This window comes from Aplidium turbinatum, chromosome 5, assembly GCF_918807975.1.
Source record: "Aplidium turbinatum chromosome 5, kaAplTurb1.1, whole genome shotgun sequence".
Classification (NCBI taxonomy): domain Eukaryota; kingdom Metazoa; phylum Chordata; class Ascidiacea; order Aplousobranchia; family Polyclinidae; genus Aplidium; species Aplidium turbinatum.
Window position 1 is genome coordinate 17,363,616 of NC_137476.1, and position 72,089 is coordinate 17,435,704.

At 41.2% G+C, this 72,089-nt stretch overlaps 2 protein-coding genes across 2 annotated transcripts in view; both read right to left on the bottom strand.

Moving 5' to 3' along the window:
• Positions 1–3,324: 3,324 nt before the first annotated feature.
• LOC145770994 (uncharacterized) lies at positions 3,325–7,700 on the bottom strand. The gene is made up of 5 exons (XM_082582733.1): positions 7,180–7,700; positions 6,024–6,160; positions 4,270–4,457; positions 3,739–3,922; positions 3,325–3,353 (listed from the first exon to the last, which is right to left on the bottom strand). The coding sequence occupies exons 3-5, from the start codon at positions 4,444–4,446 to the stop codon at positions 3,325–3,327; spliced, it is 390 nt and encodes a 129-aa protein (XP_082438859.1). The 5' UTR covers positions 4,447–4,457; positions 6,024–6,160; positions 7,180–7,700.
• Positions 7,701–67,947: 60,247 nt separating this feature from the next.
• The window catches only part of LOC145770769 (TBC domain-containing protein kinase-like protein), a 4,481-nt gene continuing 339 nt past the window's right edge, over positions 67,948–72,089 (bottom strand). Inside the window, exon 1 of the mRNA XM_082582486.1 lies at positions 67,948–72,089. This exon is cut by the window's right edge and continues 339 nt beyond it. Within this exon, the coding sequence (XP_082438612.1) occupies positions 69,832–72,089 (2,258 nt within the window). The 3' untranslated portion in view covers positions 67,948–69,831.

Here is a 72,089-nt window from a genome sequence, read left to right on the forward strand (position 1 = left end):
AATGAATGTACATTTGGCTTATCGTCATCACCGAAACGATATTCATACAAAGGGGTATTGTCTTCAATTTTTTCACGTTTGAACATGTAAGCTATCCCACTGTAGCGCACTATTTTAAAGTAAGGTCAAACATGTACAGCTGCAGTAGTGCAACATCCCGAGCACGGTAGTGGCGGGGATGAACAGAGAACGGCGTCAATATTCTTTGTATTGGTTTATTGCGAGTTAACACCAGTGACGATCGGTGAGGGAATGCAAGGAAAGCAGTGCTTACCTGACCGAAAACTATGCAAAATATAATGACTGATTTCTAGGTTTAACTTATTATTATTTTTATCACGTCTATTTTAACTTGAAAATTACTGTATTCGTGACTAGAATTATTCGTATCGCTTGTGAGTAGTCTAAGTCCTCACCAAACCGCATGTCTTGCCTATAAATGCCAATTAACGCAAACGCTCCTGTCAGAAACAACCAGTGAGGCTCCAGGGAAGCAACTATCAAAGTTGCTTTCTCCAGGTTCAAAAATGTCAAAAAACGCCTTCGTTTTATCCAATCCTCACTCGTTTAGCAAAACGTCACCAGCTGCTTAGCCAATCAGATGTGTTATGGTTAGAGTTGCTTTCCCAGTGACGTCAATGCGTACATTCGCTAGACTAACTCGTCAGAATGGTCTCTCGTCACGGTACAGAGCACAGCATCATAATGGCGAAAAGATTGTTGCTGTTTTTTGATGTCTCCTCACCATGTACTTTAGCCTACTAGCTTTCATAGTCATGCCTTTGCCCTTTTTACAGCGTTGATATAACCCCAGCAAACATTGTACTTCGGCCCAACGTAGTGTGACAGTTGGTAAAATAATGCTCCTCCGTTGGCACTACGTTGTGGTCGAAGTTGATCCAACGTATCTTGCACCATTGGTCGCAGTTGGGACAACTTGTTTTAAAATCTTTGGGCCAACGTTATCCCAACTCTACACCCAACGTAGTTAATCGTTGGTACCCTACGATGGCCCAACGTATTTTGCACCATTTGTCGCAGTTGGGCCAACTTATTTTAAAATCTTTGGGCCAACGTTATCCCAACTCTACACCCAACGTAGTTAATCGTTGGTACCATACGATGGCCCAACGTACTTTGCACCATTCGTCGCAGTTGGGCCGACTTATTTTTAAATCTTTGGGCCAAAGTTATCCCAACTCTACACCCAACGTAGTTCATCGTTGGTAGCATACGATGGCCCAACGTATTTTGCACCTTTCGTCGCAGTTGAGCCGACTTATTTTAAAATCTTTGGGCCAACGTAATCCCAACTCTACACCCAACGTAGTTAATCATTGGTACCTACGCTGGCCAAACGCACTTTGCACCTTTCGTCGCAGTTGGCCATACATATTTTGCACTAATCGTTGTAGTTGAGCAACGTTGGTTAAACTTAACCTGCAATTTCAAGTTGACACTGTCCTGATGATCCATATGCCAATACGATGACCATCTTCTTATACTGAGCAAATTAAGTCAATGATGTAAACAAACGTAAAGTTGTTGAAAAATACATTTATTCGAATGGTAAAATGCACCACCCATGCACAATTCACAGCTACGACAAGACATGCATAAAAGTCTAAAAACACAGTGGACTGAGGTACTTCATGCCTCATCAGAAGACTGCGCCTGGATGTACCAACGTGATCTGTGGCGGCCTCAAGCGCAAGTACCTATAAAACAATATGCAACATATGTAAAGAAAATATATTGTACAGTGCAAATTAGATCGTGTTTACAGCACCGTGAAAGAACAGACTCTAATTGCTACATATCTCATGGATATGTGTATGCAACACCCGGTTATTTTACAATAACAAGCATGTATTTAATACATCCTAACATTACTCAGTATGTTATAATTCTGTAATTCGTATATGATGGGGTGGGGAATGGTTATACCGTTATGTTCTATTAACCTCTAACATTAATGCACATTCTTTAATCGTGTTAATGCCGTTTGCCTTCTCTAACCAGTGCAAATTATTATTGTTATCGTTTGATAGTCGAAGTCAAGTCTTAAAATGTGTGCATATTTCTTGAAGTTCTGCTTCAGTAATAAACTAATCGCTGGTTTAGTAAATAAAAATGCTTTTATTGCCCTTATTGAGAGAATAGTAACAGTTTGTCTTGTTTGAGCTTAACTGAAGCGAGTAGCGTAAATATGGAATGCTCCTGCATATTTATAGTGTTTCTGACGGCATAACTCTGAGAAGTATAATTTGCTTTGTCTTGTTACCAGAGCTTTCAGAATTGCGTTGTTGCAGTTCTGGAGTTGCTTGCTACTGTATCTGTATAACGCTTTTGTTCAGTAATAGTGTTGATAGGTGTATAGTGAGAAGCAAGGTTCAATTTCTAAGGGTGTGATCGCAGCCGCTTGCAAAGCTTTACAGCTTAATAATCGCAGTTATTAATTATGATCATAACTGACGTTGGAGTTGAAATAACAACGAGTTTATTAGATACTATAATTTATATATCAAGGCATTAAAACTAAACATTTTTATATGAACTCTTCTCCTTGGCCTAGCAAACCTTTGGGTACTATAAAGTACGTGTAACGTTGCTAATATGCAATAATACAAGTAATTGTTTATGAAGTAATATCATCAAAAATGAAGATCAGTGACGGAGAGAACAAATGAACATATCCGCAGTACTTTTTGTAGCAAAACGTTCAAGCCGGCCCCTATGGCGGTCTTCCCACGTCTTAAACCAGTCGCCCAGTTTGTGGTCAATTTTCTGTAGAGTGCATGATTTCGTATTGCTCTGGACAACATCTATATAAGTAAAGCAGTTTTGTAAACAATGTTGTTACATCGATTTTTATTTTTACACAATCATCTACAGGAATGGCCAGCGGCTCTTAACATGTGGGTAATTACTCAATCTGGGGAAGTTTGAGGTCTTCCAGAGGGCAATGAGCAGGACAGTGCAAATTGTTAGCCTACCAATTTGTAATCAAACTTAAATCATTGTTGGGTTTGGCTTTGGCTATTCCATTTAATTGATTGACAAAGACTAATAAAATTAGTACGAATGGAATTAATTTTATGCTGCTGTTTGAAAGTCTTCACGAGAAGATGCAGAACAACGTGTTCTTGTCGAAGGTTGCTTATTTGTGCGACTTTTTCTCTGACATAAACGCCTTGAACTGCTTGCAGGGCAAATGGACAAGGTTGTGGGATTTAATAAACAAATCATAGATTTAAGATGCCCAGCATGGTTAAGTGGGGTAACGGGTCAGAAAAGGTAAAGAACGTTGCTCTACAGTCTGTTTCACGAGCGTGGCACGATCATCAGGAGAGCTGTAATGAAAATAAAAGCGAGGACATCACCATAAGCATAGCTGTCGAACCCAGGAAGGTCGGCCTTCCCGGACCTTTTCGCAGGAAAGGCCACCCTTCCCTGCGAAATCGGCCAGATCAACTTTCTTATCTCATTTTTTTTATTGCACACGAGTAAACTGCAGGTGTTTTTCAACTGGATCTAGACTGAGGCATTAATCAGGGATAGTAAAGCAGCAAATTGACAAAAAAGATTACGAAAAAGGTAAACTTCAGATGCTGCAAAACTTATGTTATATCCAAGGTTGTTATTTCATTGAAAATTAATCATGAACAGTAAGTATTCTTTCTGGAGACGATATCATACCAACAAAAGGTGAATACAAAACTTAAACAAACTACTTACCTACGACCATGTTCTTTAAGTTTTGCATGGAATCAAAAGAAAACTTTTTCTCTCTACTTAATTTATTTTCCCCCTTCCCGGTCCGCAAGACGTAACTTGCGACTTCGTTTAACAGCACCTGAGGCATCAATCGATTAACCGTGTCGTATAGGCTTCTTCCTCCTATACGACACAGTTGTTTGAACTGCAATAGAACAGATGGATGTTGAAATGCATAAGCCGAGATCGTTAAAACAGCATAGAAAGCAGTCCCATCAAACAGTCGCGGTGCGTACCAGGCTACCAGCGTACAATAGCATGAATTTTTTTGTATATTGGTGTGTACCATGTGGTTATGTGCGTTGAATTGTGCAATTAGCCTGTTGAGGCAGATATTAAATGGTTTAGAATTCATTCATTCAAGTTTAAACTCATTTTAGGCTAAATAGAAAAACTAACTCCCACACATAAAACTCATGTATTACCAAAAGTGTGGGTGACTTTAGATAGGTAATGCGCAGTAAGAACTAAGAACATATCGTGTTCACTAACCACAATCTGATAGGTCTCCTCATTCTCCAGCATGCTGTTTACGGTTTTTAATTCCGCTATGGTTGTAGCAGGAAGAGGAACATCCTCAGGAATCGGAGCCAATTCTAGGAATTTATCTGGGATAATCCCTCCCTTCTCTCTCAGCATAATTTCGATTTCACAGAGCCGTTTGTTCATTTGACGTTGCTCTGTCAGAATTGTTTGAAGATAAGTGAACACTTTTACAATACCCCAGTATGTCAATGAAAAGGTGGCATGACCACAAAAATCTGTCCGCCCTATTTGCTCAGTGGTTAAGCACCCGACTAAGACCAAGCGGCGCTGATTCGACTCTCGGGATGTGTTCTTGAGCAACACATCGAAAGGACAACTCTCCATTCAGCAGAACCTAGTGGATGCTGCGGGGTGCAACATAATTCGTACCATGAACAATTCGTACCGTCAGTTACCTTGAAAAGATCAAGAGAAAAAATTGAAAAAGCTGTAGTCCCTAATCGTAGTTTCCGCAAACATTTTAAAAGGATTAGGGTATCGATTAGCTAGGCATCGGTATTCGCAAACAAACAAACTGAAAAAATCGAGAGAAAAAAATAGAACATTGCTGATCGCAGTTTCCGTTTTTCCGCAAACATTTTAAAATTTCCGGCAATGCAAACATTTTAAAGTTTTAACAAACTGAAAAAAACGAGTGAAAAAAATAGAACAAAGCCGAAGTTGCTGATCGCAGTTTCCATTTTTTCCGCAGTTTCCGCAAACATTTAAAAATTTCTGGTAATGATCCTAAGAGTTTGCCGAAGTCGCTGATCGCACTCGCAGTTTCCGCAAACATTTTAAAAGGGGTACCTCTAAATACCCATTGTCAGGCATTGTAGGCATTGTCGGGCATTAGACAAATCCTAGACAATGCCTTGAAATTACCGACAATGCCTGAAAGTAGCTACTCTACAATGCCTGACAAAGCCTGAAAATGCTATAATGCCTAACAAACCCGTCAACCACTGATAATGATCGACAATGCCTGGAAATCCTAGACGTTTCCTAGAAATGCCTAGAAATTTCCAACAATGCCTGAAAGTAGTTAGCCTACTCCACAATACCTGACAACCCTTGAAAATGCTCGACAACCCCTGAAAATTCTCCACAACCCCCCAAAAAGTCGACTATGCTTGACAATACCCGACAATGCCTGACAGTGGGTATTTAGAGGTACCGTTTTAAAAGGGTTAGGCTTGATTGGAGTTTCCGCAAACATTTTAAAAGGGTTTGGGGTTAGGGTTGATCAGAGTTTCCGCAAACTTTTAAAAATTTCTTTAAATGATCCAAAGAGTTTTTGTTTGTTTGCGGAAAAAAATTTGAAATGTTTGCAGAAACTGTGATCAGTGACTTCGGCTTTTTTAATTTTTTTTCTCGATCTTTTCAAGGTACGAACTGACAGTACGAACTGTTCATGGTACGAATTAGGTTGCATCCGATGCTGCGCAATCTACTTCATAAAACAATCTGCAAAAAACTCGTGGTATATACATAATGCGGTGATAGTAGCAACACTCGAATCCTGATAAAAGCACTTCTCGTTGACATAATAGTCATTTTTATGCCACTTGAAAGTGAAGATACCACTTTTTGAAAAAATCGAATAAGCTACTTCTAAAAATGTCACTTCAAAACCAATAAACAGGTCGCGTAATTGCCGTAAAAAGTATTAAATAGTTTACCCTGAAGAATACATCTGAGTCAACTGAAACAAACCTTACCTGAGTTTCATGATGATCATTCATTTGGGCAGTGCTCTCATAAATGAAAACCTGGAAGTCCTCAAAGCTACGTCTAAAAATTCCTAGATTACATCAAAATTCCCTAAATCATTATTACATTCGAACAGTTTCACGTTCTGAAACAAAAAGCAAGAGTTAGGCGGTTTAAACAACAACAATAGCAAAATCATTCTACATGACTTTGTTGTATTAGTGGGCTAAGTATACAGCAAAAAGCAGTACGGTATGTTAAATTACAGTGATGTTTAACATTACAGAGAAACATGTGAAGAGAGGGGCGTTCTTCCCGGCTATGAGCACAAGGCTGAGCACTCGCTAGTACAGCGAGCAGCTGCGATTCGCTAACCATAACGGTGTAGCTTCCACGCAAGCCATTCAGACTTTCCAATCAACGATATGTTTCTCGGCAGCCGATTTGTAGCAAGAATTGACAGCGATAGACACCGTGTTTCGCCCATGAGGCTGGGCTCGTCAGTATCGCACCACTAATGTGTTAAACTGTTTTATTTGCATCAACAGCGCACGGGTACAAATAATTGACACGGCGAGAGAGCACAAACAAACATAGCCACTAGCCAGGTCGAAGACTTTCAGAAACCGGCCTGCCACACCCCGCGGCGGCGGGGAGCGGCGTGATTTATGGGGTGACGATGCACCCGGAGGGTTAAGTCCACCAGCTTAGGTCGCGAGGGCCAGGCTGGGGAGTCGAGGTACCTGTGGAGGGAGAGTGTGGATCGAAAACTATATGGCCCGTCTGCAAATTTAGAATGGCGGAGCGGGCCAGGGAGACAGGCTCTTTCTGCATAGCCCAGAAAGAAGCCCTGCGACGAACCGGGCGACCCGTCGTGTGTGGACGCTGGAACCGGCAGTAATTGACCGCCGGGCAGCGCCCACGTCTCCTTCACGCGTCCTCGCGCAGGTACTTTGACTCTTATACCCGGTCTGCCAGTAGGCAGAGCGGATAAAATTGGGGTCTCCCACGAGGAAGAGAGTCGAACCATTTAAGGATAATTTGGCTCTCGTGGCAGACGAATATTCAATAAAAATGTGGAGCAGAGGCTCGATGAATCAATATACTGTAATCAAAAAAAAAAAAATATATATATATATAGGTGGGGGTGTAATTAATACTCACTGGAGAAGAGTAAGCTTTCATTCGGCGAGCACGGATGTGCACTGGCCAGACGTTGAGGCAGGTTCGCCCAGCTGGGTCGGGGAGGCTAGCGATCGAAACCAGAGGCACTGATAGGCTGCATTACCGGTAAAAATAGAAAATTGGGGTAGAAGTTTTGAGGCTGCATCGAGTTGATCAGGGGATCGTGTTGATCAATGCATTGAAAGCGGAGCGATGTTGATCCGAGCGGGCAAGAACAGCGTTACAAGGCGAAAGCAGCGTATGACAGTTCGAAACAATTGATTGATTAGTACATAGAGAATCTAGTGAGGATTGAAATTGCTTAATTGCTATTAAACCAGTCTCAAGTCACAATGTACATGAGGTATTTTATTTCCTTCCTTTTTACTTTAGAATGGTTGTTTTTGAAGAGACTGGAGTATCATATAAAAGAAATGGCGCAGGTTTATAGAAATAAGGTGATGACATAAGGTGATCAATTTTAAGCCAATATTGTTATAAGGTTATAACGTCTAAACGGTTTGCTGTCTTGCGCGCCCGGATACTTACAGCAACGTTATTGGGGAATAAGTTTCTGATCGCTGATGTCGTCTTTTCTATGACGTAGCCCCTCCACAAGTGAGCCTGGCGTTCCAAGCTTTCCAGACGCGGAAGGATCCTTTGATTGAGAGGGAAGCCACTTTTCTAGCCACCTCTGCTACCCCACGAGTAGGAACGCCCAAGGCCGTCAGAGCTCGAGAGCTCATCGGGGCATAGCTCCCGAGGGAGCCTACGACGAACGGAAGTGACAGGACGTCCCTGCAAGGGCGCTTCCTGTCTTCCTTTATGTTGACACATAACTCGCCGTACTTGTCGTGTTTCCTGTCGGCGGCTTTTCGAAGAGAATCCGCGCCGTTGTCGAACGGACATGTGACGTCACATACGACCGTGACACCGTCAGGGCGTTGCAGGACGATGTCAGGACGCAGATCGGCACCGCCCGCTTCCACGTGCTGTGGAACCGTACTATCTATGGAAAGCCCGGGTTGCCATTCGGCAGGCACGTGCCCCACGATCTCCCTTAATACCGAATTGTGTCGTTCCGTGATGACAGTCATCACGGTAGGGCAGTGATTCAATATGTGGGGGAGAGTCTCTTCCGCTTTCCCACACGCACGACACATGGAAGGTAGGTAACGGCGGCCATGGCTTGGTTTTGATTCAAGTGGCATTAGATTCAATCTAGCTTTGTACGCAAATACTCGGTCCGCGTGATCCAGGAGCTCCGGGCACCGGGTCCAGGAATTTGAAAATCCGGACAGGCAGTGGGCACTGACCGTCTTGCCTTGGTCAGGTTTGGATTCCCACTGTCTCCTCCACCACAAGTCATTGTGTTGATGGAGGGTCGGCACCACTTTTTTCCTTATAGGAGGGGTGATTGTGGAGCTCCCCGCGGCCAACTCAAGGCCGCCATCCGGGCGGGCGGACCAACGTACGTTCAGGCGACGGGTGGCCGCCGGGACACGGCCCCACAGGCTCTCGCCTGTAGGGCACGGTCTAGGACGGGCGCCGTCAGGAGGGGGGTCACTATTCAGATAACTGGCCAGGTGGTCAGTCGTGGGATCTGGAGTGCCGAACCTCAGACAGGCATGACGCCTAAGCTGCCCGAGAGCGACGGCAGAGACAATGCTGTCAGGTGACGTCAGCATCTTGAAAGCATGAGCTAGCGAAAGCGTGTCACTTTCGCGACACAAGTTCGTGATGCCCAAACCTCCCAATGCAGGCTTATAGTAAAAGAACGCGCTGCAGGCCCACTTGGGAAGACGCCACGCCACCTTCAAACACCGCAAAACCAGTCGGTCAAGCTTCAGAAGCTCATACTGTCTAAAGCGCCGCACTCGCAGATGGTATGACGCGGACGGGAGAATGATGGAAGTGAGTGCCAGAAGTTTCTGGCTTGGGGTAAGAAAGGATTTCATCAATAAGGAAATGTGCTTCTCCAGAGTGGAGATGAAGGGTTGGGTTAGGGATGCGTCCGAGGCGTAACCGGTTCGAGCGCCGAGGTATTTATACGTCTCGCCTTTGGGGATGACTCGAATTTTCTCCCCGGCAAGGGAGAAAGGTTTCGGGTCAACCCGCAGACGGGACGCCGACACTTTCCCATAGGAAAGGGTGCCACACTTGCGTGGGTTGAACCGTAGCCCGGACCAGGAAGAGAAGGGTTCAGTAGCAAATAGAAGAGAGATTATCTGCTCGCGATCGGAAGAAACGAGACAGATGTCGTCCGCATAAGCCATACAACGCACTTTGATGTCGTCTTCTTTGGCAGGAAGGTTGTAGCCGCAATCCGTTTTGTCACGGACGCCCCTGAGGAGCACCTCGATGACCAAATTGAATAGCAGCCCAGACAACGGGCAGCCCTGACGGACTCCCCGCCCCACAGGGATACGGTCGGTTTCACCATTGCCGCAGCGGACGGTGCAGGTGTTGTCGACGTATATGTCGGAGATGCACTCAATAAGGTCTGTGGGGGCGTCGAAATGACGCAGGACCTCGGCTATGCATTCGTGCCGTACTGCCAAAGGCGTTTCGAATGTCCAGAAACGCAACTGACACAGGCCTTTTGCGTGACTGTGCATCCGAGAGGATGGTGTCGAGCATGAACACATGCTCATAGACGCCCTCTGTGGGCATGAATCCCTTTTGCTCTCGGCTGATAACATTCCCCTCCACCGCCCATCGCTGCAGGCGCCGGGCCAATACGGCGGCGTAGATTTTATAAATGTTTCGGCAGATGGAGATGGGCCGCCAGTTGCTGACGTCGTGCAGGTCATCCTCAGGGTCTTTACATATGAGTGTGATCCTGCTGGTTCTCCACTGGTCCGGTACACGACGGTTGATCCGGCAGGTCTCGAAAAGGCTGGCCAAGAGTCCCCCTCTTGGATCCAGGGTCTTCCAGAAACCGTAGGACAATCCGTCAGAACCGGGGGCGGAACCGACATCAAGCGACTGGAGGACCGCCTCCACCTCCCGGGCCGTAATGGGACCTTCACCGTCATCGACGGGGAAGAGGTTCACACTATCATGCTCGTAACGGTGGGAGTTCATCCACTCGGGCATCTGCGAGCAACTCCCAGCTTCAGGAGCGGTCATGCCGCGTCGAAATCTCTCCTCAATTTCTTGAGGTGGGATTTCGCAACGACGGTCACTGTTTTTTCCTTCAACGATCCGGCGGACTGTTCCCTTCGCGTCCCGTGAGAAGGCGGCTCGCAACCCCACGCCCCTACAATATCGGGCTTCGTTCCCGCGCGAACCCCCGCCGTCCGACCGAGGAGAACCCCCGTTCGAACGACGGCGAGCCGCGCGAGCCCGGGCGCCACGATTGAAGCGTGGTTTGCGAGGACGTGTCCTCTTGGGCGGCGAAGTGCCAGCGGTCCACTCTTCCAATTCAATGCAGAACCGGTCGAAATTTATGCCACCCGCTAAAGTAAGGTTCACTAAACTGCAAAGAGCCCGCCTGGAGCTTTTCGTCTTACTTTCCCTGACTGGTTCAACAGGGTCTTGGATGGATCGTTGAATGTTGGGTGAGATGGACATCCCTGGGGTAGTCTGTGGGAGTCCGGAGTCAATCGTGGCTTGGTTGCATGTCATGGTGTCACTTCGGGGTTGAGTCAAGGTTTGGGAAGAGATAGTTGGCAGGAATTTAGAGTGGGTGGTTTGGGTAGGTGGGATAAAAGGTTGGGCTTCAGCAGACAGCGTCGAGGTACAAGGTTGTATAGGACAGATGGGAGCAGGATTAAAGGGTAAGGAGGAGTGAGATGAATAGCGCTGAAGAGAATTAGGAGAAAAGGTTTGCATGGGCGGCTTGGAGGAGCTGATGGGGTCCCCAGCTTCAGCTCCGGTGGTAGCCGTCAGAGGCAGAGAAGAAGAAGGGCGCGAAGCCGGCTTGGATAAACCGAGCGAGTCCACTGCCACGGCTCCGGTGGAGGTCGGCTTGCGCAGAGGTACATGTAGAAAATGGTTCGCGCTAACAGTAGGGCCGTAACAGTCCGTGGTCGGGCTATCGGGCAAAGAATTGGAGGAAGAGGAAAAAGATTCACTGTTCGACGAGTCAGACGAGTCGGAAGAGTCCCCACTTTCCGACCCAGGTCCGGCCGAAGACAGATGAGGAAGAAACAACACATCTAGGTCAGGCAAGCTGTCAGTGTCAGCAGGGCTGAGCGAAGTCTTGCCTGGATGAGATAGAACAGTACGGAAAAGTTCAGGCATAAAGTCAGGTGGGGGGGCAAAGTGGGAGTGCTGTCTAGGCCTTGGCGCCAGAAGACTTGAGAACGGATGACAGAAGAAGGGGGAAGAGGGGATGACCCCTCGACCGATGCGCCTGCAGTCGAGGGCCGGCGCCTTCCACGCCTGACAACAGAGGCGTAGGAAAGCCCAGGCTTGGTCATCATAGGGGGTCTGGTTTGGCTCTCCGGGGGTGTCGGGTCATTGCTCAGCCAGGGAAGGCAGGTTGGCAATTGAAGGCCCTCGGGGCAGGATCGCTAATGCTCTTGGGCCCCATCCAGCTTGTAAGCTCGAGGGAGAACACGGCAGCACCTGCTGCAGGTGATCAGGAACTCGGCGCGCGAACCATGAAATGCTCGCATATGGTCCTGATACGCCTGCACATCTCGGTAAGGTTGAGATGCCCTCCTGCAAGTGGAGAAAGGACAGAGAAGGGGGAATAGATTGGGGAGGGTGAGGCAAATAGGGCAGACGGACTGCAGTCTATTCGACCTCGGGAAGGGTGACTCGAAATGGGTGGGGTAGCCACGATGTGGTGCGGAATTGCGGATCGGACACTCGTCACCGTGACGAAAGTACACCGACCTTGTAGAGCAGCAATGTAACCAGATTCCTGAAGCAAACACCGTAGGAGTGGACGCAGCATACAAAAAATTCTGTCAACACCTCATCAAGGCAGCCAAGCTATCCATCCCAAGGAGCTGCAGGAGAAATTTTATCCCAACCTGGGATAACGAATGTCAGCAAAAATATGATATTTTTATGTCATCCGAACCTGGCTTGACAGCTGCGGTAGCCGCTACTGACTTAACAGACTGCATCAACAGGAAAAAAAGAAATAGATGGGAGGAATCCGTCGCTGGAATAGACTTCACCCACTCAAGTCGGAAAGCCTGGTCAACGCTCAACCGCCTCACAGGCAGGACCACGAAACCAAAGCCATGCCCTATAACGGCCAACTCCATAGCGAAACAACTTCTCGCAAATGGCCAATATCAAGGAGCTGATAAAGCGCATGCCAGAGCAGTGAAAAATGAAATCAACCAACTATGGAAGGTACCCAGTTCAAGCTGTTTCCTATCTACCTCTTTTAACATCTCTGAGTTAGACGCAGCCATCAAACACCTAAATACTGGCAAATCACAAGGCCCAGACAAAATCCCACCAGAGTTAATTAAACATATTGGACCACTCGCAAGAGAGTGGCTGCGACAGTTCATGTCATTCTGCCTAAAGAAGTTGCTCCTCCCAAAGATCTGGAGGAAAGCTAACATCATAGCCATTAAAAAGCCCAACAAGCCAGCTGATAACCCTAAAAGTTACAGGCCCATTTCCCTGCTCTGTGTGCCATACAAGTTACTTGAGCGTCTTTTACTGAGCAGACTCGAGCCAATCGTTGACCCAAAACTGCCAGAAGAACAAGCTGGATTCCGACGCGGCCGATGCACAACTGACCAGATTGTCAAGCTTACTGACGACATCGAAAGTGGTTTTGAAGCCCGTGAGAAGGTGGGTGTTGTCCTAGTGGATCTTACAGCAGCCTATGACACTGTGTGGCACCGTGGTCTTACTATGAAACTATTACAACTCATTCCTGACCGACACATGGTTAAGTTTCTGGTAGAGACCAACTCGAACCGTACCTTCATACTGCATACCAATGAGGGAAAACCCAGCAGACCCCGCCGCCTGAAAAATGGCGTCCCCCAAGGGTCAACACTATCGCCACTCCTATTTAATATCTATATAAGTGACCTCCCATGCACTACATCGCAACAGTATGGCTATGCGGATGATCTAGCTCTTCTATATGCTCACAGGAACTGGCATGAGGTGGAAAGAAAACTTGAAACTGACCTGAAACTGGTGGCTGACTATCTGGACAAGTGGAGGCTCAAACTGAATGCGTCGAAAACAACAATCTCTGCTTTCCATCTAAATAATCGGGAATCTCAGCGTCAACTGTCTGTCTCGCTAAAAGGAAATCCTTTACCATACACTGCAAACCCAACTTACCTTGGAGTAAAACTTGACCGGCAGTTGACCTACAGACCCCACATCGAGTCACTCCGTGCCAAGGTTACCTCGCGAAATAACCTCTTGAGAAGCCTAGCAGGAACAGGATGGGGAGCCCGAGCATCAACCTTGCGTACAAGTGCACTAGCCTTGGTCTACAGCTCAGCCGAATATGCCTCAGCTGTGTGGAACCGCAGCAGACACACAAAAAAGATGGATGTATGCATCAACGACACCTTGCGCATCATCACTGGCTGTCTCCGCCCCACACCTACTGCTTATCTGCCAACTTTGGCTGGTATTGCTCCTGCTCATGTCCGTAGGGAAGAAGCCTCTCACAAACTGGCTCTACATGCGAGACTCGATCCTCAACACCTTCTCCACAGTCACTCCCAAACAAATGGACCAGTCAGACCTCAACGCCTATCATCAAGGCGCCCATTCCATCGATATGCTACACAACTTGTGGATAAGAACTTCAGCTGCATGGAAACATGGGCCCAAGAATGGAACGAGCTGCCACATATCCTTCCCCAGTTTTCAGTTATGCCAGCACTCTCCATCCCTCCTGGAGCAGACCTCTCAAGAAAGGCATGGGTCACATTGAACAGGATCAGATGTGACGTTGGCTGTACTGGAGCTAATCTGTTTAGGTGGGGGTTGCATAATTCGCCGATATGTGTCTGCGGAGCGGTAGAACAAACAATGCAACACATAGTCCACGAATGTTCCATCTTACGACCCCCAAGTGGAATCACTGGTATTCGACAACTGGACCCAACTACCGTATCTTGGCTGCACGAGGAGGCATTGCCAATCTAAGCTACTACAAGTCAAACGAGAGAAGAAGAACCGTGACGAAGTGACGAGTTCGCAAAAAGCAGTGAGTCTACCGGGGAGGCTTCACCATCTGGGTTGAATGAGTGACCACTCACAGGAACCTGCTTCCTCGTCGGCCAGCCTAAGCTAGTGGACTGAGAAGATGGAAGGGAGAAACCAACACCGGCCAGGTTATCTCTAGAAGTCTTCAAACCTGCACTACTTGAAAAGCGAGACATAATTCAAATGAAATAATTATAAAAAGATGGTTATTACAAAGATTTAAAGTTTACGGCGACGTTTCTAAATTTAGAGATTTAAAAGTGACGATATAAGAACTGGTAGCAGATTGTGATGAAATGAATTTAAAAACCAACGATTTACTAAAGATTTGGCTGATAAAAAGCAATTTACGTTGATTTAACGTTACAGGATAATATTAGAATGTAAAAATGTTAGTGACAGATAAATAAACTAAAAAAAAAAATTTCAATTACGAATTGGTGGGAGGAATAAGAGGAAAATGATAAAGCTTTAAGAGCAATTGAATGAATGTACAATTGTGACATCAGTTCGTAAACTTTACTTCAGCTAGCAGAGTGACCCTGCGACGATTAATAAAATACAACAATTAAATATAATATAATACGCCAATAGTCGTTACAATTGATTGGAAATAAATCAGTTAAATGGTTTCGGATCAACGATTAAGGATTCAGTATAAAACAATTAAAAGCAACGACCAATCAAATAAAATTCAATGCCATGTTCTTATTCACGATGTTTCTGACCACTTTCCTATTGTAGTTGTGATAAACTCTGTAAAACCAAAACAAGAAAAATATACACAAAAAGTAAGGAACATGAAAAACTTTGTTGCTGATGAATTCGTTTGTGATCTGGAAAATAGCTTGACCAACCAATACACAGAAAGGAATGATTCAGTTCATAGCAAATTTAATCATTTCATCGACACTTTTAATGACACTTTAAACAAGCATGCACCTTTACGATTGTTGTCTCGAAGAGAAAGAAAACTCAAGACCAAACCATGGCTAACAAAAGGAATTTTGAACTCCATCAAAACTAAAAACAGACTATATCACTTAAAAATAAAAGACCCAACAAACATTTCTGCACAAGCAACATACAAAAAGTACAGAAATGTACTTACTCATACCAAAGAGCAAGCAAAAAAAATGCATTACAGTTTTCTTATTACGCAAAGCAAGCACAACACTGGAAAAATATGGAAAACCATAAATGACATCATCAAGTACAAACATAAGCACACAGCTCACATACCAGAAGAAATAATTAGCACTGACAATGAAAAAATATCTGACCCTGCACAAATAAGTAACTGTTTTAATGATTATTTCACAGAAATTGGTCCTTCCATGGCATCTAAAATCCCTCTACCGTCTCCTGGCTCATTATTGAAATTGCAAAGTGTCCCATTCTCCTTTTTCCTAAAACCTGTCAATCAAGAAGAAGTATTAAAACATCTTAATAATCTTTCTGTCTCTAAAAGTACAGGACATGATGGAATACCTATAAGATTTGTCAAACTATCCTCACCAATAATCGCCCCTTTCCTCACCAACTTATTCAATGAGTGTATCGATAAAGGTGTATATCCTGATGTACTAAAGGTCGCTCAAGTTACCCCAATCTTCAAAAGTGGCTCCAGGAAAAATTGTTCCAACTATAGGCCCATATCACTATTGTCCCCCTTCACCAAAATATTCGAAAAATGCCTGTATGAACAAATGTACAATTATCTAACAAAAAAAGACCTGATCACACCACATCAGTATGGATTTAGACCACAATATTCCACTTCGTTAGCTGTGTCAAACGTTTGTGATAACATCTTATCTAACCTAGATAATAAAGATACATCTTGCTCTGTATTTCTTGATTTAGCTAAAGCCTTCGACACAGTTGATCACACTATTCTCATACAGAAACTGCAAACATACGGTTTTCGGGGCCTTCCATTACAATTGTTAAAAAGCTATATCAGCAATCGTCTACAGCACACGGTCGTCAATGGAATCTCTTCAAACTCAAGACAGGTTACTTGCGGTGTGCCCCAAGGATCGACATTGGGACCCCTTCTTTTCTTACTGTATATAAATGACTTACCAAATTCAACAAACATGAATGTTAAACTATTTGCTGACGACACCAATCTTACGATGAGCGACAAATGTGAAATAAATTTGCAGAACAATGTGAATGCCGAAATGCAAAAAGTTTACAACTGGTTGAAGCTTAATAGATTATCATTAAATTTCTCAAAAACTGAATACATGCTAATAACAAATAAAAAACACATAAAAAATTTTAACATTAACATTGGTAACACAAGCATTCAACAAAAAGATCAAATAAAATACCTTGGCGTTTACATAGATAACAAATTAACATGGAAATATCACATAGATAAAATTTGCGGAAAAGTAGCAAAAGGTTCATGGGCGTTGCTTAAACTCAGAAATTATGTCAACACAGACACTTTAAAAGATGTGTATCACGCTTTGATTTACTGTCATTTGCAATATTGTATTTCAAGCTGGGGAAAGGCCTGTGACAGTGCACTGGATCCATTAATAAAATTACAAAAAAAGGTTATAAGAATAATTACGAAACAAAATTACTATGCTCACACTAATTTTTTATTTTTCAAAATGAACATCTTGAAACTAAAAGACATACATAACATTGAAATAAAAAAACATATGTACAAAGTTCATATGAATGAGTATCCATCTACGTATTGTGATTTATTTACAAATGCTTCATCTATTCATCAGCATAACACAAGATATCAAACAGGCAACAATTATTTTATAAACAGATCAAACACAGAATTTGGCAAGAAGTCCATGCAGGTATTGGGACCAATGCTCTGGTCAGAGGTTCCAAGCAGGCTAAAAAACTTATCATTTCATTGTTTTAAAAAAGAGATCAAAACGTTAATTTTACAAAGCTACAGTGCATCGTAAGTGATATGTTATGGAAACCAACTTGTCAGTTGCTTCGGAAACTTTATTATTCTCTGCTTGCTTCATGGAATTTTGTGTTTTGGCCTTCGTTATCATCAATATGTTTTTTTTTTGTGCGTATGCTGTTGTTGAAGCGCGGGAACGTTTCAATTATTATTTTTCTCTTGTAAGCTTATTTTAAATGGCAAAATCGTAATTTCCGTAGGGTGGCAATTGACTAGTAGACCGTATGGTCGTCTCGTTGTCTCCCTGTCGGTATGGGAACTTGTGTAACTTTTGTACTGTGTATATTGCATATTTCAAACATGTACCTATGTTCCTGTTACTGACAAATAAAACATTTTGATTGAAAAGCGACACGTAATTCAAGCTTAAAAAGAGAGAATATGGAATTGAATTTGGGGAGCACTGGCAACACTAGGTTTTTTTTTTAAATTGATGCTAAAAAGCTATGAAGAAAATAATCAAAATGGGTGGAATTAGGGTAATTAAATGGGCAAAATAACTTATTTTTACAAAAATTTGAAGACACAACAGGCTGGTTATACAAATTAACTAAAATTATTGAAATTGGTAAAAATTGAGAGACAATATTGGTACAGAGAAGGTCAAAAATTAGGCTAGGAGTTTTTTTTTTTAAATATTGCAATTGTTTTTAAATTTACGAATAAAGGTTATTAAAATGGAAATAAAACACAAATAATTACAGTTTTAAAGTCTTTCTGTCCTTCTTTCTTCTTAAGCTAAAAAATACTGTCTTCGGGGTAAAGATGGAGGGTAACAAGACCGGGCTGGAATTGCGAATCCCGGTGCTTGCTAAGGGTGGGAAAGGTTAACAAGGGTAGAGGTTGGGTACTGAAGTCTTTTCCGTTGATTGGGTAGGGGTTGATTATTAAGCTAGTCTTCTTTGTCCATTGTAGATGAATTTTTCTTGAGCTTTTTTGTCTTTAATTTTTCCGAATGGCTGAAAACTGTGTAGGCTACTTTTGTACTTGTACTGGCAAGTTTCTTTATCCAAACTGTCTACTTTCCTGGCGAAGTTTTGCTTTATTTGTAACTGATGAATTTCCAATTGTGAAAAGAAAACAAGAAACCAACTATTCTTACTTTTGTGGAAAGAAAACAACTAGTGTTAAACTGTTTTATTTGCATCAACAGCGCACGGGTACAAATAATTGACACGGCGAGAGAGCACAAACAAACATAGCCACTAGCCAGGTCGAAGACTTTCAGAAACTGGCCTGCCACACCCCGCGGCGGCGGGGAGCGGCGTGATTTATGGGGTGACGATGCACCCGGAGGGTTAAGTCCACCAGCTTAGGTCGCGAGGGCCAGGCTGGGGAGTCGAGGTACCTGTGGAGGGAGAGTGTGGATCGAAAAACTATATGGCCCGTCTGCAAATTTAGAATGGCGGAGCGGGCCAGGGAGACAGGCTCTTTCTGCATAGCCCAGAAAGAAGCCCTGCGACGAACCGGGCGACCCGTCGTGTGTGGACGCTGGAACCGGCAGTAATTGACCGCCGGGCAGCGCCCACGTCTCCTTCACGCGTCCTCGCGCAGGTACTTTGACTCTTATACCCGGTCTGCCAGTAGGCAGAGCGGATAAAATTGGGGTCTCCCACGAGGAAGAGAGTCGAACCATTTAAGGATAATTTGGCTCTCGTGGCAGACGAATATTCAATAAAAATGTGGAGCAGAGGCTCGATGAATCAATATACTGTAATCAAAGAAAAAATATATATATAGGTGGGAGTGTAATTAATACTCACTGGAGAAGAGTAAGCTTTCATTCGGCGAGCACGGATGTGCACTGGCCAGACGTTGAGGCAGGTTCGCCCAGCTGGGTCGGGGAGGCTAGCGATCGAAACCAGAGGCACTGATAGGCTGCATTACCGGTAAAAATAGAAAATTGGGGTAGAAGTTTTGAGGCTGCATCGAGTTGATCAGGGGATCGTGTTGATCAATGCATTGAAAGCGGAGCGATGTTGATCCGAGCGGGCAAGAACAGCGTTACAAGGCGAAAGCAGCGTATGACAGTTCGAAACAATTGATTGATTAGTACATAGAGAATCTAGTGAGGATTGAAATTGCTTAATTGCTATTAAACCAGTCTCAAGTCACAATGTACATGAGGTATTTTATTTCCTTCCTTTTTACTTTAGAATGGTTGTTTTTGAAGAGACTGGAGTATCATATAAAAGAAATGGCGCAGGTTTATAGAAATAAGGTGATGACATAAGGTGATCAATTTTAAGCCAATATTGTTATAAGGTTATAACGTCTAAACGGTTTGCTGTCTTGCGCGCCCGGATACTTACAGCAACGTTATTGGGGAATAAGTTTCTGATCGCTGATGTCGTCTTTTCTATGACGTAGCCCCTCCACAAGTGAGCCCGGCGTTCCAAGCTTTCCAGACGCGGAAGGATCCTTTGATTGAGAGGGAAGCCACTTTTCTAGCCACCTCTGCTACCCCACGAGTAGGAACGCCCATGGCCGTCAGAGCTCGAGAGCTCATCGGGGCATAGCTCCCGAGGGAGCCTACGACGAACGGAAGTGACAGGACGTCCCTGCAAGGGCGCTTCCTGTCTTCCTTTATGTTGACACATAACTCGCCGTACTTGTCGTGTTTCCTGTCGGCGGCTTTTCGAAGAGAATCCGCGCCGTTGTCGAACGGACATGTGACGTCACATACGACCGTGACACCGTCAGGGCGTTGCAGGACGATGTCAGGACGCAGATCGGCACCGCCCGCTTCCACGTGCTGTGGAACCGTACTATCTACGGAAAGCCCGGGTTGACATTCGGCAGGCACGTGCCCCACGATCTCCCTTAATACCGAATTGTGTCGTTCCGTGATGACAGTCATCACGGTAGGGCAGTGATTCAATATGTGGGGGAGAGTCTCTTCCGCTTTCCCACACGCACGACACATGGAAGGTAGGTAACGGCGGCCATGGCTTGGTTTTGATTCAAGTGGCATTAGATTCAATCTAGCTTTGTACGCAAATACTCGGTCCGCGTGATCCAAGAGCTCCGGGCGCCGGGTCCAGGAATTTGAAAATCCGGACAGGCAGTGGGCACTAACTCAGTCAGTTTAACTCTTATCTTTGTGGAAAGAAAAGAGCCAACAAACCAGCAGGCACCAGGGATTCGACCACTGCTTTACCAGTCAGTTTAACTCTTATCTTTGTGGAAACAAAGAAAGAGCCAACAAAACCAGCAGGCGCCAGGGCAGAGGACATGTGAAGAGAGGGGCGTTCTTCCCGGCTATCAGCACAAGGCTGAGCACTCGCTAGTACAGCGAGCAGCTGCGATTCGCTAACCATAACGGTGTAGCTTCCACGCAAGCCATTCAGACTTTCCAATCAACGATATGTTTCTCGGCAGCCGATTTGTAGCAAGAATTGACAGCGATAGACACCGTGTTTCGCCCATGAGGCTGGGCTCGTCAGTATCGCACCACTATCCGTATTAAACTGTTTTATTTGCATCAACAGCGCACGGGTACAAATAATTGACACGGCGAGAGAGCACAAACAAACATAGCCAGGTCGAAGACTTTAGAAAACCGGCCTGCCACACCCCGCGGCGGCGGGGAGCGGCGTGATTTAGGGGTGACGATGCACCCGCAGGGGTAAGTCCACCAGCTTAGGTCGCGGGGGCCAGGCTGGGGAGTCGAGGTACCTGTGGAGGGAGAGTGTGGATCGAAAACGTTACATGACCCGTCCGCAAATTTAGAATGGCGGAGCGGGCCAGGGAGACAGGCTCTTTCTGCATTGCCCAGAAAGATGGCCTGCGACGGGCCGGGCGACCCGTCGCGTGTGGACGCTAGAACCGGCAGTAATTGACCGCCGGGCGGCGCCCACGTCTCCCTCACGCGACCTCGGCGCAGGTACTTGACTCTTATACCCGGTCTGCCAGTAGGCAGAGCGGATAAAATTGTGGTCTACCACGAGGAAGAGAGTCAACTATTTAAGGATAATTTGGCTCTCGTGGCAAACAAAATTCAAATAAAAATGTGGAGCAGAGGCTCGATTAATCAATAGAAACAAAAAATATAGGTGGGATTGTAATACATACTCACTGGAGAAGAGTAAGCTTTGATTCGGCGAGCACGGATGTGCACTGGCCAGACGTTGACGCAGGTTCGCCCAGCTGGGTCGGGGAGGCTAGCGATTGAAACTAGAGGCACTGATAGGCTACATTACCAGGAAAAAGTAGAAAATCGGGGTGGAAATTTTGAGGCTGCATCGAGTAATGATCAGGGGATTGTGTTGATCAATGCGTTGAAAGCAGAGCGAGGTTGATCCGAGCGGGCAAGAACAGCGTTACAAGGCGAAGGCAGCTTAAGATAATTCGAAACAATTGATTGATTAATACATAGAGATACAGTGATGATTGAAGTTACTTAATTGCTGTTAAACCGTGTACATTATATTCGACCACCGCTTTACCAGTCAGTTTAACTCTTATCTTTGTGGAAACAAAGAAAGAGCCAACAAAACCAGCAGGCGCCAGGGCAGAGGACATGTGAAGAGAGGGGCGTTCTTCCCGGCTATTCTTTGTCAGACTGCAGTGGCCCGTTTCCCACAAGCAGGTGCCCTTCTTCAAGCGGGCAACAAGAAGATACACACACATAAACAATTACAAATAAAATTAAAATTAACTCTCTACCAAAACGCGCTAGTTCTTGAGCTTGACCCGCCATCTCCTAGACTGCTCCAAGATCAGCAAGAGGAAAAAAAGTTGAGACAGGCAGATCAGCTTGAGGCAGCCACTAACCAAACATTTACATCCACAGATTACCATCTACCGCGGTGGGTCCCTTCGGTCGTAGTGAGTCCCTCGCCTCCCTGGTAGGTATCTTCCATGTAAGTATGGTGTGCCTGCTGAGTGTTTGGGTGTGTGGACGGCTCCCGGAGCGGACGCACTAATGATGAGACAGGAAACAAATCCATTCCATATGGACAATTTGTAAACCTGCAAGATGTAGTGGTATCCATCTTGAACTCTGAGCGTTGCGCGAAAAAAAAAAAAAAAAAAAAGAGCCCAGCCTCATGGGCGAAACACGGTGTCTATCGCTGTCAATTCTTGCTACAAATCGGCTGCCGAGAAACATTACAGAGATACAGTGAAGATTTACCAATGCTTATCACATGCTAAAAATGACATAAACTTCATGAGAGCTAATTCGACTAGCAATTAGTTCATGTGCTTTAGCATCTGTAGCTGAACTCTTCATGAGCCCTTGCCAACTTCAACAATTTAGCTCGATCCCTTAAACCCAGTTTGTCAGCTGATAAGCCAGCTGACTTCATACCTTGGGTGTGTAGCAAACCAACTAAACTTTCTCACTTTAAACTGTTCCTGTAGTTAGTTTTAATGTTCTTCAAGCTACCCGTACTAAAAAGTCATTCAACTGGGGCATTTAAACATGGCAGGGACATTAGGCAAGTGACTACTTTGCTATGAACTCAAACACAGAAGAAAACTTGACAAATAAACTTCCATTCATTCTGTAAGCGAACAAGACAAAACTGCTAAAATCCATAAATCATCAAATTCCCTAAACTTGTCCCTAAAAGTGGTCAAAAGTCCCGATTTAGGGACAAATTCCGGTAAAATGAGAGCACTGGATGTGGGCTACTTGCGTTTTCCTGCACCACGCTGCCAGCTATAAAGCTAATGCAAATGTCAGCCAATGCAAATGCAATGTTGTCACGCCGCCAGCTGTGAAGCTAATGCAAAATTGCAAATGTCGTCCATTTGGGTTTTTCCGCGTTTTTTACGATCCACGTCACAGACAACGTAGCTTCTGATTGGCTTGAGGTTTTTAACAACTGGACTGCGCATGCGCATCGTCATCTCTCTTTAGCGATTTTTGAAGAAAGCACGTTCAGACGTCCGCCATTTTTATAGTGTACCAATTACTCGCGTTTGTCAATGCTTTAGATATGGCGTGCTGTGCATATGGATGTATAAAACGAAGAAAATACGATTCAGATGATAAAAGGAGTAAATATTATTCCAAGATATTCACTAATCTCTCGGATCATGTGTTTGAATGCACTGTTACCAATAATCATATTTTTACACTAGTCAAAACTGTGTCCAAATGTTATTTAAAAATTAGGTTTTACCGCATTGGTAAGAAAACCTGCAAGCAAATACATGCTAAATTGGTTCGTAAAACGCTTAACAAAAATTCTGTCTTAACAAACGTCTGTAGACGTTGAATCAGTGTAAAAATGACAGATTTTGTTGTATGGGTTGGCTGTAACAGCGCAGCTTTCACGCAAATTTGAGACAGTAACAATGGCGAATGCCTTTTTTAATTTCTTCAATTGAGATGCGAGAAGCGTTGTCTAGTTGTTATAAGATGTCTATGGTTAAAGTGCTTGCCTACAAACACATGGTACGAGAAACTGTGGTCCAATTATTCAGCTCAGTGTTGTCATATTTTTTTTCAAAAATAAAATGAAAATTTCAAAAACAAAAATGAACGGAGCACGTAAAAATTACGAGATGAAGCTACAGCCCTGATCAATTTTAAGAAGGCAGAGTATAGTTATATAGAGCCATAGTAGAACACTAAAAAAAATAGCTGCTGCTAACAAACATGAAAAACTGCAGCTAAATTTGCAAATTAGTGTTTTTTTTTCAGAATTAGTGATCCTCATAGTGATGCATGATTTAGAAAAACATTTCAAATTTTTTTTTTACTTATAGCAATAACGTAAAAAAATTGAGGGGTTACCGTAGTTCGCCCGCAAATAATGACGTTGGCCCAACGTTCTGTACAACTGCACACCAACATTGGAAAGACCGACTTCCTAATTCTAAGTTTTTTTGCATTTTCATTGTCCCATTACAATTGTAAAGGGAATACCATGAAGCAAGCTTAACCAATTCTTCGAAGGTATCTTCAATTAAAATATTTCAAAAGTTGGCAAAGTTGGAAAAACTACACTACCCTCAGCCAACCCGAACAACCGTCAGCCAACGTTGGGTCAAGGAAAAATGTTCACTGGGACGTTACTTCGCCAATGAACGTTCAGGTGCGGATGCAATATTTAGTTCGTTAAGCTTCTATACGCAGGAGGCAAACTTATCCAGCTTTTTGTACAAATTGCTTGCGGTTGTAATGTTTAGGCCTACGTGTTAGTTTTTGTAGTGTAGGCCTAACCGAATATCTGAGAATGAACATTCATGACGATTTAAATAGTTAGACAACTATTGTTCCATGTCTAACACAGGATTTTAGTCCTGCAACGTTAAAATTAAGATTGTTTATGACTTCTAAACATTAAATGGATGTATGATCACGACATAGGCGAAGCACAATTTGACACATTTTTATTTTTGATTTGTTTTGGAAATGCTCTCAGAGCGCACCAAATTGGAAGTGTTTTTCGAAAATTTCTGGGGGAGGCCCCCCAGACCCCCCGCTGGAAGTGTTATGTTCGGCAACACGCCTTCGGGCTTCGCCCGACGGTTACGCCCTTCGTGCCTACTACCTTGCTGCAGCATATTTCCAAGTTGCTTTCCGAACGGTTTAAACCAGGAGTGTGCAACCTTTATTAAAGGAGGGCCAGATATAAATAACTGGGTGAAACCGCGGGCCGCACGTTTATTTAACGTATGATTTCTAGTGGTTACAGGCGCAAAAAAGTAGTTTTTTTGTTATTCATGTTATTCTTATGGCATTATTAGGGGACCTTATCTCTTTGCAGAAATAATAAGTTAAGACGCATTAATTTCTGAAGAAAACTGCCATTTAAATTTATTGTCACACCGTCCTTTTAAACGAGTTCAGTGAGAAGTTTGCAGCTGGCTTCTTTTCCGGACGGCTTTTTCCAAATTTACCGTACTTTAACGGAAGTGTTCGCAATTCGAAGTCTATTTTCCAAGTGTTCGTCTGTCAGAACCGATCGATAGGGAAGTTTCATGACGCCCATTTTTAAAAAAATTGTTCGCACAAATACGTTGAGCCACCAAGAGCCATTTTTGAAGCAATTGATTTTTTCCAATGTGGAAAGTCATCTTGGTTGAGATGTTTTCGGTAAAAATCGCCAAGATTCATTTCTAAATACTTTGCTTCCAAATCCGTTTTCTCTTGAAGATCAATCATTGGATATCATCAAGTGCTTTGTCAATGACTGTGTCGAATGGCGAAGAGAATATACTAAACAAATATTCCTGAGATTTGAAGTCCTTGAAACGAGCCAAAAATTCATACAACAATTTTTCAAATTTAGTTTTCTTCTCAGGATGCATTCCATAGTCTCTCAAAGTTGGAAAGTGGAAAGGATTTCCTATCTATATGTGAGCTTTCCAAAGTCGTAATTTGTTCATAGAGCCTTTTATGTGTCCATACATTTTTACATTCAAAATAATTAAACACAATGGATTAGCGGTGGCCGGTGGGAGATTTCTAAAATAGTTTACTGAAGATGCGAAATCTATAATAATCTACTCCACAACGAATTGTTTACACGTACCAAACTAAACTAAATTATATACAAGTTTCGCGGGCCGCACACAATTCAAAATTGGCACATCTTTGCGGGCCGCACAATTTTTCTTCGCGGGCGCATTTGGCCCGCGGGCCGCACGTTGCGCACCCCTGGTTTAAACCACCGAACGTCACACTTAAGCCAACTTGAAATGCCAGTACAAAAGAGATTTAGACCAGTCTGACGAAATTAAGCCAATAACGGATTACAAAACTGATTGAAATCAACCTGGAAACTGAAGTCCACAACGAGAGTTTCTGCAGTTGGAGCGTCTTGAAAACTATTGAAACTACTTATCTTCATACGACTACATATTAAAAACCAACTCATTCCATAACTTATCGAAACATGCATATAGTAAAGTGGAGTAAAAAAAAAATTTTCAGAAAGGTTGTACTAGATTTTTTAGCTTATCAAGTTTAACCACTAAAGTTCGTGTTGAGGCATGTGATGAAGGACTGTGAGTGTGCAACTCAGTGCAAGTCGTAGAGAACATTGGTTGCTGTGGTGTCACGAGATGCCTCCATGGACATGACTTCTACACGGCTATCCACAGCCGCCGACGCAACTCCAACATGGTCAACCCCATGTCTGCCGCTACTTCCTGCGACACAACCTTCGGCATGCACCAAAGCTGCATTGTCCCTAATTCAAGCCTTCTCTGCATCAGAAGCACATCGCGACGTTTCAAGCCTTTTTCACGTCAGAAGCACCTATCAACGTCAAACAAATCAGTGCTGCCATTCGCGCCACTCAGACATGCACCCAGGTCACAAAGCACTCATCTGCACTAAATGCTTGCTTCACAGCTTGCGACATCATCTGCACTAGATGCTTGCTTCACAGCTTGCGACGGGACACATGTATGTCTATCATACCACAATGATTTTTTTTAAAACCAATAACTGGTTTAAAAATTATGCACAAAATACCTGACAAGCCACGACTACATCCCAGCTAGCAATGCCTGTCATTTTTGCATTAATTCAACGTTTGCTGACGTTGGATCGGTGTGGATGTGACGAGTTTAGCTGACTGGAGTCTAAAATTATGGCTTTATCAACGCAGTTTTATATCAAGCACGCTTGATATCTTCAAAACATAACTTTCCTGGATATAATTGAATTTCCGCAAGATGATGATGTTGTTTTTGCTAGTTTGTTTTATTTGTTTTTGTCATTGTTTTCATGTCGTCAAGTTTATAGCCTATTTATTTTGTGAGTCGTGCAAGGCCTGGTGCGTTGCGCTTGATATGGTTTTGCCCGTGGTAGGATTTCTTTGTGGGGTTTTCTTTTCCTGTCTTGCTCTTCTTTGCTATGAGCTAAACGCATCAAGACGTGTTCCCCTCACGACCACCAGCACTCTCGATAACGCACCATGACCGATCTTCATAGCAAGTGTCCATACAAATCTTAAATATATCAACAAAAGCTATGTGGGCTAATAAAGCTAGAGCTTAAATATATGTTGCTTGTTTGTTTTTGTTTATTTTTTTGTTTGTAGCATTTTACTTTTTTATTTTCCCTTAATATCTTAAATTTTTCTTAAGGTGTTGCGACCGTGCCATGGCGATCTAAAGGGCCTACTACTGGCCTTCCCAACGTGGCAACAGCCAAATAATGTGGGGGGGGGGGGGGGCTATTAGTTTTTGGCAACTAACAAGTATTAGGCACACATAAAGGCGTCTTTGCATGAATTATTACTAACAAACAAATACTTCTAAATTATAAAACGAATTTTTTAGCATAGGACCTACTGAGTGTTTTAAAAGTTGGGTCACTCTTGATTTCGTGTAGCCTACCTTGATTCTGTTGATATCTTGATTTTCATGGTATTCTTAACTCTTTCGCGCCCAGCGATTTTGCACGGTTTGACCGCAAAACCCAGCCATTTTCTCTTTTTTTTCTTTAACTTTAACGAGTTGACACGCGTAACACCGATTGTGTATTTTGACATGGAATATCTCATTGGAAAGATAATTTCAAGTTCTGACTATAAATGTTAGAACCTACTTTCTTAATACAACATATTTGAAGATACAGTGTTTTCAAAATGTGCACTTTTTTAACTTTTTTGTTTGTTGAAAATTTTGTGAAAATGAAGCATCTTACAAAAAAAATACTCCCACCTTTTCTGTAGAACCTAAAAAAGATTTTTTTTTTTCAGTGGACTTCCTAATGATATGAAGTGTCAAGGAAAAATCAAACATGCCTTGTTCCTTTATATACATACTTTTATTTTAACTGTTGGTTAAAGTAAGCACACTTTGTCCAATTTGAGCAATTTTTTTTTTGAAAAACACGAGAATATCAATAAAATAAGCATGTTACAAGGGACCAGTAAATTTATAGATATTTTGCTACAAACACAAAGTTTTATATCACGCATCAAACAGCATTATTTTAAAATGATGCTGGGCATTTCGCATTAAACCTCAGATCATTTTAAAATGATGCTGGGCGTTTCGCATTAAACCGCAAATCATTTTAAAATGATGCTGGGCGCGAAAGAGTTAAGATTGGTCACAGCGGTAAACCAAATATCTTCGTGGGAAAGTTGTAACATAAAATTCCCGGATCCGTTCGTCTGTATGCGATGACTGCGAAAAAGAATACTCTTCTGAAACGTTTTTTTAAGAATTGTATTTCAGCAAAAAAAAATAGCCACCGGCTGTTGAAATTAGTGCAACGCGTAGGTATGCACTACGCAGTAGAAAAATTGTCACCACAATAAAAATTACTGAGATAAAGACGGAAATTTCGTCTAGTTGGTAAGCACAAACCAAAACAGTTTTAATATGCGACCAATCTTTCCAACTGCAATTCTAAAAATGACGAATTGATTGCGATATTTCAAACGCACGTAGCCAGCTTCTGTGACGTAACAGTGATAAACATTATGAAGCAGTTCCAGTACCAGGTAAATTTGGCTTACTCAAGATTTCGCAATTCAAGATTTAAAATAATGAAATATTTCACAGGTGTTTCAAACGATGGTGAAATCTGTGTTCATTTTAAAAAATATTCCATGACGCAAGACGCCAGGTCAAGCAGACCATAACCGTTTTATGTGACGTTTGGTTTGTACAGAGATTGTCCGTAACATAGCGACCCCTAGTTATGACAGTCTAATATGGCATAACTAAAAAAGAATTTAAGGACAATCGTGAGTCAATAAATAAAACACACGATACACAAATTGTTTCAATCAATCACGTTTAGGTTAATACGCAAATACAAAGGGCATGCAAAAAATAAACAACAATAAGAATAGTACAAGACGATACATGAAATTGGAACCATAGGTACACACTAAAATGACGCTATATACAATGGTTGCGATAATAACCGACTGTTCTGGGCTCAGACAAGTGTCGGCCACCGCAGACAAAACCAGGCTCAAACCCTAACTCTTAAGTGTTCTTTACGGAGCGAGGCACAAAATATCTCTCAACACGTAGTCTACTTTCACTTTCCCCGTACTCTCATCATGGTTGCAAACGGCAACTTTACCTCTCCGAACCACAGGATTCCCTTTCCTAATTTGTGGGACCACCTCATGCACTCTTCCAAGCAGGGATGGAGGAACCATTTTAAAAGTAGCTGGGCCCAAAGGCGTAGCAGTCAAAGTTAATCAAACTTCTGGGTGGCGAAGCCCCCCAGATCCACCATAACATTGCTGCATTCCAAATACGTCAAATCGTTTATTCATTGTGTTTTCATGATTGCCTTTTGTGCCGACCAGCGAAAAATTTCCGTTTTTAGGCCCGATTTGGCCAAACAATTTACAAAATTGTTAAATTGCTCTATAGCACTGTACAAAATATGGCGATGTACACACAAATAAAAAGGCAAAATATACACACAGTTATAGGCTAATACCAACCTGGGAGAAATAATCTGCAGCATTGTACAGTAGGCCTACATGCATGCACTGCATAATATGTAATGTTATCATTGTTTTAACCTTAGAGAACAATTAGATTGATTTATAGATTACTCCACCAATCACACGCAAGTACACCCACATGTGCTGCCCATCAACAGTTGGGCTCAACAGAAAAGTTTGAAGATTAGATTTCATCATTCACAGGCCAACAAAAAAATTTTTTTTAAAAGGCACGGCATGTGAGAGTCATTTTAGGGTATTTCGAGGCCCCTGATTCCAAAAATGCACGTGTTTTTTTCGAATTGGCTCTAGTTTTTGAGATAGCCTACAGCAAAAACTTTTTTTTTGCAATTTAGAGCCCCTATAGATGTAACGTCGTGTCGTTTATTACATAGACAAAACTGAAAGTAATCTCAGGCACATTTCTGAGTTTTATAAACGCTATTTGGAACCAATCACGTTAAACCCAAACAAACGGCTATTTAACGTTTACTGGCCTAGTAACAATCAAAATACGACGTGAAGCAAGCCTTAGGATACAATATTAAGATGTAAAATATATGACTTGTGCTTTGCGTTAATATAACTTACTTGTTGACTTCAACCGTATCAGACTTACTAACTAAGCTGCTAAGTACAAACAAAATACATAGGCTACATTGTTTTGCTTAACAAACTAGACCAGGGGTGGGGAACCTTTTTAGTATTGCGGGCCACATAAAATGAGAAATAACACAGGCCGCCACTAAAAATTTCGAAATTTTATTTACAGATAAAAAATGCAGCGAATAAAAAATGCTGAAACATTCTGCCTTCATCACCAATTTTTCTTTTCTTTCCAGAAGCCATTATACAACGTAAAATTTTGCTAATTTGAGAAGTAGGCTACTCTGCAAAACAATTTTCACGAATGGCATAACTGACCGATTAACAATAACTGGTCACATTGTGACGTACGCATTGTTGTTACAAATGGCCTTCTATGATGAATTAACTAGTCATAGAAAGCCATTCGCAATATACCGAGAATGCAGAGCCTACTCTTTTTTGAGCTGTTGTTTCAATATATTTTGGGTAAAGACACTTTGACGCGGGCCACATGGAACAGTCACGCGGGCCGCATTCGACCCGCGGGCCGCAGGTTCCCCACCCCTGAACTAGACGAATAAGCAAAACAAAGCCATCGATGAACAAACGCAATTCTTTATTATGGTAGGCCTAATACTAAGCAACACTCATCAAGGTACGAAGGCCATTTATATAATTACAGAATACAAAGTTGTGTTCTTCAATAAAGTAGCTGCTTTAAATTTTATCCTTATTACGGAAGAACGTAATCTTGGTTCAAAATTCAATTCCTGGTAGTTTCAAAAATTCGAAAAAACTAAGTGCATTTTTGGGATCAGGGGCCCTGAAATACTCTAAATTTACTCTCACCTTTTGTGCCAATTTTTTTTTGTTAGCTTGTGCAATCAAACTAGTGTGTATCAAATGAGTGAAGAGCTTTTTTTGGAACTCCTTCTCTAATTTGCCCTTTTCACTACTTTTTTAAAGAAATCTGGCTTTCAAAAGTGAGTGGGCCAGGCTCACCCAGAAAATAAAGTAGGTGGGCCCAGGCCCACGAGGCCCACGTGGTTCCTCCATCCCTGCTTCCAAGTTGATACTTCCCACGCTTACCAATGTCTTGGAGAGAACCCACCACTACAAGTTGACCAGGCTGCAAATTCTCGGCCATTTTTAACATTTTTTCTGGCCCTGAAGCCCTGGCAAGTAAAAATCGATCCATTTACTCCAAAACTGCTGAGAAAGTGACAAATTGAACCGATAATCCCTTCTTAATTGGTCACGATCATGTGATTGCCCAACAGCACAAAATGGGTCCAAATATGGGGTCAAAAGTGAGGCAGGGGTGATAACAGTAAAATCCCTAGGGTCGTCGCTCAAAGGTACCAAAGGACTCAAAGGACATGAGCTGCCGTAAACGCCGCGCTTTCTCAATCGCGCATACACCACAGTCATTAAGATACCTCTTCACGGAGGCGTTACCATTAGCGATTCAAAATTTCTGTCGCGTAGACAACAAAGTGTGCTGTACTCCACAGTGCGCATTTCGATTATGATGCGACAGTACAACAAGCCTTGTGAAGGGGTGTTTCGAAGGCAAAACGATCGGATACTTTGCTTCTAGAGAAATGTCGGGAGAATTACTTAAGCGCCCTTCAATGCGGATTACACCAGCGTCACACCAGCGTACACACAAGGTCTGTACTTTTTAAGTGAACGCAATTCTTTTAAGCGCTCCTTCTCACGTTGCGAAGCGCCAACACTACCCCGCTTTATCACTTCCTCAAGGGCATCAGGCGATCGCTTGGTCATTGAAGGTACCACATCTTCATACACGCTCTTCTGAACAAACTTCACAGTCAACTCTAAGGCTCTGTTAAGATAAGACGCGTCCAGTTTTGGCTTCACAAAGCTACGCTTTCTCGTTTTACAGTACAGTACAGTACAAAAAGTCAGCAAAAGCAACCAAATAAGTAATTATCTTTTTCATGATATACAAAGAAGGTGCGGCCTCGATCAATCTATGAAGGCCACCCTGTCCAACGTCAAGCGACTCCTCTTCGCCACGAAGATATAGGCTATGGACAGGTAGGGGAAGGGAAGGTAATTTGATACGGAAGGTAATTTGATACACCACCCCTACAGAAATATACAAAAAATATTAGTCAAAAATATTGTTATTAGGTGGACGATCTGTGAAAATAATGCCTACAAAATTGCACCATGCAGCTAATTCGTGCTTTTGTGGCATAAAATAGTAAAAGTGTGTTTTTTGAGTTTTTTCGTAAATTTTTTAACTCACGATTATTTCCGTCTGGAAAATTAAAGAAAAGTTCCTGAAAGATGAAACCAAACTCATTTGACAGTACATTGATAAGGCTTCAAGAGCATGTCACGTTTTGTCTGCAATGTGCATCCAAGCATACAAAAATCAAAATTTTATAACTTTTTTTGAAAAAGGTAAATTGATACATGCGGGGAAGGTAAATTGATACAGCACATTAAATTCTTTTTTGTGACTGTAATAAATGTTGTCATTGATCTAGTTGATTTAAATAAGTTGTTCTTTATTAACTAGACCTGCTACTTTGGGAAACAACTATTATAAGCTTTTGTAGGCTTACACGCTATCTGCTGTCAAAAAACGAGAACAGCGTAAGGCACGCCTCTTGAATAAGAACTCCAGCCAATCATTCTTCCCATGTCCATCCCGCTGCAGAAGCTTCGCTGCACAAATAGGCCTCAACAGTCATCCTTGCACCCAAGCACGCCAACCACATATTATATTTTCATTATTGCTTTGCTGTCAAAAGGGATTTTTGTGTTAGTTTTACTGTATCAAATTACCTTCCCGGTGTATCAATTTACCTTCCATGGAAGGTAAATTGATACATTTGAGTGACGTTTTTAAAATTTCAATTAAAAAAAAAGTAACAAAAATAAAAAAGTGAAAATGTTTTTAAAAAGTGTGTAAGGGATCAGACTTTCATTTCAACTTGAAATCAATAGTTTGTGTCACGTAATTTTCAGTTAACAGGCAAAAATGTTAAAAGTGTATCAAATTACCTTCCCTTCCCCTACTGAAGTGACATTTTCTACAAATGGAATTTCTTCACACTGGTAGAGGAGAAGACTAGAACCATTTAACCACAACTCTCGAGATTCTTTCTTTGTAATAAGATTTGGCCTTGTGCCAACATCAGCTGGGTTCATATCGGTAGGGCAAAAACTCCAATCCTGGGCTCCAGACAACAATATATGCTCAACTCGACGAGTGATAAACTTATTCAAACGTAAATCAGGGTCTTTAACCCATCGCAACACAGTCCGAGAATCACACCAATAATACTTAATGCAGTCGGGTATCTTCAATGCCTCGTAGACAGTGATGGGCATTATCGGCGATAATTTATCGGCGATAATTATCGGCGATAAATTTTTATCGTTTATCGTTATCGCTTAATTATTTTTTCAGTTGTCGTTTATCGTTATCGCCAAAGGCAATATTTGATTATCGCCGATAATTAATCGCCGATAAATTTTAAGTGGATTGATTGCTTGAATCTTTATCCTCGGACTGGGAAAGCTTCTTGCAGAGCTTAATCCTGGCAGTTTTGCATACTTGTAGAGGCTTCGGATCACTGACGCAGGCCCGGTCACCGAGATTGACAGAGTGAAGTTTCCGATTGTTGAAGTGTTGTTGCCGGGGAACTATTCCATCCATTAGATGCCGCTGAATGGAGAGCAGTCCTTAACGTGCGTTGCTCAAGCGCACACCCCGAGAGTCGAACCAGCGCCGCTTGATCTTGAAGTAGAAAGTAGAAAAGTAGAAAGAAGTAGAAAGACCATGGAAAAGGTAGAAAGACCATGGAAAAGTAGAAAGACCATGAAAAGTAATATTTTTACTAGCCACCTAGTTCATGAAATTAAAATTACAACCAGTTCTTCTTCAGTGCCTGAAGTGTGTGTGCACAGGTCGTTGTCATGGGAGGGGCACGCCCCCTGCAGCGACGGCCCTGACAACACAATAATTTTTAGAGTTGCAAATTGCAATGCAATGAAATGCATGCAACAAGTCTCTTCTTGTTTTGCTGCAATCTACAATCGCGAGTGAATTTAACAATTAAAATGTAAGCGCACAGGCGGTACAGATTCCTTTAAAGCGAAGCGAAAGAATTTGGCAAGTGGTTTATGAAACTGTCGCAATACGGGGCCGCTTTTACATCGGAAACATGGTCTTTCGCGCCACCATCACTGAAACAAGTCATTGCAGAATATGATATTGCTTGAAGCATTTGACATGCTGACCGACATCACACTTTTTGCATCTTGTAGTAGTTTTTGCATGACAATAGGCGCATCGAGTTGCGTGGTAAAATTATGCTAAATACAGTATAACCTTTCTCATTTACCTATCGTCAGACTAATAAAATAATGGCGTAACTCATTTTTTCTTGTTTTGCGATAATCGAAAAAAACTGTCTACACGGTTGTTTTTATCATAGTTATTGTACAGTTAAACAAAAATAGCATGTCGACACAAGTACAATGAGCATGTATACTTTGATTTGCTTCATTTTGCATCCCATAATGTGCTGGGATGACTTAGGCCATTTTCCGAATGCACAGTCATGACTTAGGCCATTTGATATTTTGACTTTATCAATATGAATTTTTTAACGGTGACACAATAACAGTAATAATATGACTAGAATTAACAGGAAAATCCCTAATAGCAACTCCAATCTAACGATAGGAGTTATATTTCATGCCAGACTGCATATTTCGCCAAAAAACAGTTCAGAGTTGGCAAGACAAGCTGAATAGGCTACATTATTATCAGTGATGAGGCAAATTATCAAAAAAGGAGTGGCACCCTGTTGGATAACATGTTTCATTGATTAGATATCATTATATTTCTTCAATTTGATTGGAAGATGGCTTGAAAAAATAAAAATCGATGTAATGTCACCTAAGGTTGGTTGTGACCGCTGTGGCAGATCCTCCCACTATGCAGCCTCACATAATGGGACCTTGTACAATACCTTTCCACTGTTTTCATGATTCAGGGCCTCTAAGATCAGGAACCGTGGGAGCTCCAGCTTTCTTTCCAGGCCTGATACTCAACAAGCATCATCCATCGATTTTCATAAAATCACTGTGTTGCATCCTCTGTACATTGTTGGGATGTGGTCTGATCCTGGCATTCTGGATAATCTCTCGTCGTAAAAATGTCGTTTACCAATTTTCGCTCGATAGTACTGTGCATGCTATCGCACTCCATTTGAGTGTGACCAGCCACGAGGTACTTCTGAGTAATAGCGATGCCATGCTTCCATTCAAGGGCACAGTAGGCACTAGAGACATTAGAGTTTCTATTTTTATATCCACATCCATCACTCCAAATAACTATCTCCTCCAGACCGGGACTTCCAGAAATTAACCGTTCGAAATGACTAAACTGCAAGAAAGCGAATACTGCACTGCGTAAATCACCTTCTGTTTCATTCCAAATAGAGCAATAAGCATCTTTTGATTCAAGATTGAATAGTGTAAAATTGTGTACCTGCAGCTTGGTTTTATAGTACATACTTCTTGCCTTAGTTTTGGGACACAGAAGTACAGCCTGTGAATCCATTGTCCATACGGATTTTACTGTGCTAGCGGATTCTTTGTCTTTCATCTTCTCATCTCTAGCTTCATTCTTCAACTTGATCTGGTTATCGTATTGTTCCTTGGTAATATTCCCGTGTTTTAATGAAACACACACGTCGCACTGATCCCTACGTGGTATGAACAGAGCACCCGGCAGCCAGTTGCAACCAGTTCCCCTGAAGCTGCACGTTTTGATTTTATTGGACCGCAGTGGACATGGAGCTGGCCAAGAGTGTGTGCGTAGCCCTCGCGTAGTTACGACCACCTTAAAAAAACATACAAGCGAATGGCCTTTGTCTCAATGTGGACTTGGACCAAACAAAGCCCAATGGCGATGATATCACTGGTAATGGGGGCAGGCTTGGTAGAGTTGGAAGCCTCCAGCCTGGTTTCACACATTGGCGGTAGATCTATGATGATCGTCTCCCAGTGCCTTTTGCCCACGTATTTTTCCATCATAGACTGGGCCTCCAAAGCCACATACGACATCACCATCCAAAGCCAAATTCAATTTGAAGACAAACCAATACTCGGACACGATGGAGACGACGATGAAGACGGAGAAGTTCTCATTATGAAATACTTTACTAAAATAGGCTGTGCTCAATGATCATATTCCTAATGATTCAGCAAGCTCTTTGTATTGTCGATGAAGTTGGATTATGGTAATTCCACGATACAAGAATTTCTTCTTTCTGTACGTTGTGATTTTTCTGCAGTCATGGGCATGTACAGTAATGGACACTACATGTAGGCCTAATGGGAATCTACAGTAGGCAAGTCAATGGAAAATTTCGACAAAAAGTGATTTTCCTCTTTTTTATTTTAGCACATTTACCTACACTTAAAAGTCAAATCAAACGTATTTAAATCTATGTTTTCCTATATTCTCCTCCCATGTCAGTGAAACTCAAGAATGATGGCGATGAACCAGCAACCAGCTTATAAAGTTGCTAAGTGTGATATTAATTTGAGAATTAATTAAGTATCCAACAATGGCTTTCTTCAAAAACCTGCCTTGGGTGCAAGAAGACTCTGAGAAACGGTGCATTGAGAAGATCTGACCTGTATCACAGTGTGAGGTGATAAGTCGCACAACCAGAGTGCTAGAAAAATGAAGCTTTTCAAAGGAACAGAAAGAAAACAGATTGATTTAAGTAGGGTAGTTACTTGAAAATGGCCAAGATTACGATACATGGAATAGAAAAAAACATAATTATTTTGTGCTAAATTAATCGTCTAGACTTGTGATGAAGTGGAAACTCAATTTCTGTACAATTTATATCGTCGTCTGCTGAATATCTGCTCTGTTGGTGGAAAGCTTTACTTTCAGCCAACGATTAAAGAGATTTGTAAAATGGCCTAAGTCATGCGTTTGAGTTAGGCCATTTGACATTTTTACAAAAATACCGCTTTCTCGTTAACGTAGGCCTTAGAAAATTATGTGACAGATGCGCTATATTTTAGGGACCTAAAAAACACTAATATCTCAATTTCGTCAAAAAGTGAGTTACGCCATTATTTTATTAGTCTGACGCTATGCTGCATAGCCGAGTGGTGAGAGCGCTGGAACGGCAATTAAAAGGGCAGGACACTGTCTTTCGCAGGACACTTAAAGGCATGCCTGAAAGTGGACATGAAGATTGGCTTCCTTGCCTTCCCGTCCACTTAATCTAAATCTTCAACCACCGGGCGTAAGCCTGGATACGACGACGATTTACCTATGCGACATAGCCAACGCTCAATCAAATATTTTTATTCCCACTAATAATACAGTGCCTATATTGTAATTCTTATCTCAACAACTCAGCGTTCTGCCATTGCTTTAATGATGGTGTTCACAAAGAAAACAGAAAAATTTGTTTGAAATTATCAGTAAATTACGATAATTATGTTATTGTTCTTGAACAAACACCACTAATTTGACAAGCTTGATGGATTTCACAGTATGCACATTTTTACTACCAATAACGCTTAAGATTACTGATAAATTTTCCAGCATTTTGCGTTTTTGGGAATTTTTTCAATTATTGCTGACTTTGCTATAAACAGCCCGTAGAAAGCAAAATACAAAGTTTGGAATTTTTTATGGTATTTTCATTTGATTTAATTATTTTGCCTACTGCACGTAAGCGGCAGTGTAACTCAATTGATAAAAGCATCCAACTGGTATCTGAAGGTATAATTATAAGCACGGCGGTTACCTCAGTGGTTTGATTCTGGATCAAGAGGTTGAAGATTCGATACCTACTGCCGCTGTTGCAATTCTAGTCATGCATAACTTACAAAAAGTTTTGTCCCTTTACAGTATATTATGTTCGATTTTTCGTCATGTTGATGAAAACATTTCGTGCTGCATGGGAAGGGGCAGCGCTAATCAAGAAAAAAAAAATTATCGTTATCGGACATTATCGGCGATAATTTATCGTTTATCGTTATCGCTTAACTTTTTCTTGATTTATCGTTTATCGTTATTGCTTTAGGCATTTTTCGTTTATCGATTATCGTTATCGCTTAACTGAAAAATGAGTTATCGCGCCCAACACTGCTCGTAGGCCTGCTTCACGAGTCTTGCGGTATTCAAAGCGGCAACAAGCTCTTTCCTAGCTATCGGCTAAGAAAACTGATTCTTTACAACAATGGTAGATTTACCCAGAACGAAAGACACACCAGGAACTCCATTAACCAGTCTGCGTAAGTAAACAACAGAAGAGAAAGCTTGATTCGAAGTATCACTAAACCCATACAATTGATATGAAACAACATCATCCGGACTACACACACCAGAGTTTGCAAAATACCATCTCGGTAACGAAAAATCTTTAAACAGGTCCAAAGAACGAAGCCACGACTCTCACTCTTTTACAAATCTATCAGGAACCTCGCTGTCCCAATCAAACTTATCTATCGCCAGTTGCTGAAGTATCAGGCGTGCTTTTAGAAAAAATGGCGCTCCAAAGCCTAGCGGTCAAAATTTTGTCCAAGCATACTTCTGCGCGTGTGTTTAGCCAAGGGCTTTAAGGAACATGCGATACGCATCTCGTTAGACTCGGTTTGCCACACACAACCCAATGTCTTCGCTAATGGCAAAGTCATATCTTCAGTCTGAAAGTCAACATCACAAATCAAAGATGAGAGCATCTCATTATCCAAGTTTGATAAGACAATCATAGCCTCCTTGTTAGCACTCCACTTAACAGTTTAAACCCACGGCCATCAAACAAAGCAATTGATTCATGAGTGATTTTCTGAGCTTCCTCTAAGCTATCAGCCGAAAATATAAAATCATCCATGTACATATTATCTGCAATATTGCAGAGAGTCAGTTCACCAGCACGGCTGGAATTCTGCTCAATCATTTTCTTTATAGTCAAGCAAGCGATATATGAGCTACTCTTTATTCCTCAAGGGTGTACACAAAAACGAAAGGGTACCATTCTACCACTTTCAAGGTCATTTTCTTCAAACCACAATATACGAAACGAATCCCTTTGCGACTCAGGTAACTTTATTTGAAAGAAGCATTTAGTCACATCAGCCATGAGACCAAATCTACTAAGCCGAAATCTAGCCAAGACATCTACCAGAGGGTTTAACAAGTCAGGACACAAAAACATTACATCATTTACACAAGTTCCTCGGAATTCAGACTTGCCATCGTAAACAATGAGCTTTTTCAATTGTGACGTCACAAAGTATGTTAAATACCACTCAAATCCCTTTACATTTTCTGCCTCACCAGCACGCTCAATATAACCATTAGATTTAAGATCTTTCATGGTGTCAGTGAGGAAATCACGAAGTTCAGGTTGTTTTAAAGCCTTCTTTCTTAAAACAGTAGCTTTATCTGACGCCAACACAAAATTTTTAGGTACCGGTAGATCAATATATTCCTTCAACGGTACAGCTGTATCAAATCGTCCATCTTTCAACTCAATATTCGGTTCAACAAGTTCTCTAGCCAAAATGCAATTGCGAGATAATTCACAGGTTTCATTTTGCAATGTCAAATTCTGAATGACTTTATTCAGGTCTGCTATTGGTCACAGCGGTAAACCATAATCTCTTCGTTGGAAAATTGCAACATAAGATTCCCGAATCCGTTCGTCTGTATGTAATGACCGAAAGAAACACTCCTTTGAAACGTCTATTCAAAATTGTATTTCTGTAAAATTAGCCACCTGGCTGTCGAAATTGGAATGCAACACCGTACACCACTAAAACTTGTCACTACAACAAACTATTTAGATAAAAGACGGAAACTTTATCCAGCTAGCAGCACTAAGCGAAACAGTTAAATTTGCAACCAACTTTCAAGCAACAACCTTACGAATGACTAGAATAATTTGGATATCTCAAACTCACGTAAACAGTAACTGTGACGCAATAATGAAAGACATTGTCACGCAATTCAAACAGGTGTTCAAAGGTGGTGATGCAATGTTTCATCAGGTCTTGCAATGTTTCATCAGGTAAAGCATGTGGTTCACTGCGATTTTCATCAACACGCTCTTCTTTAGCCCACATCAAATAAGCGTTGTCGTTGCCATTCAGTACATCAGCACTCTACAGTACTACATTCACTTAAATCAGGGGTCACCAACCTTTTTTCCATGCGGGCCACTTTGGCACTAAAGAGAGCTGTGGCGGGCCGCACCAATATAATTGACTGTTATGACACAAAAGAACGCAGTTCGTATTCAGCGTTACATGTCGTTAATATTTGTCTTAGAATACCACAGCAACAAAATTAGTCGAACAACGCTACCGCCAGGCCAAGCTCCTTTAACAACACTTTTGACTTCTTTAATGCCTAATAAACGAGGCCACTTGTTTTGCGCACTTATAGCGAGGCGAGCGGTTTCATCAGAATATTCATCGCCAAGCAAAAGTGGTGTCGTCACTTCGCTTCACAAAAGATATCTTGCAATTAAAAATTTCACTAAACAAGGAAATGTTTAACACATTGCAATACAGGCAACAACAGTGACTTGCAAACATATCAGCGAAAAATAGGTTTCAATAACAGGGAGAAAGAAACCAGGCCTATAAAACCGTCTTTGATTATAGACAACTGTCACTTGCGGTGCTTATCAGCATGGCAAGAATTGTTGATTAACAACATTTTGCAGTACTAAGTTAAGTATTTTCATAATACAACCAGAAAAAGCCTTTAAATTTATATAATATTTTGCCAATTTATTATAAATTGAGTTGGCACACCGACCTATTTTGCCAACAAAAACTTGCATAAAGGGAACACTGCTCGTGAAACACAATAACTGTGAAATGCACACTAGTCTTTACATGACATTTAGGCTACAAACTTAAAATAAGCAACCCTATATGCTCAGAGTGTGGCTGGACATCACATTGGAATAACTTTAAGCGACCCCCACCTAGAACTGCAATCTGATTGGTCGGTCGGTGGAATCGTATACAAAGCGAAAATATGCTTCCCGGAAGTATTTTTTGCCTTTATGCTTTTTAACTCTTTACCTCTAAAGTATTGTTGGTTAAGCTATAGCCTATTTGTACGCTGATATCTTGCGCGGGCCGCACATAACCGCGGGCCGCCAGTTGGTGACCCCTGACTTAAATGAAACATATTCACGTCATAAAAATGACGGAAACCACTTAAATTCTGCTTATGCGGAAAAGTTTTAACATCGTCAGCCCAAGCTGGGTTAACCACCGAAGTTATATCACAAAACAGTTCATCCGTCTCTAACGACTTGATGTTTAGTTTAACAAGGTCAGCACAAGTAGCTTTCTGACCAGCCAGGGTATCCATTTTAAACGACGCTTTATCGTACGGTTTAAGGCCAAGTTTGCACACCAAATCACTCGAAACAAACGTTTCACTGCGAACCAGGATCATGCTGACAATACACCAACTACGATTTACCAGTTATTGGATTCAAAACACGAGCAGCAGTAACGCGGTTAAAGGCTACTTTAACATTTCCAATCTTAACATTACGCACAGGAACTCTGGCACAAGCATCATCTTTGCCAACCGAATCCAGAGAATCCGATCTTTAGGTGTCAAGCGCAAAAATTCTTTACAATTAGACGAAAAATGATATTCAACTTGACCACGTGACGAACAATAAATGCATGCCGGTAGGTCTCTACGTCTGGACTCACCACCGCACGGTGCGCCAACAGCAGTCGAGTACTGCGAACTCCCTGACATCACATTATCATGGGGTTTTACCGACGTCTGCCTAACCTGACATGAAGGCAACTTCCCTTTGCCAAACTTTTTAAAATGCTGCGACTCACAAGAATCGCCCATTAGCATAATGCTAAAATCAGTCGACTTGCGCGTTTCCTCCCGTACAACAAAGTCGAACAAACTCTGAAAAGTAGGCTCATTAGTGCTACCATATACTGATCGCCTAAAAACTCAAGATAACGTTGTTAGCGTCAAACGGGAGTCGCTTAGCCAAATCCAAAACAAAACGTTCTTCCAATTTATCGCGCTGACCATAAGCTTGCGCGTAAAGCAGACACTGCGACAATTCATCTTTAAACTTTTCCAAATCACTGGAAGAGATCGAAGTCAATTTGCTACCATAGCGGTACTTTCTAATTTCTGGTTCGGCAAAAATAACTCCACGAACTCCAAAACGTTGGGACAAGCGAGCTAACGACATTTCTATCCTGTCTTCCTCTGAAAAGCCAGGAGTGTCAGAAACCAAATTAGCAATCGTTTGAGCAGCTGTTCTAACACAAGCTGCTTGTAACAAAGTCAAACAAGTCCCTCCCTTTAAAAGGCGAAGCTGCCATCAAAGCCGTAATACGATTTTAAAAAAAGATAAATGGCATATTATTACCATCGTAACCAATCAAGGCCGCCTCATCGAAAAACGTCCTACTATTTTGGTATTCAAAAAAGCAATCCTGCTGTTGAAAACTCAATTTAGCGGGAGAAGACAAGCTATATCCCTTAAGGGGCTGATGGGACTCAGTCACATGCACAGCCCGATCACGATCCTCACACACGTTAAAATCAGTAGACGCGACACGCCCCTCACAACCACTCAAATTACGTGTAGCTGAGCGATCAAAACCTAGCGGCGCAGAAAACTGTGAAGGGGGCAAAACATTACTTCTGATGGCGGCCCCGTGACCTGTACGCTCGTGGGGAGGAGTTCGGCTAAAATTTGCAGGCATTGGCTCTAGATCCTTCGGAAGATCCTTAGCTGCGGCCTCGAGACCTCCTGAAACAGTTTGAAAACATGCGGATTGTAGCCTACTGGTCCAGTTACGGATTGAACAGGCGTCTTGAAAAGGTTATGTAAATTTAACCGCGATTGATGTTCACTTCTGGAATGGCTTGAAGAGCCCTTCTTAGAGCTACGCCGGGAGCCCAACTCAGATCGATATTCAGCTAAAGCTACCTCTTTACGTTGTTCAGCCCTCAAACTGGGCGTCTTTGGGTGCAAACTCAGCAGCTCTTGCGGCGGCCTCAGCAGCTCTCGCGGCAGCTTCAGCTCTCGCTTCAGCCTCAGCTAGAATGGCCCCAGCTTTCGCGGTGGCCTCAGCAGCTCTCGCTTTGACCTCAGCTTTCGCGGCAGCCTCAGCTCGTATGGCCTCAGTTCTCACGGCGGCTTCAGCAGCTCTCGCTTTGGCCTCGGCTTGTATCTGGAGCTTCTCTCGTCTTAGCTGTAGGTTAATTGTGCAACCGTGACGAGCTTCTAGACATCCTAGTTCTTACATTTGAGGCGCTATCCTCAGGATGTATGTCAGCATTCAACATATCGGAGTACTCACTTTCCTTTTGTTCGAAGTTATTTTTTAACCAGTTAAAGTCGGGATCTACCCTATCACAAAGTTCTGCCAAATTTTCAGAGTTAAAAATTCTACCCAAAAGAGCATGGAAATGCTGTAAATCTTCTTCCAAAGTAGAGAACTTAGATCTAAAAATTAACAATTTCCGCTTATCACCCAAAGAACCTAGGGCTACAGAAAGTTCCCCAATTCGAGTCACAATATCCCTTCTAAGATACCGGGCCTCCCTGACTAACTTAGCCTTATCGCTACTGGGTCCCTCCCCAGAATGGCCTGCCCGACCGCAAAGAACATAATCAGGTTTAAATCCAATCGAGTCGTCGGCAGTCGAGTCCTTGTTGACACCGAGTGTAGACATATTAAATGTTGGGGCTTAATTTAACAATGAAAAGAAATAAGTTACACAAACACACAAATTATTACAGTAGTTATAAAAACTTAACTGCAATGACCGTAAAAAAAAATAGAAAAAAGAATTTAAATGCACAGTACCGTAGTTGTAGAATGTAGAGGTATATGAAGTCCAACCCCTTCTGGAGTCTTCCAATCTAGGCTATTGAAAGTTCCACACAACTTGCTTGGATTCGTCCAGTTGAATCTTCGAACACAAATCGATAGTCTTTAATCTTTTATGTGCTTTAAGTTCTTCTGTACCAACTGAGAAGAAAACGTCTTTAATTTTTAGCTTGAAGTTCTTTGGTCCAACTGATAAGAACACATCTTTTATTTTCTATGTGCTTCTGTACCTACGGACAACAACACGTCTTTATTTTTTATGGTCACAGCGGTAAACCATAATATTTTTGTTTGAAATTTGTAACATAAAATTCCCGGATCCGTTCGTCTGTATGCGATGACTGCGAAAAAGAATACTCTTCTGAAACGTTTTTTTAAGAATTGTATTTCAGCAAAAAAAAAATAGCCACCGGCTGTCGAAAATTAGTGCAACGCGTAGGTATGCACTACGCAGTAGAAAACTTGTCACCACAATACAAATTACTGAGATAAAGACGGAAATTTTGTCTAGTTGGTAAGCACAAGCCAAAACAGTTTTAATATGCGACCAATCTTTCCAACTGCAATTCTAAAAATGACAAATTGATTGGGATATTTCAAACGCACGTAACCAGCTTCTGTGACGTAACAGTGATAAACATGATAAAGCAGTTCCAGTACCAGGTAAATTTGGCTTACGCAAGATTTCGCAATTCAAGATTTAAAATGATGAAATATTTCAGGTGCTTCAAAAGATGGTGAAATCTGTGTTCATTTTTAGAAATATTCCATGACGTAAGACGCCAGGTCAAGCAGACCATAACCGTTTTATGTGACGTTTGATTTGTACAGAGATTGTCCGTAATAAACATGTAGCTATTGTCCTGCTTTCTTGCCACTTATTTAATAATATTTCATCCTAATTACGTTTTGGCATTATATTTACAATTTTTAGGGTAAAAAACATTTCTTGACCAATGAAATTTGCTGATTATATGTTGTAAGTTAACACCTATCTCAGTTGGTAAATTGAATTTTCGTATAGGCCCACACATTATTGGGCTGTTGCCACGTTGGGAAGGCCAGTAGTAGGCTATAGATCGCCATGGACCGTGCCAAATTTCTTTGCTATGTTGACGTACGTGTATTGTTTTTGATATGATGGTCATAAATAAAAACAACTGAACTTAACTTGTTAAATCCAATCTTTTTCCTCTACCCCTCAAAGTATTCGTTTGTTTGTTTTTCACATTTTTATCCTGCATTGCGGTTGCGGAAAGCGGACTTCAGCGCTATGCATCGGTGTACGCCTTCCGACGTACACCTGACCCACGCTGCAGCCGACGGCAGTGTCTGTTTCCGCTTGTCTACTCTACTTATGACTTAAATTTGGTACGGTACTACCCATTACCAGGGCCTCTGAGAGAATTTTTCACTAGGGGTTCGAAGAGTCATTCCGGAATCCGGCCCCCATTGTCTTGGGAAAAACGCGTGATGTTTGCTTAGGCATATTGCACACCACTCAACATTTTACTGCAGAATTGGATATCTGTGCACAATAATAGTAGCCTATCAGGCTGCAATAAAACTATTATTTTGTGATGTGCAGATCATGTGGTCTGTCCCTCTCCTATTTGTGTATTCTGCACTGAATTCTTGTGTCAGTTGTTGATGGTGCTGTTGAGAGGTGTCGCTTGTACAGCTTCAACATAAAATTCTCGAATTGATTTATTTATTTCTCTTAGATGTAGCCTATAATTATTTCTGATGAGGACACTATGTGGTGTCGAAAACGTTGGATTTAGTAGTTTTTTTTTCTTGTTTTTTTTTGTGTAGGCTATTTAATAAAAAATGTTAAATCAGTTGTTTCTGAACACTAGTGTTACATGTAGCCTACAAGTCAAGATCTCTATGAAGGCTCAAACATAACATCTTGTTAAACATAATCAAATTAATCATCTGACCAATAACCTTTCTTCATTAACTTTTGCATCCACCACATGCCCAGCACTAGCAGAGGTGAACGATAGAAGTCACTTTTTTTACTCCGGCTCCGCTCCTGCTCCGAAATTCATTTTGAATTCAAATAAGCGCGAAACCACCTTTTTCAAATAACATTTTTGCACGTCAAGCATTAAATCACCACTTTGGGTCCCTAATTTGCTCGCAATGCACTCAATTACCTTTCCGGCCCTTTTGCTACATAACGGACCCCTAAGGACTAAAGAATGACAACATTTATGCTTGTATTTAGTCGTTTAAGATGGTTTTAACCAAACATTTTTGCGCGTAAACTATTAAAACTATAATTTTTGCGCGTAAACTATAAAATCAAAAACTTTTGCGCGTAAAAATCACAATTTCGGGCCCCCCAACAAACACAGGCCTGGGCCCTCAAGGGTACGCCGTACCCTCCTCTCATAGGCCTTAGTTTTTCAAAGCGCCCGGTGCAAGTACTGGAGTATCAAAAGCAAACTTAAGCGCAAGAGCTAATGAGAACGAAAGTAGCCTAACGGAGATCGTCAAAGCACAAGGGAAAACTCTGAAGTTGTTGACGAGGATCCTGTCGAACTGGACAAAGATAGGCCTATCGTTGTACCGGAAGAAACCGAAAAAGCGTAAATACGACACTCCTGCGCAAAACAAACTCCGTGAGAATGTAAATAATCTCAGGAAAAATATAACATATCTGACCGGTTTACCGCTCAAGCAAGAAAAACACCACGAAGATTTGAAGAGGATACGAACAGAGCTACAGAATGCAGAGCATTGTTGAAGCATTGATGACCCCATTCGAAGATGCTTAGCTTTCCTTGCGGTTTCTTTTGCGCATTTGTGACGTTTCTTTCAATACATAACCAAACAATGAAAGGTTTGGATCGAAACATTTTGGACGGTGGGCTACTAAACGTTTTAATTCCAAAAAAAGAATATAGCTAAAATTTCATGACTCAAACGTGAGCTTTAGGTGCATACAAACCAAGATATTTTATCAGCACGTGTTTCCACGTCATAATTTTGATACAAACTGGCAAAACGGGCTTTGTAATGGAAAAGCGTCACGTGGGGGAGGGGGGTTGACAAACACGTTACGTTGGCGTCACATGGGGGAGGGGGGGTCAAAAATTCGGAAAAACAGCGTTACAAGTATTTATTGATTATTTGAAAGGTGAATTTCCTGAACTTGAAAAAGTTTATTATTTTACAGACGGCTGTGCTGGCCAATACAAGAACAAGTCAAATTTCATCAATTTATGTAATCATGTCAAAGATTTTGGCATCAGGGCAGAATGGCACTTTTTTGAAACTCCTTATATCTTTATGAAACTCTTTATCATTGAAACTCCTTCCATGATTGTATCTGGCAGATGTCGTTACACTATTTCCAAAAACGATACAATTAAACTTCACAGGTTGTATAAAAACCGGTCAGCTCAGTGATTGCTGTCTATGGAAAACTTTCAGAACCTAACATTTTGTCTGTTGTGTCTTGACTAAACTGTGTCATTTAACTCATTTTTATGCAGTATTAATTGGGAGCGTTTATGTATTACATCATCACAATTTGAGATATTTTACCCCTTCCCCATTTGCCATCATTTCCCAATGTTATAAGCTTATTTTACAAAAAAACAAACACCCCTCATCATCATTTTGGACCCATTCTTTCTGATGATGCAATGTGCATATCGTTCCATTTGTACATACCATACTATTTTTGAAAGTGATTTTAAGAAAATTTGTTAAAAAATCATGAGACATGCAAACTTTGAGTGAAAACTATGGATAAAATAGAAATATTACCTCTCCCATTTTTTCATATGTTATAGAGATAGTGTCAAAGAATATTTTTCATGTAGACAAGTTTTTTGTATCACGTGATCCACAGGGTTAACGTCAAGGTCAAAGCAAAGGTCAAAAGGTCATTACCCCCAAACATGCTTATTTTTGTAAACTAAATACAGAAATGAAATCCTTGACCAATTTCCTGCAAAATGACACCAATTTCAATAAAATACACTCAGTGGTTGCGGATAAATGGCATTTTGAAATAAGCCGGGTACCCCCATTTTCCCCCAAAATACGAAATTTCACAGGCCCATATCTCCAAAACCACTGGCCAGATTTTGATAAAATTTTAAATTCATGCTTTTTTACCCAGAACTCACACTCAAACCAAATTTAAAGAAAATCAGAGGTGGTGGTGTTAAAAATTTCATTTTTTTGGGGTAATTTGATGTGGAATGACCCCCCCGGGCCTCTTGTTTTATGGGCAAAACGCGTGATATTTGCTTAGGAATATTCCACACCACATTTTACTGCAGAATTGAACATCTGTGCACAATAATAGTATCGGGCTGCAATAACACTATTAGTTATTGTTTTGTGTTGTGCGTATTGTGTGATCTGTCCCTCGCCAGTTTGTGTATCCTGCATTGAATTCGTGTGTCAGTTAATTGTTGATGGTGCTGTTGACTGGTGTCGCCTGTACAGCTTTAATGTAAAATTTTCAAATTCATTTATTTATTTCTCTTAAATGTAGCGTATAATTATTCCTGATGAGGACTCTATATGGCGTTGAAAGCGTTGGATTTAGTAGTTTTTTCTTGTTTTTTTTTGTGTGTTTATTAAAAATTGTTACATCTTGTAACGTTACTGAGTGTTATATATATCTGGTACAAGTCAGCTCTCTACCAAGGCTCAAATAAAAGATCTTGTTAAAATGTAACCAAATAAATCATCTGACCAATAACCTTTCTTCATTAACTTTTGCATTCACCACATGCCAAGCAGAGGTGAACGAAGTCACTTTTTTTTATTCCGGCTGCGCTCCTGCTCCGAAAATGGGCTAATCACTCCAGCTTCTGCTCCGAAATTCATTTTGAAGTAAAATAAGCATGAAACTGCCTTTTTCAAATAGTTTTTAAAAAACACAAAAAAGCCCGGGTTTTTCTCAACCCTGCTTTTGCTACACTATGCCCCCCCAGGCAGGAGAATAACCAACTTTTATGATGTAATTTATGGTGTTTTTAACAAAACATTTGTGCACGTAAAGCAATAAATTACCACTTTGGGCACTGCAATGCATTCAATTACTTTTCCGGGCCCATTTTCTACAATACGGGCCCCCCCGGAAGAAAATAATAACAACTTTTGTGCTTGAACTTAGTCGTTTAGCATGGTTTTACCCAAACATTGTTGCTCGTAAACTATAAAATCATAATTTCGGCCCCCCAACAATTACACTCCTGGGCCCTTAAGGGTACGCCTTACCCTCCGTACCCCCTCTCATAGGCCTTGCCCATTACTCGAATTCGGTCACTGGGTAGAGGTAATTATCGTAAAGTTTCTTGCCAAGAGAAACAACAACAAGTGCGGGTAGCTGGAGTCGAACGTGCAGGCTCTCGACTGCGAGCCCAATGCGCTAACCACTCGAGACTACTACCACTCGAGACTACTTAAACAGTAACTAAAAAAGTTGAGTGAATATCTACTCATTTTAGATGTAAAATGGTAGCCTAAGTGTTTTTTTTACCCAAATACCCCCACTGTTTTTTTTACCCCACTTGACTATACCAAGAGTTAAGACTTTTACTAGTTTTCATACTTGATTACAAATAGAATTAAGACGTTGGACATTGCAGCGAACCAGCTTTTAGATTACAAGCATGGCTCCGACTTATTGATTTCCCCAGGGCCGGATTTACCAATAGGCTAGGCAGGCTGAAGCCTAGGGCCTCAACGTCCAGGGGCCTCGAAATTCGATTTCAAAGTTTGTAATTCTTTTAAAAACTTGACAAGTTTAAACCCTACCTAAAGTACCTATATATATCAAGCTTTTCAGAGTATAGAAAATTCTATACACAAGTTGCAAACAGTCATTATTACGTCGTTACTCGTTTGCATCATAATAGAGGCAATTATTGCGCGCTTTCTGCTGGAAGCTTCTATGTTAGTGCCGCAGTCTTCTCTGCAAAAAACAGTATGAAATAATTTAATGGTTTTCTTGGAGAATCTAGTGTTTTTTTTTTTAATTTTGAGAGTGGCAGCATCAACTTTCCTTCTGTTGTTAACGAAGAAGATTTAGATGATTTGCAGGAAGAATAGGGAGCTTTGCCTCAAGCGTGCAATGCTCTGCAATCTGCATAATAGTGATAACCTTAGCCCACCAGAGTTTTGGCTAAAACTGAAAATGGACAACCAAGGTTTAAAACTTTTAAAGGAAGCGTATCCGGAAGATGTTGACCCGAGTCCCGAAACTAACTGATGAACTTCTATGTGCAAGGAAGACTGTTTCTAAGCTTAATGATCACTAACTGCTCAGGAGAGAGATCTTTCTCAAGGCTCAAAAGCATCAAAAATAAACTGAGATCGACAATGTCTCAAGTTGCATGATTTTGCTTTGACAAAAGCTAGAAAAAGAAATTTGATAGCCTAGTCTTAGGCTACTCTATTTGATTGCTGTAACTATTTCTTATGTCCTCGTAAACATTGGCGTAGCCAGGGGGGAGGTTGGGGGTTTCAACCCCTCTTTTGGCACGCGTGCGACGTTATCATATTGAGAATGATGCTTTCAGTCTCTTTATGTCTCTAAAACAAAGCTTGCCTAATTTTAAACGAAACTGCATTAAAAGAGCGAGTTTTGCCAATACCAAACATTCAAATATATCAGCCAGGAATTAGCAACAAGAAAACATAGAGACTTAGCTTTATTTCCGAAAAATGCCGAAGAAAACATGATCTTATCCTTTTGCTATGCCACCGGACGGTATCATTTCACAGGAATATTCATACCCACATTTTTATTGAAAATGCTCTCAGAATGCACCAAATTCAAAGTAATTTTTCAAAATTTTCTGGGGGAGGCCTCCAGAACCCCGCTGCTGGGTGTCGTTTTAGGTTAGGCGAATACGCCGTCAAAAAAAAAACCTTTCAAAATTCCTGGCTACGCCACTGCTAGTAAATAAACTTTACAATTATTGTAACGGTTGTTTGATCAGAAAAATTAAAATTAAAAGCAAAACTGCTTTAACTAAATTTTTATTCTTTTAATTAAAAATTTGCACCCATGAATGTGGAAAATTAAAAGAACGAAGAGTTTAATACACTCATATTTTTAACATTAAGCAATGACATGTGATGTTGTTTAGAGAGAATTTCGGAGCTCAAAATAGGGAGAGGCCTCACAAATGGAATAGCCTAGGGCCTCTCACGGTCTAAATCCGGCCCTGGATTTCCCACAGCACACAACACACCAACAACACAGATAGACGCAAAATCATGTGAATGCAACGTAATGCAAGAGAGCAAGCACATGCTCTGTGAAATTCCACCATGAGGATTTGTACGCAATGCAGGGAAAGACTATGAGCCTGTAAGGCCACACGAATTCCAGAAACTCTTATGAAAATACGTATCATGCGTTGCATCACATGTTTTAAGCTGAACTTGGTCTACTTTCCTCAGCGTGAAATTAAATTCATTTTATTTTAACAACATATCAATATGAAAAAAAGCTTCTTTCAATATGAAAGTCAACAAAAATCACACGACTACACTTGCAGCAAAATTGCTGAGGTTGTTCACTATTTTGTCTAGAAAAGATTGTAGAGTCGTATGGTTTGCACATCTCATACGCGGTTCCTTTGGCACATTCAACCAGTCTTTAAAAATGTCGTCACATATGCTGTCATATATCAACATCTACATACACTGCTCCATATCCTACACTGATGTTGGTGACTGGGCAATCCTTGACCAGGTGATCGATGTCCTGAATGATGGACTCGCAGTGTGGGCATCCAGGACTGCTGAAAGTACCTTACCTATGTAGTGTTTGGGCAGTGCGGGCGTGTTTGCTGGTGATCATGTTATCCACTTTTGTCTGTTTGTTGAGAGGAATCTTGGAAGAGCCGTTGTTGGGTCGGTGGTGACGTCTTCTCTTGACAAGTCTGCGTACCAGTAGCCTATTTGTTCCAATCATGATGCGAATCGAACTTATTGTAGCTGGTAATTTTAGTATAAGTGGAGAAAAAATTATAAGCACACAATACAGGCAATGAAAATAGCTCAACAAAGCATTCAATCCATTTCGGGCCTTTTGCAATGCAAAGTTGCCTGTCACAGCGTCAAGTAGCCTACTAAAGATTTTGCAACATCTTATTTAATGCACATTAGGCTACATTAATGCATACGTTGTTCAATCGGTTTTAAGCGTAGCCACGGTTTTGAGTCATGGTAAATCATAAACAATTAAACTATTCTTTACATATTTCTGTGCCCTAACATTAGGTTTTGAATCTTTATCCTTGGACTGACAAAGCCTTGAATAGGTTATTCCTTGTAGTTTCAAAACACTTGTGGAGGGTTTTGACGCAGGGCCAATTATCGAAATTAACAGAGTAAAGTTTCCGATTATTGAAGTGCTGCTGCCGGGGAATTATTCCATCTGTTAGGTGCCGCTGAATTGAGAGCAGTCCTCAGAATGCGTTGCTCAAGCGCACACTCAGAGTCGGACTCGCGCCGCTTGATCTTGAAGCTTCTTCGTTCACGAAGTCACATGCGCTAACTAACTAAGTTATCGAGGCGGACATCCATCCATTGAATATCTTGCTATCCATTGAACAGTTCTTTATCGTCGTACGAATAGGTTTGTCGAGTGAATATTGTTTAGAACTGTAAAAATCCACAAAATGAAAAGCAGCATAGATTTGAAAACTGTTCAAGTAGGCTGCTTGGATGAGACAGCTTTCTTTAGAATTTCCTATCTGGCCGGGTTACAATTGAAAATGACACAAGCTCAGCCCATAGGCGTAACCAGGTGGGGGCGAAAGGAGCCATGCCCCCCCAAATTTTCAAAGTTTGGATTCCGAAGTTGAACCCTTTGTTGAAAATATAATATAATTTGTATAAATTTATATCGTTTTCCAAGTCATCTGGCTATTAACACCCCCCAGGACTTGTTTTAGACACACAGAAAGATACCAATCAATTTTGCAAATCGTAAATCGTGTAAAGTTTACTCGATTTACGCTTCTTTTAACTAATCTGTTAAAGCAATTTCAGAATCGCTTAGTTTTTGTGTAGCTGAGTTTTTGTGTTCTGTAATTTTAGCCACAGTTTTTTCCCGTTTGTGTATAACAGCTACCTTTAATAAGTTAATCGCTGTATATCCGTTTATAAATTTCATACAAATATTACCCTGAAAGTGTTTCCAGAAAGCGCTATAATCCATTATTTGAGCGTAATTTTGCAAAAATTTTCCGGGGGAGCATGCCCCCGGACCCCCCTAGAATACGCGTGCCTTCGGCACGCTCTAACCCCCCCATCACCTTTATTGCTTCCCTTGCTTAACCCACCAGGATACGCCACTGCACATCAGGTGGCGATGTCTTAAATCAAACACTTTGTCGTTCTCTACAATTCATCAAATATTTGGCCCCCCCAAACTTTTTTTCTGGCTACGCCACTGGCTCAGCCTAGAGTAGATCAATTAGGCTACCGTACTCCAAAAGATATATGACATCTGGGGAACACTATGAACTCCAAAGAGATTTAAGCAACGATATCCATAAGCAGACAATAGGCAAAAAGGGTTTACTTCCCTTAATTGAATCTTGCTTGAACATTTTTAATCTTTCCAGACATGTTGGATCAATATGCCAGGCCAACGCAGTTTTTGAAGTCAAGAATCAGCTGGTCAAGCAAAAATAGTAGGCTAAACCAGGGCCGGATTAAGGGTAGGCTATGTATAGGCCTAAGGCTGTTTACTAGAGAATTTTGAAAACCAAGCTAAAAAAAAGTAATAAGAATACATAGGCTACATAAAAAATTCAAATTATTTACTCCAAAATAGCATAAACACAACAGAAAAAATGGCTCATGATGGCGCGTAATTGGTTTTGGAAACAAGGGCAATTTTTGTGTCAAATTTGAAGCAGATGGAAAAGATTTTGGAAAGAAAGGAACGGATAATAGGCTAGGTACCTAGGTAATACTCTACCTAATGACACTCTAAACCAGGGGTTTTCAAGCTGTTCCCACCGCGACCACCTCAGAGCAATTAATATAGTCTCGTGACCCTCCATAAAAGTATTCAACAAACATGCTGACATCCAGTTCAGGGCCGGATTAAGGTTTTGATAGACCTGGGGCTAGATGGTAGCTTAATCTGAGGCCTATATTATATTTCATTCCCCTTATTGTACGAATCACAATTAAAATGAAATAACAAAAATTATGCCCGAACTACAGTATTTACTTATTGAACACATTCAAATGACATATTTTCTGGATTTAAACAAAGCAAAGCTGGTAATAACATCATGGATGTCTATTTTTTTCCAAAATTTTGTTTTCAATGCAGAGTAGAGCTAAGGAATGCAACCTTTTCTGGCCCATGGATGAACGCAGTTGATTCTTTACTCTTTTAAGCACTGAAAATGAGTGCTCACCTGAACAATTAGAAATCGTCAGACAAAGATACATTCTTAGTAGGCTACAACAGATACGTTAGGAAATGCATACTTGATTGATTGATTGAATTTTTTTATCCTCGGACTGGGAAAGCTTCTTGCAGAGCTTAATCCTGGCAGTTTCGCATACTTGTAGAGGCTTTGAATTATTGACGCAGGCCCGGTCACCGAGATTGACAGAGTAAAGTTTCCGATTGTTGAAGTCTTGTTGCCGGGGAACTATTCCATCCATTAGATGCCGCTGAATGGAGAGCAGTCCTTAACGTGCGTTGCTCAAGCGCACACCCCGAGAGTCGAACCAGCGCCGCTTGATCTTGAAGCTTCTTCGTTCCAGAAGTGACACGCTAACCAATTGAGCTATCGGGGCGGATCATTGATAAATCTAAACATTTGAGTTTCTTTCCTGCATTCGCTGTTAAAATGGTGTTGTTTTAGCAGTGAAGAAAAATGTATTATCTCTCCAGGCAGTGATTCTTCTAGAATCTAGATCATCTGGATAATTGTGAAGCAATGTTTTTGCACTCTCTTCAATGTTTCAGTTAGACATGGTGTTTAGTTCCGCCAGAAACGAAAATATTATTTAAAGACGATGGTATGCTGCAATGCGGGATTTCATACACAAAATAATTTGGGCAATGTTTGGCAAATATGAGTTAACTTTGAATCTGCTCGATGGATCAAGTGATGTGTCTTTAGATCCACCTCCGCTATCCAAGCATACTTTTTCTCTCCTTTCTTGAAATTTCTTCAATATAATGATGACAGCTACTTAATACTCTACCCTTTTCTTCGAATTCCTGAAATTGGGATCTTGATGTTTGAACAATGTCATGTACTGTAGATCATGAAGAAAATTTGTTGCCTTATTCAAAGTAGTTTTGCCATCCTGCAGTGCCCGACTAGTTTTATGAAACCGTTCCATTATGCACGACCATAACTCAATTAAATTAACGGTTAGGTCTCGCACCTCCCTTGGAAATTAGCTGACGCCTCCTGGTTAAGAACCACTGGCTTACACAGTTAGCATTTGTTGTATGATTCTCGTCCTTTATTCTTTAGATTATGACAATAAGCATGTCAGTTGCTCTTAGTAAGTTGTTATCGGTGGGCCCGCAGCCCCCGCCTTAATCCGGCCCTGATCCAGTTATGTTTAGTTTTTTTGTTCCAACGTAGGCTAAATTTCCGAAAAGAAAAACGATTTTTGTTATTACGGCTTTGTTACATTTCCTCCGATTGTTATTTCCATTTTCTATCAATCTTAGCTAGATAATTATAAGAGAAAAAATAATGAGAATAATCTACATTTTCGTACTTTCACCGGTTGAATTTATTACAATCTTTTATGGATTTACTGTATTTAAATCAGGGGTGGCAAACCTTTTTGGGGTCGCGGGCCACTTTGTCAATTACACATGAGTTATCGGGCCACACAACTTTTTAATCGTAACCTACTACAAAATGTGTTAGAAGCGACTCAAAGATATTATTCATGAAAAGTAACAAACGGCAAATGAAAGTAATAAAACCCACACAGTTGAAATTATCTTACGCAGAATCGAAACATACAGCAGTAAAAATAAAAACAAATCAACTTGAGCAAAAAGGATAGAGCAACAGTACTTGCACTGAAGACAGTTTAATTTTCTAAGTTTAATTTTCCAGTTTAAACGTTTGCTTTCATATGAGTATGATTTCTTCATTTTTTGCCTCTATCCTTTTTGCTCAAGTTGACGAAATGTTTCGACCATTAACCCATTATGCTCCGAGACAACAAATCAGTTAATGAAATTTCTTTTTCAAACAACTAACAAAAGCCCATGCGAATCATATAGCTGAAGCTATCTAATGCAGCATTGAAGCATAAAATATTAAAAAGTAACATTGAAGCATTGAATTTTTTTGCTGAGTGGGATTTTTGGAAAGTTTTTGCTTGACTAAGCGTTCAATATTAGGTCGAACAGATGATGTGGCAACTTCCAACTGCACACTAAGAGTTTCCCTCGACCTGTAGCAAAGGAAAGGTGTAGGCGCCGGAACAATTTTAGGACGAGAGTTTTAGGATGAGATATAGCGATAATGCTGGGCAACTCGTTCGTTTTCCCGCTATTACCCATGAAAGTCGAAATGTGAGACAGATGAATAATTGCAATACGAAAGGTAAATTTCACATTCATAGCATCACAATCTGCTGCAAAGTATAAAATGTGTCCACGGGATAATTTGTGTGGGCCTACTGTAGGCTATCTATAGGCCCTATAATTTGGCTAACAGCGAATAGCAGAAGTTGTTAGCCTATATTGCAAAGTTTGCAGTAGTTTACATGACTTTAAAAGGGCACCATTGCCCCCTGTCCAGAGAAAATTTGAGGGCAGGGGGCATTCTCCCCCCTGCTGAGACAGCTTCATTAGCATCACGGATCCAACCGCCAAACCAAGACAATTTTAATGTTTGGTACACACCATAACTAGGCTACCAAATGCTATAGCACAGCTTTCGGTAGCCAGCAGTAGCCTAACTTTCATTTTGGTAACACTCAGTAGATTAATTGAATAAAACTTCAGCTTGTCCTGGAACTACAGCTCCAAAAAAGGTCTTTACCTACTTATCAATGGTTGACAGGCTTGTTGTTAGGCATTGTCGGAAATTTTCAAGGATTTTCAGGGGTTGTCAGGCATTGTAGAGTAGCTACTTTCAAGCATTGTCTAGGATTTCCAGGCATTGTCGATCATTATCAGTGGTTGACGGGTTTGTTAGGCATTATAGAACATTTTCAGGCATTGCCAAACATTTTCAGGGGTTGTCGAGGATTTTCAGGGGTTGTCAGGCATTGTAGACTAGCTACTTTCAGGCATTGTTGGGAATTTCCAGGAATTGTCTAGGATTTCCAGGCATTGTCGATCAATATCAGTGGTTGACAGGTTTGGTAGTCATTATGGAACATTTTCAGGCATTGTCGAACATTTTCAGGGATTGTCGAGCATTTTCAGGGGTTGTCAGGCATTGTCGGTAATTTCAAGGCATTGTCTAGGATTTCCAGACATTGTCGATGCTAGACAACCTTGAAAATGTTCGACAATGCCTGACAAACTCGTCAACCACTAATAAATGATCAACAATGCCTGGAAATCCTAGACAATGCCTGGAAATTCCCAACAATGCCTGAAAGTAGCTACTCTACAATGCCTGACAACCCCTGAAAATGCTCGACAATCCCTGAAAATGTTCCATAATGACTACCAAACCTGTCAAACACTGATATTGATCGACAATGCCTGGAAATCCTAGACAATTCCTGGAAATTCCCAACAAATGTCTGAAAGTAGCTACTCTACAATGCCTGACAACCCCTGAAAATGCTCGACAATCCCTGAAAATGTTCGACAATCCCTGAAAATGTTCCATAATGACTACCAAACCTGTCAAACACTGATATTGATCGACAATGCCTGGAAATTCCCAACAATGCCTGAAAGTAGCTACTCTACAATGCCTGACAACCCCTGAAAATGCTCGACAACCCCTGAATATGTTCGATAATGCCTGAAAATGTTCGACAATGCCTCACAAGCCTGTCAACCACTGATAATGATCGACAATGCCTGGAAATCCTACACAATGCCTAGAAATTCCCAACAATGCCTGAAAGTAGTTAGCCTCTACTCTACAATACCTGAAACCCCTGAAAATGTTCGACAACCCCTGAAAATGCTCCACAACCCCCCAAAAAGCCGACAATGCCTGAAAATGGGTATTTAGAGGTGTTACGGACAATTTTCATTTCAAACGTCATATAAAAACCGTTCAGCTCTACTGAATATTACGTCATGGAAGTTGCTAGAAAATGTGCCATCGTTCATAAGACTTGTGTCAAACCTGTTTGGACCTGTTTGGGCCTGTTTCAGTTTGAAACCTGTTTAAACAGGAAATATTACATCAGCTTTAAACACCTGTTTGAATGACTTCATAATTGTCTTCCATTATTGCGTCACAGAACTGCATATGTGAGTTTGAGATATTGCTATCTATTCTGGTCATTCGTAAAATGATTGTTTGAAAGTTGGCCGCACATTTAACTGTTGGCTTAGTGCAGTGGTTCTCAACCTTTTTGTTTTGGCGGACCCCTTTTGGTACCTTCGAAGCGGTCGCGGACCCCCAAAAAAATTTTATCTGAAATTTTAATATATCAATTTTTCTATAATTATTATGGAATCAAATGTTTTATGAGTTTTGAAACGACACACTTAAAAGAATTTGGTGAACTCGCGACACACTTATGACTATTGATGACATTAGAGAAATTATGTTACGAGCTTTATGTTGGCACATCAAAAATCAGTAGGCTATATAATCTATAATTATGTTGATTTGATGTTTTTCTATAAATTTTATCAAAAACCAATAGAATTTTGCGACCGTTACAAACAATTTCTTCCTTTTTTCGTTTCTAATCAATATTAATTCGTTATAATCTTTGTCATCGCAAAACTGTGAGTGGTGATAGATTGCTGACCAACGTTTGTATTTCTAAGTTAAGCATTGACCAATAGACTACTGTCTCAAAAAAATTCAGTTGAACATAGCCTTATTAAAAAATTAATTCATTTATATGATATTTTTTTAGTTAGAAACCAAACCTTTGAACTTTCAAAGGACATCGCACCGGTTCGTTGGGAAGTAGCCTACAGTTTGAAAATCACGGTAGCCTAATACACAAATAAAGCACAACCAACCAATTTTTACATTTCGTAATTTATCAATCATGCTGCAAACTCGCAAGCTTTCACGGACCCCCTGAAATCGCTTCGCGGACCCCAAGGGGTCCGCGGACCCCCAGTTGAGAACCACTGGCTTAGTGCTTGCTAGCTGGACAAAAGTTCTGTCTTTTATCCAATTAATCTGTTCTGTAGTGACAGTTTTTAGAGGTGTACGGCGTTGCACCCCCTCGTTTTCGGTAGCCGTGGGCTAATTTTACAGAAATACACTGTTTGAAAAGAAGTTCAAGTGTGTGTTTCTTCGGTCATTACATGCAGACGAACGGATTTGGGAATCTTATGTTACAATTTTCCCACGAAGAGATTATGGTTTACCGCTGTGACCATAAAAAATAAAAGACGAAGTTTGTTAGTTGGTAGGCCAAGAAGCACTTGGAAGCATAAAAAATAAAAGACGTGTTTGTTGTCAGCTAGTGCAGAAGAACTACTTAGAAGTACAAGAAATAATAAAAGAAGATTGGTTGGTTGGTAGTCTACACTCTTACAGAAGCAAAGAAAAGTAAAGACATTTCTTCTCAGTTTGGTACTGAAGAAAAATAACTTTGACAATCATTGGCAAGAAAGAAGATTAAAGGCAATCCATCTGTGCTTGAAGATTCAAGTGAAAGAATCCAAGCAAGTTTTGTGGACGTTTGGACTTCATACTCGTACAGCTACGGTATCGTGCATTAAATTCTTTTTTGTATATTTTACGGTCTTTGCAGTTAAGTTTTTTATAACTACTGTTATAATTTTGTGTGTTTGTGTAACTTAATTTTTTAATTGTTAAATTTAGCCCTAACATTTAATATGTCTACACTCGGTGGCGACAGGGACTCGACCGCCGTCGACTCGACTGAGTTTAAGCCTGATGGTGTTCTTTGCGGTCGGGCAGGCCATTCTGGGGAGGGACCCAGTAACGATGAGGCTAAGTCAGTTCGAGAGGCGCGGCATCTTAGACGTGATATTTTGACTCAAATTGGGTAACTTTCTGTAGCCCTAGGTTCTTTGAGTGATAAGCAGGAACTGTTAATTTTTCGATCTAATTTATCTACTTTAGAACAGGAATTAAAGCATTTCCATGCTCTTTTGAGTAAAATTGTTAACTCTGCAATCTTGGCAGAACTTCGTGATAGGGTAGATCCCGAATTTAACTCGTTAAAAAATAACTTCGAACAAAAAGAAAGTGAGTTGTCAGATAGGTTGGATGCTGACATACATCCTGAGGATAGCGCCTCAAATGTAAGCACTAGGATGTCTGAGAGCTCGTCACGGATAGTAGCACAAATTAACCTACAGTTAAGACGAGAGGAGCTCCAGATCCAAGCTGAGGCCGAAGCAAGAGCTGCTGAGGGCATGGCAAGAGCTGAGGCCATACGAGCTGAGGCTGCCGCGAGAGATGAGGCCGACGCGAGAACTGCTGAGGCCGCACGAGCAGAGGCTGCCGCGAGAGCTGAGGCCGAAGCGAGAGCTGCTGAGGCCGCCGCGAGAGCCGAAGCTAGAGCTGCTGAGTTTGCACTCAAAGACGCTCAGTTGAGGGCCGAACAACGTAAAGAGGTAGTTTTAGCTGAATATCGTTCTGAGTTGGGCTCCCGGCGTAGCTCTAGGAAGGGCTCTTCTAGGCATTCCAGAAGTGAACATCAATCACAGTTTAATTTACATAACCTTTTCCAGACGCCTGTTCAATCCGTAAGTGGACCAGTACAATCCACACGTTTTCAAGCTGTTTCAGGAGGTCTCGGGGCCGCGGCTAAGGGTTTTCCGAAGGCTGTAGAGCCAAGGTCTGTGAATTACAACCGAACTCCTCCCCCAGAGCGTACAGGTCACGGGGCCGCCATTAGCAGTAATGCTTTGCCTCCTTCAAAGTTTTCTGCGCCGCTAGTTGTTGATCGCCCAGCTACACGTAACTTGGGTGGTTGTGAGAGGCGTATCGTGTCTCCTGATTTTAACGTGTGTGAGGATCGTGATCGGGCTGTGCATGTGACTGAGCCCACTCAGCCCCTTAAGGGATATAGCTTGTCTTCTCCCGCTAAATCGATTTCTCAACAGCAGGATTGCTTTTTTGAATACCAAAATAGTAAGACGTTTTTCGATAAGGCGGCCTTGATTGGTTACAATGGTAATAATATGCCATTTATCTTCTTTAAAAATCGTGTTACGGCCTTAATGGCAGCTTCGCCCTTCAAAGGAACTCGTTTGACTTTGTTACAAGCAGCTTGTGTTAGAACAGCTGCGCAAACGATTGCTAATTTGGTTTCTGACACTCCTGGCTTGTCAGAGGAAGACAGGATAGAAATGTCGTTAGCTCGCTTGTCCCAGCGTTTTGGAGTTCGTGGAGGTCTTTTCGCAGAACCAGAAATTAGAAAGTATCGCTATGGTAGCAAATTGACTTCTATCTCTTCCAGTGATTTGAAAGAGTTTAAAGATGAATTGTCGCAGTGTTTGCTTTACGCGCAAGCTTATGGTCAGCGTGATAAATTAGAAGGACGTTTTGTTTTGGATTTGGCTAAGCGACTCCCGTTTGACGCTAAGCAGCGTTATCTTGACTTTTTAGGTGATCAGTATGGTGGCACTGATGAGCCTACTTTTCAGAGTTTGTTTGAATTTGTAGTACGGGAGGAAACGCGCAAGTCGACTGATTTTAGCATTATGCTAATGGGCGATTCTGGTGAGTCGCAGCAATTTAAAAAGTTTGGCAAAGGAAAATTGCCTTCATGTCCGGTTAGGCAGACGTCGGTAAAACCCCATGATGATGTGATGTCAGGGAGTTCGCAGTACTCGACTGTTGTTGGCGCACCGCGCGGTGGTGAGGCTAGACGTAAGAACCTACCGGCATGCATTTATTGTTCGTCACGTGGTCAAGTTGAATATCATTTTTTGTCTAATTGTAAAGAATTTTTGCGCTTGACACCTAAAGATCGGAGAGATGTTATTGTGAAAGCTGGCAAATGCTTGTGTTGTTTGCGCCAGCATATGGTTAGGGACTGTAATCATGCAAACAACTGTCGTCAGTGTGGACCTAACAACGATAGGAAACACTATTTTCCTCTGCATGATTTTTATGTGACGTCACGTGATTCTCTGGATTCGATCAGCAAAGATGATGCTGGTGCCAGAGTTCCTGTGCGTAATGTTAAGATTGGAAATGTTAAAGCAGCCTTTAACCGCGTTACTGCTGCTCGTGTTTTGAATCCAATGACTGGCAAATCGAAGTTGGTGTATTGTCAGCATGATCCTGGTTCGCAGTTGACTTTTGTTTCCAGTGATTTGGTCTGCGAACTTGGCGTTAAACCGTATGACAAAGCGTCGTTTAAAATGGATACCCTGGCTGGTCAGAAAGCTAGTTGTGCTGACCTTGTCAAACTCAACATCCAGTCGTTAGAGACAGATGAACTGTTTTGTGATATAACTTCGGTGGTTAACCCAGCTTGGGCTGACGATGTTAAAACTTTACCACATAAGCAGGATTTAAGTGGTTTTCGTCATTTTCATGACGTGAATATGTTTCATTTGAATGATTGTAGTACTGTAGATGTACTGATTGGCAACGACAACGCTTATTTGATGTGGGCCAAAGAGGAGCGTGTTGGTGAAAATCGTAGTGAACCGCATGCTTTGCTCACTCCTCTCGGTTGGTTGGCTTGTGGTGGTAAGTCACCCTTAGATGAAAACGTTGCTAATGTGTGCAGAGTGCATACGTCTTCAGAGTCGGATGTCATCTCTGGCTTTCAGCGTAAAATTGAGTCTCGTGATATGGAAATAGCAGACCTGAATAAAGTCATTCAGGATTTGACATTGCAAAATGAAACCTGTGAATTGTCTCGCAATGACATTTTGGCTAGAGAACTTGTTGAACCGAATATTGAGTTGAAAGATGGTCGATTTGAGATACCTGTACCGCTGAAGGAAGATATTGATTTACCTAACAATTTTGTGTTGGCATCAGATAGAGCTGCTGCTTTAAAGAAGAAGGCTTTAAAGTGCCCCTGACAGGTTGAATCCAAGTATAGTAACTTTTTAAAGCATTTCCTAGCGCAGAATTATACTTAGCGAACTTTTTAATCTTAACCTCGTAGCTCGACTGGTTAGGGCGTAATTTAATCAAACGACTGCTCCGCAGCGCCACCACAGGCGAAACTCCATATTTCACTGCTCTGGGACGACTTTGGTGGTATTACGTCATCCTAAGTGGACGTCGTTCGCAACGGATGAAACAAACGCTTCCTAGATGTAATTAGTGGATTACAGTTTGGTCGGAGTTGGTACAAGCGGTTGCTTATTTCGAAGATTTATTGTTTTTTGCAGTTTAATAAAACTGTACTGGATACGTTCCTACAAAACCTAAAGTATACTTTAAGTGAAAAATGAAGAAATCGTACGAATCATCATTCATATTTAATTCATCATCACTATTCAAAAATAAATAAAAGTTCTCTTTCTCATAATGTGCCTTCAGTTGGCCATTGAAATCCTGTGTAACGGCCATCTGGATCTGGAAAATTGTTTCGGATTCGCCAAACAATGCATGACGGCATCACAATCCGATTGTTGGTTCCGAGAGCATCACCTTGTAGTATACACTCCAACACATGCCTGTAGGCATTTTTAATTGAGTGGTATTAACAAAATCATCTTCAGTGAAGTGAACATATACGACTAGTTTTGTATGGCCCATCCCACTTTCGAACACTTGAAGAAAACTTTGATCATTTTCTTCTCAGCACCTTGTTTTGTGGGAAAGTGGGAAAAGAAAGCACACGGTCTTTGTCACTGACAATGTCACATAAACAGCAATTTGTAGGCATTGCCTCAACCATAAATTAAAGGTGCTGTTTGTGAGATACTGTTATTACACTGCAAATGGCTATAGCCAGATTAGGACAAATAAAAAAGTATGAAAATTGTAGCCCTATTGAATTGAGATGCTGTTTGATAAAAGTAAACTCAACCTATTGTCCTATTTGATCGAAACCTGATAGTAATAATAAGTTCACTTTTTCATTTCGGTAATTCTTAATTTGCACATGCTTTAGACCAACAGAGCCCCACACATTCACGTTTTGCAGTAGACGTACCATACTTCACCAAGTCATCACAGAGAAAGAATGTATCCTTCCCGCTTACTATAACGTCACAGCGGTGTTGCCATTTTTATTTTCGCAATTGAATGAGTGCCAGATTCGCCGATGTCAACGAAAGTTTGCAAGCGTGTAACTTAGTAGCCTGTTGATATTTTTTACGATTTGCTGGTCAGGGAAGTTTGTTAGTGTCATCTTTTTGGTATCTTAGGTAAATTTAGCGAATTTATTTACCTGTCAGAGGCACTTTAAAACAATCTGAATTTCGAGGAACTTGTGTTAATGATATAATGTCTTCTTGTCCTGACTTGTTAAACCCTCTGGCAGATGTCTTCGCTAGATTTCGGCTTGAAAGATTTGGTTTCATGGCTGATGTGACCAAATACTTTTTTTCACATTTTGGACTCTTCAATTCGTAAGCCCAATTTTATTGAACTGCTTACGTACACAGGCAGTGCCGTTCGGATCGTGAACGAACGCCCTTTGGTACCTTTGAGTGACGACCCTAGGGATTTTACTGTCATCACCCCTGCCTCACTTTTGACCCCATACTTAGACCCATACTGTGCTGTTGGGCAACCACATGATCGTGACCAACTAAGAAGGGATTATCGGTTCAATTTGTCACTTTCTCAGCAGTTTTGGAGTAAATGGATCGATTTTTACTTGCCAGGTCTTCAGGGCCGGAAAAAATGGCTAAAAATGGCCGAGAATTTAGAGCCTGGTCAACTTGTAGTGGTAGGTTCTCTCCAAGACATTGGTAAACGTGGGAAGTATCAACTTGGGAGGGTGCATGAGGTAGTTCCACAAATTAGGAAAGGGAAGCCTGTGGTTCGTAGAGCCAAAGTTGCCGTTTGCAACTATGATGAGAGTACGGGGAAAGTGAAAGTAGACTACGTGTTGAGAGATATTTCGTGCCTCGCCCACGTAAAGAACACCTAGTGTTATGGTTTGAGCCTGGTTTTGTCTGCGGTGGCCGACCTTTGTCTGAGCCCAGAACAGTCGGTTATTATCGCAACCATTGTATAGAGCGTCATTTAGCGTGTACCTATGGTACCAATTTCATGTATCGTCGTATTATTCTTATTGCTGTTCATTCGTTGCATGCCCTTTGTATTTGCGTATTAACTTAAACGTGAGTGATTGAAACAATTTGTGTATCATGTGTTTTTATTCATTGGCTCACAATTGTCCTTAAATTCTTTTTAGTTATGCCATGTTAGACTGTCATAACTAGGGGCCGCTATGTTACGGACAATTTTCATTTCAAACGTCATATAAAAACCGTTCAGCTCTACTGAATATTACGTCATGGAAGTTGCTAGAAAATGTGCCATCGTTCATAAGACTTGTGTCAAACCTGTTTGGGCCTGTTTCAGTTTGAAACCTGTTTAAACAGGAAATATTACATCAGCTTTAAACATCTGTTTGAATGACTTCATAATTGTCTTCCATTATTGCGTCACAGAACTGCATATGTGAGTTTGAGATATTGCTATCTATTCTGGTCATTCGTAAAATGATTGTTTGAAAGTTGGCCGCACATTTAACTGTTGGCTTAGTGCTTGCTAGCTGGACAAAAGTTCCGTCTTTTATCCAATTAATCTGTTCTGTAGTGACAGTTTTTGGAGGTGTACGGCGTTGCACCCCCTCGTTTTCGGTAGCCGCGGGCTAATTTTACAGAAATACACTGTTTGAAAAGAAGTTCAAGTGTGTGTTTCTTCGGTCATTACATGCAGACGAACGGATTTGGGAATCTTATGTTACAATTTTCCCACGAAGAGATTATGGTTTACCGCTGTGACCAAGAGGTACCCTCTGTGACTGTGATTTGTTTTCAATCGCCAGAATCTCCATAAAGCAGTCCATGCGGAACGAGAATGTGACGTCATCACAAGCAATCCATACGTCAACTTGAAAACGAAGAAAGTTTTATTTAAACAAAATCCAAAAAAATATATTAAAAATAAAGTTGGTTTGCTGTGCCAAGTTTGAAGTCAATGCATACAGCCATAGCTACGCTGTTAGCCTTCAAACATCGTTACGCACCACTGAGTTGCATATCTATATGTAAGATATCTATGGTTAAAGCCTTCTGCAACGTCTGAAAGCTTAAACGATATAATAACCTCAAGTAGAGGAATGGTCGATTGCGAAAAAAACAGTTTTTAATCTTTTCTGGCAAAAGAGAATTGAAAAGAATACACTGGAAATTCAAGCGCCTCGCGACTCTCTGCAAAACGGCTCGCGACCCCCAGGTTGAAAACCCCTACTTTAAACTCAATTTCGGTAAAAGTGGCGCCTACGTGGTTTCAGAAATGGACTCTTCATATGTATTGACTCAACACGATCATTCGTTTTTAAGCAAAAACTGTACTGGATCTGTACCACTATCAACCTTACAAAAATTTAACCTTAAAAAAAATTGAGGGCCGAGTTTTTCCAGGGCCTAAGGCTATAGCCTTATTAGCCTAATCCGGCCCTGGGCTCTTTCCCGCTCGGATCAACCTCGCGTTGCTTTTAACTCATCGATAAACATGATTTCCCGATCAACTCGATGCAACCTCTAAAGTTTCATCCCACTATTCTATATTTTTCCTGGTAACGTAGCCTAGTCATATCTACGCTTCGATCGCTAGTCCCCCCGACCCATCTGGGCGAACCTGCCTCAACGTCTGGCCAGTGCACATCCGTGCTCGTTGGTTCAACGTCAACATTTTTTCGGTAGGTAAAGCATACAATATATTCCCACTTACCATCTTTTTTTTTACACCAATTATTTGAGCCTTTGCTCCAGATTTTATATAATTTTCGTCTCCCACGAGTATTCAAATCGTCCTTGGAGCTAAGCTTTTCTTCCTCGTGGGAGACCCCAAAGTTTATCCGCTCTGCCTACGGGCAGACCGGGTATAGGAGTCAAACGTACCTGTGTTACGGTCACGTGATGGAGACGTGGGCGCTGCCTGGCCTTATAAAACTGCTGTCGCTCGGCCCGTCGTGAGCTGACTTTTTTGCGTTTGCAGAAAGCAAAGCCCGTCTCCCTGGCCCGTTCCGCCATTCTAACTTTTGCGGACGAGTCGCACAAAATTCTCGATCTACACTTTCCTTACACAGGTACCTAGACTCCCCAGCCTGGCCCCCGCGACCTAAGCTGGTGGACTTCCCTTCCGGGTGCATCGCCACCCCATAATCACGCCGCTCCCCGCCTCCACGGGGCGTGGCAGGCCGGTTCTTTAAAGTCTCTGACCTGGCTATGTTTATTGTGTTCTTCTCGCCGTGTCAATTATTTTGTACTCGTGCGTCGTTGATCAAAATAAAACAGTTCATCATCTTATTGCCAAACGCAGCAGCACTAGCCTAATCCGGCCCTGGGCTAAACACTTATTGCTAAACGCAGCAGCACCAGTTTTCAAGTTTAAACAACAGAAACCCTTTAATGATGCAAAAATCAGTAGGCTTAACAGCATCAAATTCTACGTATTTTTTGAAGCAGTTTAAAATCGCCTATCTTGATACAAGAATGATTTGTTCTTGATGAGAAACATCTGAAGTGGCATCTACCATTATCGAAAAATGCTTGCAACTGCATATTTCATTTAAAAATTTGTTAATTTTGAAGTTGGTACACTATTATTTTAGTGGCAAAAATGGACCCACTTCAAACGTAAACAAACGAAAAACGGCTTATTTTTCCTTTACAGTGCTATGCTAGGGGGGAAAGTTGCCCGACTTCCCCGCCGGGCCCCTCTCGGAGCCCCTGATGCAGAGTCCGCAGGAGCTACACCACCAACGCGGTCCGGGTATCAATGCGTTAATATTACGGCTTCGATTGAGGTGTCATTCTTCGTTAAGCACTGTTAGGTTTTCAATGTATTTTGACATTGCATGGGAGCCGGTATCAGTTAGAAACCGTTTTGTTCCAATTCTTACCAGATAAGCATTCCTTGCAATATCAGTTCATTGGGATTACATCCTAAAACCTTAATTGTTGTTTGGGATAACTGTTCAACTTTTGGTATTTCAGAGAGCATATTGGAAACTGCTTGGGTTCCTCACTGAAATTTATTATTAGTTTTCTGAAATGAGCCTACAGTCTGCACTTATCAATCAATGAAAAACAAAAGTGGATATGCTAACTCTCATGCATAGTTTTAAAAATTAAGAATAACTCACTACGTTCACATGCATATGACTAAGATTTAGGACTTTAAAGAAAAACACAAAATACTTTTAACAAATCAAAAGTTTGATCGCTATTTAGCCTACAGTAATTGTTAATCATATTATGTTAATTATGTTATATTTTTTGTGTGCAATTGTATAATCACTGTTCAACATATCAGGACAGGCAATATGTCCTACACGAGTACACGTGAGTTTTGTCATTTTTAGATATCGTACATGATCATGACAATTGTTCAATCATGCAAATGAATTCCAATTCTTTTAACTTTTCCATCTTGTATAGAAACTTGCACTGAACGTCATGTAGTTTTGAAATAAATGACCATGTACTAAAGTGAATGTTTGCGCAAATAGAACATAAAACTTGTCATGCTCAACAAAGCAAAGTACTGTGCCGCATTTAAAAATACCTTACGAAAATTAAAACAAGGCACATTTGTAGGCCTATTGATATTTTGAGAGAGTTACTTTCAAACTTGCTTAAATGGTGCAACAGTATAATATGGCCTCTACAACTTATATAATATAAATTAAACGTATGCTACAATGGTAATTACCACACAAAACTAAAAAAATTTCGAATTGGGAATGACTGAATTACAAAGGCAATGTCATCAAAATAGATATACAGGGTTCCAACACATTTTTCATAAACAAATTCCCTACTTTTTCAATACCCAATTTTAAAAATTTCCCTACCTAATTTTGATCTAAATTGCACATTAACAGTGCTTATTCAATGAAAATTTCTGTGCTGTAATATTTCTAAACAAGATCATACACAGGTTTAAAATTGTGTATCCGGACTATATTACATTCAAACCGGTATGAAAAAAATAAGAATGTAGAAGATTTGAATAAAATCCTTTTTTTCTTCAAAAGACCCAAACTGAAACCGGTTTAATCCGGTTCATATTGCATGATTTTCCATACTTTTTCAATACCAAAGGGAGCTTTTACAAAATTTCCGACCTTTTTCCGGTCTGGAAAACGAGTTTTTAAATTCCCTACTTTTTCCTTACTTTCCAGACTGCGTGGGAACCCTGGATATATTGTCAAGAGAGGATGCTTATCGAAAACAAAACATTTGAACCAATGCTGCGCTATGACAAAAACTGTGAATTGATTGGAAAACTATTGCGAAGGAATAGTAAGAACACCAGCTGGTTTGAGAATATCAATCCCTCCATGGAGAACACAAACTCCTTTAAAACCTTCTTTGAGGAGTTCAGCTGCAAACACATTGTCATCTTTGTTAGATTGGTTTCCTATAACAACAGTTACTTTAGGTTTTATTTGAGCAATAGATTGAATAAAGACTGATAAGGATTTGTTGTTTGGGAACGGGTAATTTACACTCGATCGAACAGAACCTCGATTGAACTCATCAGAAGGTCGAATATCAATGACACAAATTCTTGGCTTGCTAGTTTTGGTAACTTTTGCTGGAGTTTTTGATCCATGGGTCCCACGAAGTTCACATAGCTGAATTAAATCATCTGCAGAAATTCTGCAACACAGCTCTTTTTTCAAATCTGCAAGCGAAATTGACATATCTGAAAGTTCATTTTTAGGAATTGAATTGTAGTCATCAGAGTAGTAGGAAGATGGTTCACGCTTGTTTTTGGTAATTTGTTGGGCATGCACACGAAACGTTGAGCTTTTTGGTGTGTGACAAAAAATCTGTATGGATTTTTGAACAACGGCATCGATGTCGATTTCTGGTAAGTCAGAAAACAATAGAATGCACTCATTGAAATCATACTGTAGCAACTGTCCCCTGAGTTGTTGTAGTATGGCAACTCCAATGCAAAGTGGAAACGAAGAGTTGCCAAGAAGCAAAGTGTCCCACAAATGGACAACTTTATGAATAGGAAAAACATGAGCAAACATGGTTAGAAACCAAGGAATCGCATACAAATCTGGAACGAAAAGAATTTCATTTAAGTGACAAGCTAAAAGTGGGTCATGAAAGGCAACCAGATGCGAGAACACTGCTAGGTATTCTTGAATGACAGCAGAGTTATCTTTCATGAAAAACTTGTGCAGATATTTATCAATAAATAAAGATAAGGAAGCAAAAGCACAGGCTTCGTCATTGAAATTTAAATGAACAAAAATGGCACAAAGAGAATCTAAGCCTTGCCAATATGTAAGGTGTGGATGGGCCATAAGCCAAGCCTTTAAAACTCTCTTGAGCTTGTTATGAGCCACTGGTGATGACAAAATTGCGTTGTACTGATGGCACCTTGGAATATCAACAGCGATTTGACGATCTGGCAGTGTGGGTGTTTCTTTGTCCAAATGCAAGTACTTTTCTTCAATATCACCAACAACATCCAAGAGCCCAGCCCAGACCTTTCCTCTGTAAAAGGGAGGAATATCAACACGAGCTTCTATCCAAAGCTTATCTCGTAAATAAGGATAAGCTTGAAGAAGTCTATTAAACAACGCTATTCGATACACCTGATAATCAAAATCATTCTCTTTTATCAGCATAGGAAGTTTTGATGTTTCATGCTGCTTTTCAGCACTGTCTTCTGACTCGAGCAAAGGGTACATAAAATTCAAGTTTTCTTCAGTAATTTGTAAACGCTTTTCAATAGTTTCCAGTGATAAAATGGTAAAGGTAGGATCAAATAAGGCTTCCGGTGATGATTCTAACCCTAGCATATCGCCTGAAGAAGTCACAAATAGCGGCACCTTTTGTACAGAAGATGTAGTTGTTACCTTTTTCAGAGCTTCTGAAGCCATGTCACCACCTGCTAATTTCCATAAATACCATAGTTCATCACATTCAAGGTCATCAATCGGATTCACTGCTTCTTGGTCAGCGCCACTAAAATTAGGCAAAGTTTTATCATTAGAAGTCCTTTCTCCTTCAGGCATTTCCTCAAAAAATTGGTCTTTTAATAACGCCTCTGGAGATGCCCTGTATTGTAGTTCTACTGCAAGGCCACCTTCCAATACGTGCTTAATTTTAAGAACAATATCACTTCTCTCACTAAGAAGATTTGATTGTTTGAAACATTGAACAAGATTCTGAATGACGGTTTGTGAACTGTTGCATGAACAAAGTTGCAAAACGTTAGAAACAACAGTTTTAACAGATTCATTCTCCCAAATTAATTTCTTGTGAAATAATTCCAGCAAAATTATTGATAGTGACCACGTATCAGATTTGGAGCAAACCGCATTTGGCAAGTCAGTTGTTGGGGTTAAGCTGATCAGTTGCTCTGGTGCTGAATATTTAGGGTTGCCTAAAGGAAATAAAACAAGTTTTCCCCCATCTGTCATATGATGCATGCCATGAGATGAAAGCTTCGGTATGCCATCAGGTGAAAAAAGTACATTTTGTGGATCTAAACATAGGTGTATGATCCCACATTTAT

Excerpts from the sequence above, each read along its gene's own strand:
- LOC145770994 (XM_082582733.1), bottom strand. The coding sequence starts at position 4,446 with ATGAACAAACGGCTCTGTGAAATCGAAATTATGCTGAGAGAGAAGGGA. Across the intron at positions 3,923-4,269 it reads AGGAGACCTATCAGATTGTG|TTCAAACAACTGTGTCGTAT; the intron begins GTTAGTGAACAC and ends GTTCTATTGCAG. Across the intron at positions 3,354-3,738 it reads CTTAAAGAACATGGTCGTAG|CTCTCCTGATGATCGTGCCA; the intron begins GTAAGTAGTTTG and ends TTTTCATTACAG.